The sequence below is a fragment of the Protomyctophum bolini genome (assembly GCF_963924005.1).
Source record: "Protomyctophum bolini genome assembly, chromosome: 24".
NCBI classification, from domain to species: domain Eukaryota; kingdom Metazoa; phylum Chordata; class Actinopteri; order Myctophiformes; family Myctophidae; genus Protomyctophum; species Protomyctophum bolini.
Genome location: NC_137885.1, coordinates 18,392,265 through 18,464,353, shown reverse-complemented (window position 1 = coordinate 18,464,353; position 72,089 = coordinate 18,392,265). Strand labels below are relative to the sequence as shown.

The 72,089-nt window shown below is 43.0% G+C and overlaps 4 protein-coding genes across 5 annotated transcripts; 2 read left to right on the top strand and 2 right to left on the bottom strand.

Annotated features, from left to right (window-relative positions):
• Positions 1–14,160: 14,160 nt before the first annotated feature.
• Positions 14,161–29,993, bottom strand: LOC308311902 (insulin receptor substrate 2-like). 2 transcript variants are annotated; one of them, XM_080758692.1, is made up of 3 exons: positions 27,029–29,993; positions 26,311–26,849; positions 14,161–17,967 (listed from the first exon to the last, which is right to left on the bottom strand). In XM_080758692.1, the coding sequence occupies exons 1-3, from the start codon at positions 29,773–29,775 to the stop codon at positions 17,963–17,965; spliced, it is 3,291 nt and encodes a 1,096-aa protein (XP_080614818.1). In that variant the 5' UTR covers positions 29,776–29,993; the 3' UTR covers positions 14,161–17,962. The 2 variants fall into 2 exon arrangements, with proteins under 2 accessions (XP_080614818.1, XP_080614819.1); XM_080758693.1 differs by having other exon boundaries at positions 26,311–26,846.
• A 10,157-nt stretch (positions 29,994–40,150) lies between these two features.
• LOC308311909 (putative N-acetyltransferase 16) lies at positions 40,151–42,499 on the bottom strand. Its single transcript, XM_080758702.1, has 4 exons — positions 42,386–42,499; positions 41,850–41,959; positions 41,272–41,374; positions 40,151–41,074 (listed from the first exon to the last, which is right to left on the bottom strand). Exons 1-4 carry the CDS (start codon positions 42,494–42,496, stop codon positions 40,493–40,495), a joined length of 906 nt encoding a protein of 301 aa, XP_080614828.1. The 5' UTR covers positions 42,497–42,499; the 3' UTR covers positions 40,151–40,492.
• A 2,117-nt stretch (positions 42,500–44,616) lies between these two features.
• LOC308311911 (tubulin-specific chaperone A-like) lies at positions 44,617–45,541 on the top strand. Its single transcript, XM_080758705.1, has one exon. The coding sequence runs from the start codon at positions 44,775–44,777 to the stop codon at positions 45,108–45,110; it is 336 nt and encodes a 111-aa protein (XP_080614831.1). The 5' UTR covers positions 44,617–44,774; the 3' UTR covers positions 45,111–45,541.
• A 1,387-nt stretch (positions 45,542–46,928) lies between these two features.
• On the top strand, positions 46,929–67,068 carry acp2 (acid phosphatase 2, lysosomal). The gene is made up of 13 exons (XM_080758696.1): positions 46,929–47,367; positions 51,318–51,413; positions 51,529–51,615; positions 52,288–52,348; positions 52,487–52,578; positions 54,102–54,200; positions 54,812–54,901; positions 60,054–60,137; positions 60,542–60,590; positions 63,225–63,313; positions 63,657–63,763; positions 64,412–64,593; positions 65,304–67,068. The coding sequence occupies exons 1-13, from the start codon at positions 47,242–47,244 to the stop codon at positions 65,444–65,446; spliced, it is 1,305 nt and encodes a 434-aa protein (XP_080614822.1). The 5' UTR covers positions 46,929–47,241; the 3' UTR covers positions 65,447–67,068.
• The last annotated feature ends 5,021 nt before the right edge of the window (positions 67,069–72,089 follow it).

Genomic DNA, 72,089 nt, shown 5'->3' with positions numbered 1-72,089 from the left:
CTTTGGATGCCCCCAGCGCCATCTGGACACTCGATCATGGGTGCAGAGAAGCTGCTTTCCATATCACCCAAAGGTGGCACGGTAGGCTGATATGCGAGGCCAGATCTGGTCATACCAAAAGGACTAAGCCCCCCAGGGGAATAAAATGGTCTTGAAAAACTCGGAGCACCCATACGTGGAGTGCTAATCGGGGATGAATATTTATCCTCCTGGTCCCGAACAAGCTGGGACATTATCTCACCATATTGAGGTGGGGATCCTTTCTGACCCCCCCCTGAAGCCTGAAGTGGAGACATACTCCCAGCTGGGGAGTCCACCAGTGACCTTACAGGAATGTTAACTGCCAGCCCTGGGCCTGGGAGCACAGCAGGGAGTGCCACAGGTAGTGGATTTGGTGGCTGTGGAGCTAACAGACCAAGCTGTGGCCTTGGGGGACAATCTAGCAGGTCATCCACCGTGTGGACGGAAACCATAGTTACTTTTGGACGGGATTTAATAATCCCAGTCGTATGATTAACTTTCCGACCAATGACGTCCCAAACTCCGACGCACTCTTGCATATATGAGTAGTCCCAATTAGATGGACCTGATGATTGGGGTGGATTAATCAATTCTCTTAACAACACAATATGAGCTTTGTCAAACGACCCATTTTGCGGAAATGTTGGATCGAAATCCGTCACATAATCACAAAATGGAGTTGTATAGTGATCAGTTCCCGTTATTTCGTCGACAAGGGCTTTCGGCCACACATTTTGAATGCTGATGAGTGCCTCATCAGCGCTCAAAGATACAAAAGCTTTCACATTCGTAGTCATTATTTCAACACGTTTCCTTGAAATAGCCTCATTTTCCCACTGCTTAAGAATGGTCAGTTGCTTGGACCACCTGGCATTCAGGTCAGCAGAAGCAGACATTTTCCCTTTTTCAATTTTCACTTCATACTTTTGTGCCATGTTCTTTCTCAGGGAACGAAGTAATGCATGACTGAAACTCCCATTTTGAGGAAATCCTAAATCCTTGTGCCACTTTGGCAGATATTCTATCGATCTAACCCCAAACTTCTCACACATAATTTTAGCAGGACCTGTCTGAGCCTTTTTCTGCAAGTTTGCAGAACCCATCCCAGAACCCATTCTCACACGAGAAACAAACAAAAGACAGATAAAAGTAAAATAAACCTAGTCCAGACACTCAACTGATCATATGAAGTTATTCGTAGTTGCTATTTCATCAAGATTACTTCAGCCCCACATATATAAAAAATATATAATGTAGTTAATAGACTGAACTATACGTAGCTGCTATTTTATCAAGATTACTTCAACTCCACATATGACACAGAACAATATCTATAATAGAATATCTTATAATTTCAACACACCAAAACCAAGTTGAAAAATGAACTCATACCACTCTTCACACTCACTTTCTCTTTTCTCTCTGTTCTATTTTTTTTTCATTCACTCTGTCTGCCCTTCATACATGCACACACACAGGCAGACCACACAATATCAGCACTCAGAAATCAATCAGTTGTACAAACCATTCATTCACGTACGTTTCTCAAAATAAAATAGCGCTTCACAATTGTTTTTTGCTTCTTCGCAAAGGACCCATAGGCGAGGCTTAACCCCCCTTTTTCTGTTAGTAGCTACGAAGGCAAGACTCTCATCTCCCTTTAGACCATCCACTCAAGGTCTAGAAAAACCATTAAAACAGTTTCCCCAACCTATTTTTGACCAGCAGCAGGTAAAAACCCCTCTGTCACTATAAGAAGCAATACACAGTATTCTCCCCTTCTTTTTGTGGATGTCTTTAACAACACAATACAACACAACACAAATTATAATTATCACCAAACCTCCAAAACACTAATGAACCCAACAATTGCCTCACAAAATTCCCATTCCAGACTGCACTTCTACAAGACAATATACCGCAGAAGTTTTGGCTAAACAGAGAAGGCTGTCAGGTACCCCACAAGGAGCTGCTCAATGCTCACCTCAATTTCCTAAAAACTGCCTGGCCAAGGAACACCCTTCTCAGCGTAGCCAAACACCTTCCTCAGCAGCAAAGTCAGCCAGTCATCAATCCGGAATCATCTCGTTGGAACCTTCCAAATTGTCCATGCAATTCTGTATATGGGAACTCACAAGACAAGACAAACAACAATCAATTGAGGCACACGAAGCGTTTAGAGGATTGAGTGATTATTATTATTGAGGTACCACAATGGTGAACACAACTTACATTCAATGTATGCACATATGACATGTAATGGAAAACCCACAGTAGTGTGTCACACCCCACATGTGAAGACGCACTCCTCATATAGCGAAACAAGCCCCACCCCTAGATCCCCTCGTGGGAGCGTCTTGAGGCAACAGAGATTTACAACAGGTAATCAAGCTATTAACAGAGAGAGACAACAGTAAAACCACAGCTGTCTTCTTACAACTGCCTAAGGTCTTTTTAAAGATTTCACCTAGGAAATTCCTTGACAGAAGCGACCTCGCCCTGAAACAACAGGTCTGGGAATGCCCATACATGGACCCTTTTTAAAATGTACGTTTTCAGGCCGGGTAGGGCGTAAAATGTGTGCTAATTATTAATGGCCTCGATCGGGCCATTAGGGCCCAGTTAGGGCCCATGTAGGGCCGGGCCTTAATTTTCGGGCCTGTTGAGAACTCTAGTTTTCTTTGTAGATTTGTGTTATTATTACAAAACTTACATTAAATACTCTAGATACATTTCGGCCATTTGAAAATAGCCGATCTACAAGCTCAATATTTTGTATACATTTTTAAAACTTGAAATGGGACATTCTGCAGAATTAGTTACTTTTGGTAGCCTATTTTAAGTAGCCTACATTTTTATGCCAATACTTTTGTACTTTTACTCAAGTACATTTAGAATGATTTGACTTGTAATAGAGTACTGCATGCAGTATTGATACAGATATTGAGTACTGTTTCCACCACTGCGTGGCCTTGGAGTCACAGTGCGGCTACAGCTATGACATCATTCGTACTGTAACAACACTCGTGTTTACACACACACTGAGGCCAAGTTGCAAGCATACATGTGGCTCAACATGTGTGCCGTATGTCGCCACTATAACATGGTATTGGTACGGTATGTTGTTATGCAAGGAACATACACAGCCTCTATACAATGACTGTATGTTTTGTCTTCACAGTTTGACATTTCACAGAAGTGGTATTTCTCTCGAATAGACCTGAGCCAGTTGTCCTTCTTGAACATTAGTGTAGCAGGACAAGGAAGGTGTAGAGAGATATGTTCCGTCCGTGCTGACACCACGGACGGAATACCTGCCTTGCAGCATTGAGATCAACCAGGGGTGTAGTGTGTGTGTGTGTGTGGGGGGGTACTATTAATGTTTAATAGTAACAACACTGCCCACTACCCGCCAGGATTAATTAATGAATTCACCTCATACTGCCAGGATTTCCCCCGCTCAACCCTTATTTTGAAGAGACGAAAATCCGTGACCGGATGTTATATTGTTTGCGACTGAAGGTCGCAGTTAACAATGGAATCGCGCATTTCCCGTCAGTGTGTGTGTGTTGGTTGGTTGGTTGTTTGGTCGCTCTGGGTGAGAGATTACGTGACATCACATAACATCATCAGGGATGGAGCACGTGACATCATCAGGGATGGAGCATGTGACATCAGGGATGGAGCACGTGACATCATGTGACAACATCATGTCACATGATGGATGGAGATCCTTGATGTCATCAATATTAAGCCCATATATGGAGATCCCTGATGTCATCAATATTGGCCAGCAACTCTACATCTGACCTCAAACCCTTAGATCTCCATATCTGGAGCTGACCTGTTCTGAAATTCCATATGTTGATCCTTCCCCATCCATCCTTCCCCTTCGATGTCTCCCTTTTGACTGATACCTGTCCATTCAAACTCTATACGGGCCTGCCCCAAAGTTATTAGTGCAGCCACACCCTGCAGCCGGCAAAAACTAGAGTTCTTTTTTTTTTATATATATTTTTATCCCACGATTTTGTAACCCATTTTTCACCCCTGTGCCAATCATCTACTGTGATCCTGGGCTCTACACACCCTCCGCCAACCTGGGGAGAGCAACGGACTTAACTCATGCTCCCTTCATGCATGCCTGAGTGTCCAAGTTGCTCCTTTACACCTGACAGGGGGGGGGTTTCCCTGGTTGGACGTAGCGCGTGGAAGGAACACGTTATTCCAACCAGTTCCTTTCCCCTCCATCAGGCGCCCCGGCTGGCCAGGGGGAGGCAGTTTAGAGACCAGGAAAAACTAGAGTTCTAAAACTAAGCGCCAGTGCTCACTGCTCACCCAGCAGTCTGCTCTCACCCAGGTGGATGCGTGCATGCGACCTCAGGTGTCTTACTGGTCTAATACAGTGTGTGTTGTCGCATATCACTTCCGGTGGTGCGATGAGGGCACTGACAGCATCATCGCGACCATCACAGTGTCTGCTATGGGCTGTGTAAATGCCATCTGAGAGAAGGAATTGGAGATAAATGTGATAGGAAGAAACGGATAGAGTGGGCGCGGGTGCGCGCAGCGAGTGCCGACCATCCATATTTTGATTTATTGAAGATATCCCGCCTTTAACCATGTACAAAAAGCATGCAGCGGAAAGCGTGTGAACCTTTTGAATGGCATGCAGGCCTGCGGCTCCGCATGCGGCACGCAGGTGATGGGGCCGATGAATGATAATGGCATCACAGTCACACGACCAGGATTTGCATATAAGCTTGTTTTCTCTCAGAGCCCCAGTTACCTGTTCAAGCAGTGAGAAATAGCCTACACATGTCCTCACCCTAGGGCACACACACACACACACACACACACACACACACACACACACACACCTGACAAGGCAAAAATACACACATTGTTTTGGGAGATTTGTCACTGTCACTGCAGTGACAAATTGCATAGCCTGTGTCTATATTGATAATGGTGCAAATGTTACGTGGCATGGGAAAGGAGCTATAGGTAGACAAACATCCATTCAAGTATAGTCTCTTAATAGTCCGGCTGCCGACAGGCTTCCTTTGTTTAAAGTGGGAAATTTGGTATATAGTTTTTTTTATTGGCCTAAAATATTGTCTATATACATACATTCTGAATCCACTTGCTGACCAGCTGTCGCTGTTGGGCAATTTTTTATAGGGGTTTCTTGTGACCCTCCCATTAACATCTTATGGCAGGCAAAAATCCTTATTCTTTAAGTAGCATGTGACAAATTAGGGGGGTTTCATGATTCTGAATTAGTTTTGCACAAAATACACCCATTGGGCTAAAAACAGCCAAACCCCCTAGTTTGACATGTCACGTGACATGCTACTTAAAACCTCTTAAACCCCAGGGGGGTCCAAGAGGGAAAATCTAAAATATCGTTGGAACCTGAGTCCTTGACCAGCCCCATTTACCCGCTGTTCATGAGGTGGACAGCCGCCTGCCCCCGCCGGCTTAAGAGTTAAAGCAAAAGGAAAGTTTGTCATTTTTGACATTTTTGGAAGGAGGGCAGAATCCAGAATCCAAAAGCCTATTTAAATGCAACTGAACTTGAATTTAGTTCTATGGTTGTTGTTGTTGTTGTTGTTTTTAGCTAAAATGTGTGAATCCTAATTAAAAAGAGCCTAAACGTAGCGTGACAGGAATTAGAACCAATTGACCAATGACTATCATGCAGTGTTGTTGTGCTCCTGTCCCTTTGAAAAGCATGTGTTGAGCTCGTGGCAGCAGCAGCAGCCAGCCAGTTTTGTGTGTGTGTGTGTGTGTGTAAGCAGGCATGTGTGGATTCTGCGGAAGTGATGTGGCATGCGGGAAACTGGCCATGTGTGTGTGTGTGTGTGTGTGTGTGTGTGTGTGTGTGTGTGTGTGTGTGGTAGGCTGGTAGCAAAAACAGTAGGGAGGGTGACATATTGTGCAAGAGGGGGCGGGTCCTTCGTTCTGCATGCTCTGCAAGCACGTGGAGTTGTTTACAGTCAAGGCACACGAGAGAGAATGAGACACGTGGAGAGAGGGAGGGGGAGGGGGACGGGGGGATTGCCAAGGTAACCCTGAAAGAAAACAGAAGAAAACAGGGGCTTGAGTTAGAGACTTGAACAACAACCAGACAGACAGACAGACAGACAGACAGACAGACAGACTTGTAAGAGTTCAGAGAGTTGTCTTTGGGTTTTTTTGTTCAAATGTGTTATGAAGCTCTATAGTCTATAAGGTACCAACTGTAAAGACTAGATTGAGTCTCCCTGTCTCTGTCTCCTGCATGTCTTTTTTATATAAAACAAATACAATTCTGGTCAGGATAGCGGATACCGAAAACTCATACTGGATATACTGTATGTATAGGATAAATAAGTAAAATTGGAAGTGATCAAATTAACAAAAAGACCACATCGAATTGAAGCTGATAAATGGGGTTCTCTCGCTCCTGATTGGATGAAATTGGTGACCCGCCTGAAAAAGTATTTTCTGTTTATTACTGTTGCTCTAGGCAGGGCTATAGCAAAGTAGAGCAGCAATGATTGATTATCGGCTTCTTTGTTAGAGTGGGTGACAATATTATCACACGTAAAGATGAAATCCATCCTGGGGGCAAATCTTTCACCTGATAAAATGGGCACCAACGTAATCAAAAAAGTCAATCAAAGAACAAGATTCCTATACAGGATCTCCTTACTGGTCAACATAAACACCCTGAAGACCTTAACAGGAGCCCTCGTACAAGGTTTCTCCTCACTGGTCAACATAAACACCCTGAAGACCATAAAAGGAGCCCTCGTACAAGGTTTCTCCTTACTGGTCAACATAAACACCCTGAAGACCTTAACAGGAGCCCTCGTACAATGTTTCTCCTCACTGGTCAACATAAACACCCTGAAGACCATAAAAGGAGCCCTCGTACAAGGTTTCTCCTCACTGGTCAACATAAACACCCTGAAGACCTTAACAGGAGCCCTCGTACAAGGTTTCTCCTCACTGGTCAACATAAACACCCTGAAGACCATAACAGGAGCCCTCGTACAAGGTTTCTTCAACTATGCATGCACCTCTTGGTACCACAGTACCTAAAAGGCCCTTAGCTTAAAACAAGACTCCAGACCTCCCAAAACAAACTGGTCAGGCTACTACTTGGCCTCACTCCCCGAACCCACCTCACCCCTGCCCACTTTGATAGGCTGGAATGGCTTAGGGTTGACGACAGAGTAGGCTACAGCATCTTGCAATGGGTCTGGTCCACAAGATTCAATACACCACCAAGATGAAGATACCCATGTACCTGTCTAAATACTTCCTTAATGTCAACGAAGTCCACACCCATAACAGCAGAGGGAGTTCAACAAACCATGTGCAACCCAGATTCGGCACAAACTACTTGGGGACTAAATTAATTTCGCTCCTATGCCACCAAAATGTGGAACGCATCAATTGTGTCAAATACCTAAACTGTAACTGTAAAGTGTACAATTATGTGTTGTAAGAATACATATATTATTTTAAATTATTATTATTCTTTTAGGCCTCACCAGTGAGAACACGAGGCTGTGAGTAATAGTGATTCCAATCAGTTCAAACTGGCGCTTTGATCCAGCTGGGTGTACTAGCCAGTGGGAGTATCTATAGAAACCACATTTTAGTTGAACAAAATAATCTTCTACAGTACAGTAAATATGTACATATACAGTATGATATAATACACAGTATAATTCTACGTGTATATTTGCATATATTTGTATCCGTTTACCGACCGCAATATCCTGTTTTATTTTTATCATGATACTTGTATTTCAAATCTATGAGCACTGCTCCATCCATGCCTCCTAGCGTTATTGTAGAAATCAGGCGTAAGCTGGCTGGTTGTTAAGTGGGTCAGTCCAGCCTTCACTTCGTGCGTGCTGGAGCTCATTGAGTAGCTGGCTGCGTAGTAGTAGACCCGTGCAGCTCCAACCCTCACAATCAGTGGCGTAATCATGCAACTATAAGTACATTTACTCAAGTATAAGTAGGCTACTGTACTTTTTTTTTTTTTTAACTTTCTTCGGTATTTCACTTTTTTATACTTTTACTTCCGCTCCACTACATCTCAAATATTGTACTTTTTACTCCACGAGTGAAATTACTTGACGGGTTTAGTTTTGCAGATTTAGATTATCACAAGACAAAACACTTTGGGCCCTATATATATTTCAGCCGCTCTACAAGCTGTCAATGCGTCGCATTGCGACATTGTGAGCTTGTAGATCTGCTATTTTCAAAAGATTCTTTATACATTTTGAACTTGTGAAATGGGCAATTCTGCACAATGAGTACAACATTTGGTACTTTCAGTATATTTTGATGGCAATTGCTTTTGTACTTTTCCATTTCTTTGAATGCTGTCTGTAATTTTACATTGTAACAAGAGTATAATTTCCGTAGTATTGCTACTTTTACTTAAGTACTAAAAACATCAGGCCAATCCCGTCTGAGCCATGCAGTCAGTCGTAGCAGAGCAGAAGCACAGTTGACCTGAACGTGGTTTTATTTCTAATCTAAAATGCGTTGTAAACACGCGCATTATTGGGCCAAACATACACCGGTGGTCGCACTGGGACTCCGCCCGGGGGCTTGCAATATTAATGGAAAATGCCTTTTAAACGGACTCCTCGTGGCCATTTGCACATCTGTTAGTGGATGATTTTTTTTTTCTTTTTCCACGCGGCTTAGCAGTATCACGCCACGCTGTACACAGCTGAGTTGTAGCCTACTTTGTGTGGTGCGTGTGACTACTTTGAATGAATCGATGTGCATGTCTCAATTTGGTAGAAGGCTTATTTTTAACAGCTGGCAGAACCTGTAAACCTGTCTTTTGTGTCATCATAAATTCACACAAAGGTCACAGGTCTCATCTGTAGCAATTATTTTGGACCCACGTACGGGGTGGTAGAGTCACGCCACTATAGTCTTGGAGGTGCATGCAAGCAACGCGGGTATCAGCATTGAGTTAGTTTGTGAGACGGAGCGTATATAAAGTGAGATATTTTTTTTGTCCTAGCGCAGAACTATGGCAACGTATTGTAGCGCAGGCTTGAAAAAGGAAGGAAGGAAGCCACGAAGCTAAATCCACACAAGAAGTACCTTTGTTTCCTTCCCCTTTGCATATACTATGGTGAGAATGAATCAGTGGTTCACAAAGTGGGGTTGAGGGACCTTCAGTGTTCCTCAGTGGGGTTCAAATTCCAAATCCCTTACATGTCTTACTGTACACTCTTACACTCTTGAGGGTTAATGAAAAGGTTTGAGAACCACTCGAATAGATCATTGAACGTCTACTGATAGGGCCTAGAACTGACATGGCATGTCCTTGACCCCTGAAATAGATTAATCACACATTCCTAAGCTTAACGGCAGTGGCATGTACAGTATTTCGGTTCCACTCTCTTCTCATGACTGTCTTATGACAATAATGTATTATGTAATGGAAAAAATAAATCAGAGTTATGTCAGCAAAAATGAAATGCAACGTGTGTGTGTGTGTGTGTGTGTGTGTGTGTGTGTGTGTGTGTGTGTGTGTGTGTGTGTGTGTGTGTGTGTGTGTGTGTGTGTGTGTGTGTGTGTGTGTGTGTGTGTGTGTGTGTGTGTGTGTGTGTGTGTGTGTGTGTGTGTGTGTGCACGTTGGGGAGTTTACTGCTATCTTTGTGGAAAAACTTAAATGTCCTCACAATTGGATGGAAAGATGAGGAAAGTGATGGTCTTAACTTTTCAAGAGGCTGTTTTTAGCGTTAACCCGTACGTGTCCATTTGGTTTCATTTTACAGAGTTACATTATTGTTAAACCTCTGCATTACTTCATTTAGGTAGAAGATAGAAGAATTGTTGTTTTGATCAACGTTTGCCAACAGCCTGTCAACGATAGCAAAAATATTCTTTAGTCTTGGGGCAGAGAGGCTAAATGTCATCAAATGGTGGTCTGTGGCTTAAATGCAGAATTAATAATGGGCCTTGATATGAAAACCACTGCAATAGACAATTACCCACTCCATGAAGCCTTGAATTCATGGCTTCATTCACGGGGTGTGTAATCTATAGAAAACAAGTAATCTTTTGGGTGAACTATACTGCTGTAAGGTCATAGCTTTAATAATCAATGGAAATCGGCCTCCCAAGTAAATGCCGTTGATCTGCTGTGACACCGGAGGGCTTGTCTGGTTGACACCAAAGCATAGACATAAAGTTGAATGTTGGAGAGGAAAAAAATGAAAGAAAAATCGTAGTGGTCTGGAATTACCCGTTGGATTCCTGAGGCTTTTGTCTTTGTAATAAAACATAACAGAAAGTTCCCCCTCAAAGCCTCCTGTTTCTGTGCGGACGGAGTGAGGGGGAAGGAACACAGTGTCCCTTATGCAAGGATTCATACTTCCTCCTCGCGCGGCTGTGTTGCGGCTTCATGTGTCGGCAGGGGGGCTTGCTTGCAGTGTTGGAAAGTAACTAAGTGCATTTACTTATGTACTGTACGCTATGTTGAGGTATTTGCACTTTACTCGAGTTCGAGTATTTCCAATATCCAATTACTTTTACTTTACTACTCCATATACATCTCAGATCCAAGGTACTAGTTACATGGATTATTATTACAACGCATATATTAACCACTTCAGCCCCATGTACATTTTGACCATTTGAAAATTAACAAGCTCACAATGCGCCGCATCGTGACGCATTGTGAGCTTGTAGATCTGCTATTTTCTAAAGGTTTTTATACATTTGAAAACTTGAAATGAGACATTCTGCATAAAGAGTACTTTCTACTTTTGGTACTTTAAGTACATTTTTATACCAATACTTTTGTACTTTTACCGAAGTTCATTTTGAATTCCAGACTTACTTGTAACAAAGATTTTCTATATTACAGTATTGATACTTTCACACACTTTTACTCAAGTACAAAATGGGAATACTTTTTCCACCACTGGTGGCTTCATGGCTCTTATGTAAGTCGAGGTTTCTGCCTGGCAGCAGAGATGAGGTGTGTGTGTGTGTGTGTGTGTGTGTGTGTGTGTGTGTGCCCCCACGATGCCAACTGTGCACATAGCTAAAATGAATAAATATGAGCGCCATACAGACTGAGTACATACATCGTCCCATGACTGCTGGTGGACCAGAGTGAGCGTGTGAGGGGTATGTTTGTGTGTGTGTGTGGAACTCCCTCAGGGACTGCCGATACACCTTTTGGTTGAGCATGATAGAAGAGTCGTGTGTGTGTGTGTGTGTGTGAGTTTGCATGCATTTCAGCGTTGCCCTGTGAAAGTCATGCTACTTCTTCTACGCTTGATTGAGTGGTCCTGCGTGATGGGTTAAGTATAGGCCTGCCACAGGCCTTTCTGTAAGCCATTGTGGTGTGCATGGACACTTGTCCTAAAATCATATACAACATCCACAACAGTAGAATACAGCCAGCCAGGCCCGGCACCACGCGGGGGGGCCAAAGGTGTCATTGACTTCCTAAACTGACCACATTGACCCCCTAGTCAAGACTTGTTTTCAAAGGGCGCACGCCACTTACACAATAGCACAGAATGCACAGCAGCGCACAGAGCTGACGGATGGCGAGCATACCCATAGGTATGCAAATGTACTTTGTACTTTATTATTTGACAACTTTATACAAGTTACTTTGTAGATTTAGGTTATTACAAAACAATATTAATACAACTATTTTATACATCATCTAGTCAAAAATTGTCGCTATGCTATGCTTGTGAGCTTGTAGACAAATTGGAGTACTTTCACTTTCTATGCCAATACATCTGTAAAGTTTACTCGAGTAAAGTTTTGAATTCAGAACTTTTACTTAACAGAGTAGTTTTACATTGTGATATTTGTACTTTTACCCACTTCAGGGCTATATACATTTCGGCCTTTTGAAAATAGCAGATCTACATGCGCATCCATCTGCTATTTCACAAGATTTTTTAATACATTATACATTTATACAGTGAGACATTCTGTATAATGAGTTTTGTACTTTTACTCAAGTATAGGCCTACATTTAGAATTCCCGACTTTGTAAGTTTGTAAGTTATAATGGAGTATTTTCTATTTATTGCAGCATTGATACTTTTACTTAAAGTAAATCATTTGAGTCGTTTTTCCACCACTGGTAGCCTACTTGTTGAACCTCGCTGAACCTCCTGACCGGCTGACCGCCTGTGGCAGCCGAAACCACACTGACTGACTGACTGGCAGACTGACTGACTGACTGACTGACTGACTGACTGACTGACTGACTCACTGACTCACTGACTGACTGACTGACTGACTGACTGACTGTCTGGCCACCGCGTGGCTTGGCAGGAAAATCATTGGCTCGCTGTGAGCTTCCTGTCGCAGAGAGGGGAGGGGAGGGTAGGGGGAGGTAGCAAAGAGTACTCACATTTTTTACTTAAGTAAAAGTATCAAATGCTGCAATGTAGAATTACTCCATTACAAGTAAAAGTTCAGAATTCTAAATTTACTTGACTAAAAGTACAAATGTATTGGTATCAAATTGTACTAAAAGTACCAAAAGTAAGTACTCATTGTGCAGATGTCCCATTTCAAGTTTTCGAATGTTTAAACATCTTTTGAAAACAGCCGATCTACAATGGCATTGCATTGTGAGCTTGTAGATCGGCAATATTTTCAAATGGCCGTAATGTATATAGTGCTGAAGTGGGTAATCTATGTTTTGTAATAATAATCCAAATCTACAAAGTAACTAGAGACAAGAGTTTTCAAATAATTGTAATGGAGTTAAAGTACAATATTTGCCTCTGTAGTGGAGTAGAAGAAGTATTGGAAATTGGAAATACTAAAGGTACTTAGTTACTTTAGACACCACTGGTATAAAGAGAAAGCGTGGCATATCCTGTCCTCCCCCTCGTAGCGTGCCCTCAGGGGAATGAACGGTGTACAGGACATCCTTCTCTTTCATCTAGGAAGTAATCAGGAAGTTATTTGTCACAGTGCCAACGTGGGCTATAATCCCTCACGGGAGGGGAGGATGAGTGATGGGATAATATGGATGACGGGAAGAGCATGATGGGATATGGAGTTCTTCTGATGTGGCCATGAAATGTGGAAGTTATTAAAGGGACATTTCACTGCTGGAAGAAACTCCAGTCACTCAATGTTAATTGTATTTGTAGTAGATAACAGTAGCACAATTTGAAATTTGCACCCCATGGCCAGAAAAAATAATGTAGTCTGTGTGTTTTACTAGGGTTTGACTTGATTGCTTTATTACTACAATGACCATAATGCTTTGGTGCACTCACCCCACCTTGTGGAGAGGGGGAGGGCTGTCTTAAGGTGCTGCCACACTATCAAAAGAGCATGTTCTCGGCTGCGCACAGCTTCAAAACCGGGTTTTTAGACAGCTGGTGGATGGAAAAGAAGCTCCACTTCCGCGGACGACTTACGCGACGGCCAGATTCCCGGAAGCGCTCTCCTCCGCGTCAATCGTCCGCGGAGGTGGAGCTTAATTCCCATCCACCAGCTGTCTAAAAACCAGCTGCGCACACGCCATACAGCTTCTTCTGTCCGTGGCGCAAAACCATTTTGCGCTTAGGTGTGGAAAGGGCTTTACTGAGACAACATGTAGTCCAAGAAGGAAGTGAGACCAGTGTCCGGACTCCGTGTCATCACAGACACTTTGAAATACTAAAATATCTAAAAACACGCATTGCCCACATTTAAAAAAAAAAGAACAGGAAAGTGTTTCTTCTCTCCCAAACATGATTAAAATAAGAGCTGGTTGCAAAAGGGGTGAAGTGGCCTTTTAACCATACTTGATTGATCGGAGTGCCTCAGGGCTCTATACTAGTAGTTTTCTGTTTTGGGTCTTCATTAAATCATTACTGAAAATAGACAACCTACAAACTTAGCCTACAACGAGTTGATCGGCTATTTTCAAAAGACATTTCCTCCAGACTATTCTGGGGTTTAAATTGTTAACATATTGCTTGCTATTAATGTTACTTACACATTTTTAAACTCCCCTTCTATGAGTATGATGTTTATATAAGTCTGCCCAATTATGATTTATGGTCATTGGCAAATACTATTTATACATGACAAAAACTGTTCAGACAAAATTACTCTTCTTTAAATAAATTCTTTTATTTTGCAGGTTGCTATCCATAATCAATACAGACAATAGCAATACTTTACTATCATACATTTTTAAATCATCATCATCTCTGGTGAGCATCACAATAGAACAGTATATTGAACTATGTACAATGGAAGACGAAGACACATTCAAACCCAGTTCCCAGACCACATCGTCTGGTAAATAAACCTGTATACAGAACAACGTGGGGCCTCCAGTGTGTCGAGACCCCCCAGTTTCCAGCAACAAAGCAGAAGTTGGCAGAAAGTACAAATGTACAAAGAGCAAAGAAGTATACGAACGACGACGACAACCAAAAAAACAAACAAAGAAAATATACAAAGAAAGTCATCAATGCAATGTTACATTTGGTTCCACAGTTGTAAACTAGCTTCATGTTACTATTGCATATGCCATCATCAGGTGACGCGTCAGCAAGGCAAAGAGATTTCTATAATAAAATAGACTGAAAGTATGTTTTCTGTACAGTCACGTCAACTGTGAAGGACAATAAGCATACAATATACTATTAACCCCACCCCACCGCAAAACCCACCCGTTTAAAAAAATCTGTAGCCAAAGTCTATAGACAGGAATAACATCGCGACATAGGTCAAATCTAGATACTTTTCTATGCATCTTCAATAAACGCATTCGTTTTTTGTTTGATTTTCAGTTAAACTCTTTGTATGTACACATATACATTCAGGAATTTGAGGACAAATAGATAGCCTTAATGTGTGGTACAGTGAGGTTTATTATTACTGTCCAAAGACCACTTCCCACACACGTGAAGCTGCAGTTGTAAGTTAGCGTATGCACTCAGTACAGTACATTCACACAGTGTTTTACAATCTGTGTTAAGCAGGTTGTGTTGAGCCACTCGCCTGAGCTGTGAGTTAGGGTGGGTTGGGGACAGTAACGGCAGGGGGGGATATCAGAGGACCTCTGGATTTTCGAAACATTTTCACTGGCCATTCAACTGCTTTTACCGCATTGGTTCTCAACAGTTTTCTTTATTTATTTAAAACAGAATCCCATAACTCAAAGAGTGTGTGAAATGGATCCCCAAATCCATACGGATCCGTTCGGTTCCATTCCGTGAACACTCTCAAGAGCTACAGACCTGTAAAGGGTCCATTTGGGTACTCACCCCCTCGAGGGTCCCGCCTGGACGGGAGGGTCTGAGTTACATTTAAATCTACATTTTGTCATATGACCATGCTGCTTTTCGGTGAGCGACAAGGTCATTTTGCTAAAGCAGTGGTTTTCAACCCTTAATATCAATTCATTGCGTCAGCATTTATTCGGCTTTTGAGCCACGGACGACCATTTGATGAGATTTAGCCTCTTGGACCCAAAACTGAGAATATTTTGTCGTTGGGATTAGATTTTGTCCACAATTCCATGCTGTAATGATGTTGGCACCATAGGAGAGACAACAGGGAAACGTTGATCAAAATAACAATTCGTCTACATTCTCTAATTGTGTAGACTTAAATTAACTAATGCAACTCTTGGGAGCATCAAATGTCATTTTACACTCTCAAGAGTTAAACATCTATAAAGGTCCATTTGGTTACCAACTTTCCATTATTTAGCTGGGGACCACCTGGAACCCCCTCAGGGACCACTGGTTGAAAACCACTGGACTAAAGTTTGGTTTAAGCTCTGTGCCGTTTCACAGCATCTCTGTGGTCCAATCAGCCCCGCCCCCCCACCTACCCCTTTCTTTTTTTTGTCTACCATCACTACCAACACCGACGGCCCCCGTTCCATTTCAGCAGAACCGAGTGAGTTGTGTAGACTCCACTGGAGTGGAACGAGGCCCGTCGTCAGTGAACCTCCTCGCCCTCAACACCAACGGCGCTAACCCTTTTATCGGCCTATTCAAGAAAACCGCCGTACCGACCGATAAAGCCCCGGTTCATACTTCAGTCACATATGTTGCATCTGTCCGCGTTGCAGAATGAAAATAACTTATTTTAGCTGAAAACCTGTGTCAGTGATGTACGAGTTAAGGCTTTTACGATTTACACAGCTGCTGGGTTGCAGGTAGGAGTGTCTGAGGTTTTTCTAGGCTTGACTGAGGAATTGTGGGAGATGCAGACAGTGCGTTCAGATGCCTTGGTGTTGTGGGTGGGTAGGTGGGGGATTCTGGGCTAAAGGTAATAAACGCATGCGTTACTCTTTAAACCACGTATGCCCTAATATTCAACAACTTTGAAACTTTGTGAACATCTGTGAAGATTTTCGGTTATAAATGACAAGCCCAAAAATAGGGACGTCAGGGTGTAAAGTGGTTAAAGACATTTAGGAAATATTTCTTTCCAGTCCAGCATGACTTGTACCGAACTAACTAAACCACCCGAAACAAAACCTTGATTAGAATAAATAAGAAATTTATATTTAAGAAAATACTTTTTAATGTCAATATAATATAAATCAGCTCTCAGGCAACCCCCACTGTACAGTCCCCAAAACAATATCAATATATCTTTTCACTAGCTTCTGTTTTTCCTTTTTAAATAGATTTCCCATGAAAGAATAACAATATACTGATTATGATAGATGTGGTAAAGGTCCAAAAAACAGACGTAATACAATAATCTTTTTCTCATATTTGATAGAAAACATAAGGACATTATTAGACATTAAGGCATCGGGTTGGTCTATATAATATAATATCCAAACATTCATGTTCCAAAAATAAATAAAATATCTATTCTACCTGTCGTCGGTGTGTGATCAGTGTACCTCTCGGCAGTGGTGGAAAGTAACTAAGTACTTTCACTTAAGTACAATTGAGGTATTTGTACTTTACTTGAGTATTTACAATTCAATACTTTTACTCCACTACATCTGAGATCCAAATATTGTACTCCACTACATTTATTTGACAGATTTAGTTACTAGTTACTTTGTAATTGGATTATTACTTTTACTTGTAACGGAGTATTCCTACATTGCAGTATTGATACTTTTACTTAAGCAAAAGATTTTAGTAATTTTTCCACCACTGGGCTTGACTGAGAACGAGGTCGGACGTACAGTAACGTTACGTCGCCTCACGGTGTCAGAACGCCCGCGTGTTGCGAGCACACACTCTCACGCATGCGTGCGTAGTACCCCTCCGTTCTTGAGTGAATAAATAGTTTGTGCGGGTACCGTTTTTTGAGTTAGATTGCTTTGTACCGAGCGAGCGTCGCTGTGTTCTCGAAAATGTGGGTCACAGGTTATATGACCACTTAATGCACAGGGAACTGCCAGATGTACACACATATGCATACACACACGTACAGTATGACTTGCACAGAATGGTAGACCTGCTTGTTTATATTTACCAAGACTGTGCCCCTTTTTCCACCAAAAGAACTTTGGTTCTAAAACTGGTTCCGTTCTAGATTCTTGGAACCTTGGTCCTTTCACGGAACCGGTGTCCATTGTTTTGGTTCCAGTTCCAAACCACCAACTTGTAGGAAACACTCTGAACTGGTTCAATGTTAGGCGAGAAAAAAAGATCTGAACCGGTTCAACCCTGGTGGAAAAGGGGCCTAAGTGTGTGTGGGTGTGTGTGGGGTTGCGCGTGTGTGTGTGTGTTTATTCTGTTATGGGTTTCAGACAGTCCACAGGGCTGAGATGTCCTCTCCACTGAGCTGGAGTTTGGAGAGGCGGAGATGGGTGGTGGGGTGGGGGATGTCGAGCAGCAGTCTTCTCTGCCTTGCACCATGTCACACACACGACACGGAGGGCCGGAGAGAGCCTGGAACCTCCCCCTCGGTCGGACCATCAGTCTGGAAGAGACAAGAGACCACAGAGAGGATAAGCAGGCGCATTCATTGAGATTGTTAATGTGATTGTGAGGAATCGGCATCACACATCAGTATCGTTGCTGTTTCTATGTCAGTGGTTCTCAAATTTCTTCATGTCAAGGAGCCATACAATTATATATATTTGGCCACCGACAACCAGCTCAAAATATTTTGTTCCAGGGAGTGCAGGGACCCCCCCAATAAGCAAAGATTCGAGTTAAAAATGTTTGCTGGGAAAGAATATATAATCAAAGATTTGCACGATTTTTCAAAAATCTACAAGCTAATTTATGCAGTAAAAAAAACCAACCAGCACATCAGGAGCAATTAGGGGTTCAGTGTCTTGCTCAAGGAACGCCCTACTTGGTCATACTACAGTCACACAAAAGTAACAGTGAAAATGGTTTGTCTGTGGGCTTAAAAAAATAATAATAATAATGAAAAAAAGTGTGACTAAATTATAAAAAAAAAATATTTTTGGTTTGACAGTTCCTTAAAAAAGGTAATTTATTTGGACATACAAGGTTTCCAACAGACAGTGACGACACGTCCGTGTATATGGAATTACTAGCACCATTTGGTATGAGATGATGGTGGCTGTACTTTTAAACTGGGGCATGACAGTGAGTCTAGTCCTCAAGGCTTGGATGTTGGTGGAATCCAAAATGATGAATGATGACAGATTTATTAAGCAGGTTTTGTACTGTAAAAGTCCCCAATGTCTTTTCACAAACTGTTTGTTTGTTCGTTCGTTAAGTAAATAGTACATAGGAATGAACCTCGCTGACAGTTCAGACATCAGACGTATTAACCCATTGAGACCTGAGACCAGATTCTACAAATGTCTTCAAATTCAAAAACACGAAGTTTTCTGAAAAACGTATGTTTCTATATCTCATGTCAAGGACCCCAAAAATAATATGTATTTGGCCACCGACCCCCTTCTGAAAATATGTTGTTTCAGATAAAAAACATTCGCTTTGAAAGAATATATATTCAAAGATTTGCACACGTTTTAACGATTTAGTGAAGCTATGAGCTTGTAGGTCTAAAAAGTATAAAATAATAGTTAATGTGGTTAAACGCTAAAGTGACACAGTTGCCTTCCAAGCCTCAAGTGCTTTGAATGACTAAAAGCCTTATTGTGCAGGCCACATTCGTTCCATGCCTCCCGAATGAGATTAGTCCGTTTATTAGTGGCACAATAACAACTCCTCCACACTGGAGCAAAGACAAACAACCACTTTCAACCTGCTGGGATCTGTCCTTTTGATGCGTGTTGTAATCGGCAGAACATTTCAAGTCTTCCAAAAGATCCATAGATTTGTAGATGGGATATATATATATATATATATATATATATATATTAACTCTTTGCCTAAGATTACATGCCCAAATTAGGGATTGAATATTAATCCACCATCATATTAAAAGGTAGGGTAAGTGATTTTGTTTTGTTAAAATAAGTGCTCCATGTCTCCATGTCTTTCCAGATTTTTATTAAACAGAAAATGCATTTTTATCCAATCAGGATAGAGAACTCGGTCAGGATACTTAACCCATTCTGACCCGAGATCAGATTCTAAAAAAATCTTCTACATCCTGACAGTTTTCTGAAAAAGCTATGTTTCTGTCAGTTGTTCTTCGATTTTTCAATTGTAGATCTGCTATTTTTCAATAGCTAAAGCATAACATAATGCTAACACCGAAAGGGGTTCCTGCCCAAAATGGTTTAACAAATGGGATTGTAAGTGATGACACAAAGAAATGAGCAGACAAAATTGGAACTGGAACACTATAAAAAATAAGACGATGAATGTCTACTTTCTCCTGATTAGCTGAAAATCTTGTCACCTACTGTACCTGAAAGTGTATTTTCTGTTTATTAAAGAGCTGGAGAGATTCCTGTTACTGAACAACAAACGTTTTGTTTTAACCAAAAACATATCACTTACCCTACCTTTAAATTATCGATGACTTTTTATATTGGATGAGTTTGATTAACTGTTGCAGCCCTACTCTCCCATCTATCTGTCTCTCACATGCATGTCCGCTGTCTCTCCTCCCAAACACTCCCAGAAGGAGCTGCTGCATCCTCTGAGAACGCCCACACACACATATGCATGCACGCAAACACACACACATGCACGTTGTGTACATGTTGACCACCGCTGCCCTTCCAGCGGTGCGACTGGCGGCCTCTCTCTCTCTCAGTCACTATAATCCCCCGAGACTAATCCCATTGCCGTAACATTCTGCCAGTGTGTGTGTGTGTGTGTGTGTGATAGACACAGGAGGATTCACATTCAGACATATGCACTCCCAGCCTAAAGTGAGCACCAGGGGTGATTCCATACCCCCCCAGCAGCAGAAATGTCCTAATCTGGATGGGCGGTAGTGGGGGAGGTGCGTGCGTGCGTGTGTGTGTGAGAGAGAGAGAGAGAGAGAGAGAGAGGGTCTTCCAAGGATGCATTGCAGGGACAGTGGAGGCTGGGTTGGGGGTGTGTGTGTAATGCAGAGTTGCAAGTGTCGCCATGACCGCGTGCCGCGCTAAGCACTGCGGCAGAGATGGCAAGCACACACCATGAGCAGTTGTACTGTAATCACACACACACAGTGTGAGAGAGAGAGATGAAAAGAGGGGTGGTGTGAGATAGCAATATGCTGGAAAAGGCAACATGGAACCCCCAGTCCTCGAATCGACACACGTGACACGTTTTCCCGACACGTGGAAGGCATTACGTTGTTTCCGCAGTCGGACGTGCATGCGACACTGCTCTGAGGAGTGATTTCCTCGGAACTATAGGCAAAGGAAGAGGGGGTGGGTGTGAGGGAGAGGGGTACAGAGGGGGGGGGGGGGGGGTGTGAGGGCATACAGGGGTCTTCAGAGGGGACCCCCAGTCCTTCCAGGAATTGGTAGTGAGTGAGGCGACCAGCAGTGAAGGACTTAATGCAGAGGCCAGGCGGCAGGGTGTCCTTACTCTATTATCCACGGAGCAAGACATGATGACTTGACTTGATGATCATAGTTTACTATTTTTATTGCAGCTTTTATTGCGCCAAACACAAACAGTACGTAATAACTTTTAGATGCATAAACAAATGCATTTCCGGTGCCTGTGTCATTTCATCGGTGTCAGACGCACCAACAAAATGTCAGGAGCAGACACTGTTGAGCGAAGTTGCCAAAAGAAAAACCACATTTATGTGTAATGGTTATTGTGGAAAAATGTACCAGTGAAAGTTATCAAAAATAACTTTTGTTTAATCGAAAAAACCTTCACAGTTCACAGTATAACTGAATATGCTGTAACGTCATACTGCAGCATACAGTAGCTTAGCCAGCAACAGTGTGTTAGAGTTTACACATTCTGAGGAGAGAAGAGCGGCTGTTATTGTCTTATTATAAGACTCATTTATACTCATGCATGCCAGTGTCGCCCGCTGAAAGTAGCAGATCTACAACTTCACGGAGTGAGCGAGTAGACCGGCACACAACTAAGTATAACTCGGGCTATGCTCTTCTCCAGTGGTGTAAAGTAACTAAGTCCATTTACTTAAGTACTGTACTTAAGTACAATTGAGTTATTTGTACTTTACTTAGTATTTCCAATTGTGGATTAGAGTACCTCACTACATCTTAGCTCCAAATGTTGTACTTTTACTCCACTACATTTATTTGAAAACTTTAGAGAACTAGTAACTTGAGTTATTAGTTCCTTTGTAGATTTGTATTATTATTATAAAGCAACCACTTCAGCATAGACATTTCAGCCATCTGAAAATAGCAGATCTACAAGCTCACAATGCGTTGCGAGCTTGTAGATCTGCTATTTTCAAAAGATTTGTATATGTTTTAAAACTAGTGAAACGGGACATTCTGCGTTATGAGTATATACTTCTACTTTTGGTACTTCACGTACATTTTGATTGATCCAAATACTTTTGTACTTTTACTCAAGTACATTTTGAATTCCTTTTACTTGTAACTGAGTATTTCTACATTGCAGTATGGATACTTCCACTTAAGTAAAAATAGGTTGTGAGTACTTTTCCCACTCTCAGAACGGAACAGAACATTGGGTCAGCCGGTGCAGAGACAGATATTTCCGGATCTTTTTTATGTGTCTGAGAGAGAGCGAGAGAGAGTGAGATTTAAAACCTCACACACACACACACACACACACACACACACACACACACACTTTGAGGCTGGGGGGGCGGTGTCTGTGCACTACGAGTAGTGGCAGGAGAGTGGCCGTTGGTCCTGTCAGTCAAGTGGCTCTCAGTAAAGCGAGTGGGCCAATAGACAGCCAGGCAACCAGCCCAGCCCAGTGCTGTTAACCCCCCCCCCCCCACACACACACACACACACACACACACACACACACACACACACACACACACTGGGCTGTAATCTCATCTGGAGCCGTGTGGTTGGTGGACTAAATGTGGGGAATGCTTGTCCACGCAGTTATCTAGCTATCACTCCTGTCTGGAACATCCCGGCCCACTTTAGCCTGCGTGTCAACACACACACACTCGTTTCAGATTTCCTTGGCAAAGGTGTGTGTGTGTGTGTGTGTCATGGTATATTTCTTGTCTGTTTGTATTGTGCTGTATGTATATGTATTAATGTGTGCAAAATATGTCCGCTTTGCTAAGGTTTCTCTGTCCCTGTCCTGATTGATGAGCACGTGAGCCTATATACAATATACTCTATGTACCCTGTGTGTGTGTGTGTGTGTGTGTGTGTGTGTGTGTGTGTGTGTGTGTGTGTGTGTGTGTGTGTGTGTGTGTGTGTGTGTGTGGAAAAACACACAAGCAGGAAGAGTGGGGCGGGGGGTGAGAGAGGAGAGGATGAGTGGAAGGAGAGTGCAGGGAGGTCGAGAGCGAGCGAGGGCTCTCTGAGAGCCAGACACGTCTCTGATTCCCTCTCATCTGTGTCAACAAACGCCGCGCTGCGACAGGTGCGCGCACTGAGCATGCTCACACGCTCGACAAACTAGTTAGAGATGCATGGCCTTGCAACTGGATCCCCCTAACCCCTCTCTTTCTCCTTCTCTCTCCCTGACCGATATATTGTTTTTGCCTTTATTTGACTTTTCCTCAGTATATCCGGCAATAATAATCCACATACAAGCATCTAGAATCTAGATGCAATATGACGCGTTGCAACTCAGCTATTTTCACTAGTGTTTGGTTAAATGTTCTCCAAAGTTTACCAAATCAATTTCAACACGATTTTGCCCCCTTTTCTTTTGCAAATCATCAGTGATAATTGGTGGTCTACGCACACACACGTGCGTGCCCTGTGGGTGCAGCAGATGGTAGCTTGTCATTAGCAGCGAGAGAGAGGAGGTGAGAGGAGGTACAGTGCTGCGTCCGCCGGGACTGCCGCTTGACCACTCGAGGAGTGGTTGTTGCGCACGCGCACGCACACACACACACACGCACAAACACTTCCCCATCTGTCACCAGCCCTCAGGAGGAACCTCTGGGTGTCGGAGAGCCTCTCCTATAGGCCTCCTTGAGGACCCCCCCCCCCCTCCTCCCCCCACCCCCCCCAACCAAACAAGCTGTCACACTGTCTCTCCTTTTCTTACGTTTCCATTTCAAACACGTCACATGGCCTAGCTGGTGGATGGAACAACAGGTAAACAAACACCTGAAGCCGATAACTTCTGTTAATACAACAGCTTTCTTTCTTTAAATCCTAGGATTCTATGTCGGTGGTGCTCAAACCTTTTCATGTCATGGACCCCTGAAAAATTAGAGGCATTGATTGATTTCGCAGAGAGAGAGAGATGCTAAATTCCTCGCAGGTCGGTCGGTCGACGGGTTTGCTGGTATACTTTGATCCCAGCGTCCGTCCATGCATCTTCCCTCCGAGTGTGCCCTCGGAGTCCTCCTGATAAACATTGTATCAGGGGCCAGGAGGGCCTCAACCAACCCCGCTCTCTATTGGGACAGAAAGTTCAGTAAACAAGCAGCCTCGCTCGCTATAGCCCGGCCCGGGCAACCCACCACCAGCTCCCAGAATTCACCTTGGCTAAAGAGGGGGCCTCATGCCCCAACGGCTTGTTTGTTGCTTTAAAAAGCACCAAGGGCTCTAGTACAGACAGAGCCTGCCCTGCTCTAAGCCCCGCCCCTTCGCTCTCTTCTGCTTTCTCCTGTGAGCTTATGAGACTACGAGCCATCTCTCTGTTCCTCTCTGCTTGTCTTACTTCTGCTAAGTGAACAGCCTAATGAGGCAGAAAGGCAGTGAGGCACATGAGGTTTTAGCTATTAAGTGCAAATTTGCTTGCTCTCCGACAAACAGCCACTGTTGGAAAAACAAAATAGGATTCTGCTTCTTTCTCTCCCGGTGACTGCTACGTGTTTGTGGCTGTGTGTGTGTGTGTGTGTGTGTGTGTATGTGTATGTGTACATGCCAGAGTCCACATGTGCTTGAATTTTTTTTTTAATTTCCTTTCTTTCTCTCTACATCTCTATTAAAGAAGCTTTGTTGCCGCAATTACATCATTCTTACATGTCCATGTGCAAAATGTATAACCAACTAGTACTTGTTTGCAATTTACATATGGATGTCCGTAATGTCCCCCCCCACCCCCGCTCACACACACACTATTCGTTCTGTCCTAAAGCCGAGACAAAAGCAGCGTTACAGGCACCTTTTTCTTTTCTTTTTTTAGAAACAACGCACTGTCAGGAATGTGCACTGTGACATTGAGTTACCTGCTGGCGGCGAAACAACAGACAACCCCCCCCTCCCCAACCCATGGGGTTGCTGCCAGCCGTGCTCACAAGGACAAACGCACATGGGTCAGGAGGGCCTCACATGTCACCGCGGCGCGGGCCCCCCCACTCGGCTCACAAAGACACGTGGGGGTAATCGTGACCGATAAACAGCGTGGGGACAGAGAGGGTCACGCCCTAACTTTAAGTGTCAACAAACGCTCCCCTCTCAGTGGCCCTGCGTTCACGCCACGTTCAACCCCCCCCCCCCAAAACCCAACAACAGCCCCCCTGGTGTGGGGTATTCTGGGACAAAATATTGATCAGGCGAGTGAGTGGGAGAGCAAAAGGGTTTGAGGGGGGTGGGCAGGGTCACAGTGACGCACGGCACATCCTGATGCCTAGTACCCAACCATGCGATAAGGGCCGGAAATGCCTGGGGTGCACTGTGACATTACTGTTGTTGACAAGGCACGGGAACCCACATGACTTTCATGACAACCATCATTCCATTGCCATTCGCTATGGTCTTATCATGTGTGTGCATCATCGCGGTGGCCGCTGCAGCTTCGGAAAAATACATACCTAAAAAGCTAGACTAATTCTGAAACATAAAATGCCCCTAATCCTGGCGGAATGCATGGTAATAGGCAAGGGCTTTCGTTTTAAAGCGCTTCGTTCTAGTCAAAACAAGACCTCCCGCTCGCTTAATAAAAGCAATTCTCTCGGGTAATTTAATAATGGAAAAAAGAAATCCCTCATTTATTCTGGTCATGTTCATGAACCATCTATAATAAGCATTTCTGTCAATTACACTGCTTACTTTACCATAACTTATACTCTATTTCTTTATTTAAAGAAATAATCTACATAATAAATTAGAGTAGACCATGCATAGATAGGTTCCCACACAAAACATACAACAAAACAACAACTACACAACATTATCCTGCGTCGTCACAGTGGCTGCTGCCTACGCACAAGGCTTGTTTACTTCAGTGCTTCTCTCTGGCCCAACATGCGTCAGCCTGGTCACGTTTCACTGGAGCTCAGCCACCGTCCCGCTCTCTTCCAAATAAACAACTTCAAAATTCAAAAAAGTGTCACTTGATTCGGGCTCAGAGCTCGCATTCACTTCAAATCGAGGGGCGGCAAACAATTTATTTATTCATTTATTCACACTGCGGCTCCCCTCAAGCACACAGGCACTCCATTTAGACTGCGTGCACGCCACAGCCACACTTCTTTATCCTGTTCATACAGTAAAACCAGCCTTTTTCTGTTTCCCTCGGAACGTTTTTCACGGCACGTTATAGCAGCAAATTAGGTCACATAGCAACACTTTAGATATGCTGCCAGAAGACATATACTAGTCCATTCATCACAGTTATCATCACATTATACTGTATTAAGTTTTCCAAATTGAGAGGAAAATATATTTTCATACCACACGTTGCACAGAAACGGGCGTGCACATGTCATTGATGATGCACACACTTCTCACTGGCTTTGGTGTGTGTGCATGCATCCATCCATCCATCCAAGCCATGGTCACAGACATCCATGCGACATGAGCGTGGCACTCACCTTTGGCAGTAGTCGCAGCCTCCTTGAATCCCAAACAGACATAGGGCGCCGCGTGTAATCCGTGGATTCCTCGTTTGCAGCTGCTGGCAGGCTTAAAGCCATGGACCAGGCGGTCGTCACACTTGTCCATGACGTCCCTGTCGACGTCCAGCAGGTTGAGAGCGATGTAGTTCAGCCCGTGCTGGTAGCCGGCCGATGTACGCCGACTCATGGGGCTGCCACACTCCTCATCCGAGCCCTCGCTGCTCCGTGACGAGATGTTCTCCACCGAGCTGTGCCGCTTGGCCGTGGCGTCACCACCGCGGGCAAACGAGGGGAAGACGGGTGTGACGGTGGCCGTGGACGAGAAGGTCTCGGAGCTGTGGCGCCGCCGCCCCTGCGGGTGGGCCCGGATCACCTTGGTGACCGAGCGGTCAGGGTCCACCACCGCGGAGGACGAGGAGGAGGAGGCCCCGAGCAGGAACACCCCGATAGTACCTCCACTCACGACACCCTGGTCCTCCAAAGACAGCCTCTTCTCCCTCATGGCCTCATGGCTGCTGCATTGGAGGAGAAAGTCACATGTTTTTACAAGACATCATAGTGATCTTACTATATCACAATGAACAAATTAATGAAAACACCGGCTGCGATTTTCATTTTGTGTTTGCTATGTGCATTTTTAGGCATGATGCTGCTACTTTCATTGCGTAATACTCATACTACAAAAAACACCTACCATGCTGTGATCTGAGGCGAGCTGGCCATTCCAAAGGTCATTTCGGTGTAGTCGCTTTTCACCAAGTCCTCGGGGCAGCCCTGGGAGCTACCGTTGTTGTCCAGGTGGTACTCCTCCGAACACGGGCACATGGAGAGGTCCGGCAACGTGTCGTCCGAGCATTCGGCAGGGGTGTCAGCCTCCTTGGGCGAGCGCGAGCCCAGCTCCAGGTTCATGTAGTCTGACAGGAGGGACCTCCTCCCGCCTCCGCCGCTGGAGCCCATCGACGAAGGCTGGCTCTCGCCGGAAACTGTGGAGGTGGGCGGCGAACATTTGCCGCCGCTGCTGAAGTCTATGTTGATATATTCACCAGGGCTCCTGGGCTCACCGGGCAGGGGATGTTCAGTCATGCTGGGAAGCATGCGGAGGGTGTCCAAGGACAGCCTATTGGGTCTGTTCAGCCTCCCTTTGTAGGCGAGGCCACCCTGGCTGTGTCTAACTGGGGAGGGTGCCGAGCTTTGGGCCGCACCGCTGGGCTGCATCACCGAGTAGTAGTCGGACTCTCCCCCTCTGGGCCTCTGGCTCTGAGGGCTCATGAGAACATACTGGTTGTCGCCCTCTTCGTTCTTCGGGGCCTGCTGCAGCTTGGCTGGCCGTGGCAGGGTGCCGCCCGCCTGTGCTGGCCTGAAGGATGTAGGCTCACTGGCCAGCGGGCCGAGATAGTAGTCCGGTGGGGTCTGGAGGGGAGCCGGGTTGCCCGGCGACATGGTCATGTACTCCCCATTACCCAGGCGGCTGTCCGGGCTCTCCATGGATGACTTGGAGCCACACCACATCCTCATGTAGCCGTTGTCCTCCAGAGAGCCACCACCGCTGCCTGGAGAGCTGGTCTTGCAGCCCCCGCTGACTCCCCCCGGCGACTGGGCGTGGCCCCGGGGGTTCACGATCTGCTTGGGGGCTGAGACGCACATGGGGCTCATGGGGACGTAGTTGTCGACCTTGGCGGACTGCGCCACGCCCGGCGTCATCGGCATGTAGCCGCCGTCTCCTCCCAGGTTACTGCCGGAGCTCCTGGCCGAGGAGCCGATCTCGATGTCCCCGTAGTCCTCCGGGTAGCACACCTTAGGGGAGGCGGAGTTGAGGCGGCTGTTTGCCGCCCTCATTAGCGTGTACTCGTCCAGGGAGGCAGAGGAGAGCGGCGCAGCCACGCGCTGTTGCCGCGGTGTGGTGAGCGAGTAGGTGCGCTTCCTGTAGGCTTTGTCCGCGCCACTGCCACCATGCCTGGCGCCGTCCATCATCATGTAGCCACATGGGTCGCTGCAGGTGTCGCCGCGAGACGGAGGCGTGCTGGAGAGGGAGTCGGGGGTGTCGCTCCGGGTCAGAGGGAGGAATCTGGCATCGCCGCCGGGGCTCGAACCGTACTCGTCGGACAGCATGAAGCCCGTGTCGCTGAGGGAGCCGGAGATGGAGGCGCTGCAGCTGAAGGGCCGCCCCGCTCCCCGGGCCTTGTCCGGGGTGTAGATGTTGGTGGCGCCCCCTTTGGGAGACAGACTGATGGGGCTGAAGGCGGTCGGAGGGGAGTTATTATTCGACATGGTCATGGACCTGCTGTGCTGCAGGTTGGAGGAGGTCTCCAGCATTCGGCAGGTACGGCCGCTGCTGAGTGTCTGGGACCGGATGAGGTGGGTTCCAGAGCCCGGGCTGCTGCTCACAGATATGGACATGGATACCGGCCGTGCCGCGGTGGGGCACCCATCTCCCTCGCTGGCCGTTCGGACCCGACAGGACGTGAACTTCCGCCCAGGGGACGTGGCCGCCATGCTGTCCGTCCTGGACCTTCTGACCAGCCCTGTTTGACTCGGGGGAAGGTTGTTCAGATTGCGTCTCGTGGGCACCGAAATGGGGTTGGTGCTCGCTGACTGGCTTTTGCTCCGCGGCCGGAATTCCGAGAGCTCTTTCATGGCCTTCATGGCCTCCAGGATGGTCTCGTGGATGTTCTGCGCCACCACGGAGTCCTCCGCCTGCATCCAGAACTCGCCGGGGCCCGTCACCGCCGAGCGGCCCACCTCTATGAAGAAGAAGCTGTCGGAGTGGCCACATCTCCGAATGTTCATGAGCTGTAGGCTGACCGCGGCCACCTCGGAGTTGAGCTTCACGAAGCTGATAGTCCGGCTGGACAGACACAGCCTGTACACGCCAGTAAGGTTCTTGACCTGACCCAGTCCTTTGGATTTCAAGTTGACCTGCCACACCTCCTTATATGCGGCCGCCGCGGGCGTCATCATAACGCCGTAGCTTGAACTCGAGCTCGACGACGACTCCTCGAAGCCCACCAGCGAGGAGGTGGACGCCGGCGGGGTCTCGTACGCCTTCCCCTCCGCGATCAGGTCGCCGAGCACGGCGAACCAGCTCTCCTGCTCCTGCTCGCTGTCGGCGGCCACGGCGAAGTACTCGTCCTTGGTGTAGAGGGCGATCAGGTGCTTGTGCTTGGCGTCGGCGCGCTTGTTGACGCACAGGCACTGGTCCAGGGCGATGACCCGCTTCGCCGCCGACTTGTTCCTCCATTTCTTCTCGCTCTCGTAGTACTCGAGGCGCGCCGCGGAGCAACCGCCGCTGTGCGCCTCGCGGAGCACGAAGAAGCGCCGGTGGCCGTGCTTCTGCTTCCTGAGGTATCCGCACTTCTTCACGTCGTTGTTGTTGTTGTTTAAACTACTACTACTGGATAATAACAGGTGTCCTCCTCCTCCCGTTGCCGGAGGACTCGCCATTATCCTCGCGATTTATTATAAACTTCTACAAGTAAAAGTAAGTTCTATTTCAATCCGCTTCTTGGAACGCGCGATTTTGTTTTTTCTTTATTTTTTCTAAGGGAAAAAAAACAAACAAACTTTAAATTAAATTAAAAACAGACCCGTTTCATTGGAATCCATTGCAGGAGGAGCGCCGAGCATCGTAATAACATGTCCGCTGTCCGCAGTGGTTAAAGCAGCAATAATACTGACTGACTGAGTGAGTGAGTGGGGGGGCTGGAATGGAAGAGAGAAAAACAACATGTGACGTACCTCTCGTTGGCAGAAGGCGTGCAGTGTTGCCATATTGTGTGAGAGAAACAAGCAACCAGGTCCATGAAAACAAGCCCAAAAGAAGCCTGACTAGTAACTACTATATATAGGCTGAAAATAGCAGGTCTGAGGTCATGATCTACAAGGTCACAATTGCATTGCAGATCTGCTATTTTCAAAACAATCATGGGGAGGGGGGGATGTGACAAAATGTGGAATATTCTTTGAAACATTTTAACAACACAAATCTTGTATGGGGGTTCACTTCCTAGAAGAACTATATATATATATATATATATATATATATATATATATATATATATATATATATATATATATATAATTATAATTATAATTATAATTATAATTATTTTTTTTTATATGTAGGGTCCTTAGTTCGACAATTAAATACATAATTTTGGAGGTCCTTGTCCTTGAGCATTAGGAAACAAGCCCAAATAAGCTTAAGTCGCTTATAATAAGCGGACATGGCAACATCAGAAGGCGGCGCAGGCCTGCCTGGAACTGGGCCGTGCCTGTCAATCACGCGCCTTTCGCGTCGCTCATTGGCCGAGAGAGGGAGCAAGATAAACGGGTAGGTAGGTTAGGGACCTGCGGTGCCGCCCCCTACCCCCCCCCCCCCCCCCCCCCCCCCATTCTGAAATGGCACATTGTGAAACCAAACCACTTGTATAATGAGGAGTGTATGTTTTCAATGGGGCAAAAAATAACCCCAGGCGTTCTTCTTTGAATAGATCAGTGAAATGACCCGTGGAAAAATATTTATCTAGGCGTTTTGTGAGCTGCATTCAGGCCAGGAACATAATCAATATCCACGAGAAAAACAACAACAACAACAACAATTTTAAGTGCAAATTGTTCAATAGTCTCAGTCTCTCTTTCCAAAACAGAGCGTTATGTACAAGGCCAGTTATGATTAGGCTACAATGCACCTATTTTGTTTGATACAGCAGTTTTCAGCAACCAATTAAGGAGGGACATTTAATGTAATCTGTCACTTACATAATCTGTTGTTTTGATTGTAGTATTCCTGTCCAACTGTACGCTACTTATACTGTAGGCCTATATGAATACTTGATCATTTTGTAGGTCGTGGTATAGGCTGCATATAGCTAGATAACACTATTATGTCAACATATAGCTGACATTGATTAGGCTATAATGTTTGTTTTTACTTATCTATTAAAAATGCACTACAAATGCTAAATACAAAGTCCTAAAAGTGCATGTGTTTGGGGACAGGCGCCTATTAATATATACACCCGCATACTTTGCTAGGTTGTGCGTATCATTTTACATAATATCCTGAATGGAGAATAAAAACAACAACCATCTAATAATAAATGATGAGGGCAGATGCGTCAGACTCTGTTCCCAAACAATAGAAATACTGCCATCGTCTGGCCGTGCTGCCTCAAGGCAACATATTTTACTTATAGTTTGTGTGTCTTTTTGTTATTTATTCTTCACAGAGACACAAACATGGGAAGTAACTAACAAATTGAAAGTACAAGGCAGCAACTATTAACTATAGGCAATGAAAACAGAAATTGAAAGTACAAATATTTGGAGCAACGTTATCATTGGGCTATAGCCTGAGAAGGCGGTCTGTTGGATGATGAGGGACAATGGGACATATGTTCAACAGATCATCTTGGTAATTAGGCTATGTCCCGTGGTGGTAAAGCTCCCCCTGATCTCGCTTATGATAAGTCACTGTCACCCCTAAACCAGCCCCCCCCCCCCCCCCCCCCCCCCACTTGGATTGGTTTTCATAATCTCTCAAAAAGAAAGAAGATTAGGCCTACACACACATCAAGGTGACAATAGGAAACAGCCTGTGTGTGTGTGTGTGTGTGTGTGTGTGTGTGTGTGTGTGTGTGTGTGTGTGTTCGCGCACGCCTTCCTAGGTTATATATTGTTCATTGTTTTTTTGTTTTTGTCTTTTTTAATCACATGCACACACAGACACTGCAGATTAAGAGAATAATCCATTCTGATATCTAACAAGTACATTGTTCTCTGTGTTGTTGGTGACAGCTAGTGTGAATTATTGGGGTTAATCTTAGCCCATAGCATGTGTTCTCAGCATTAACATCAACAGCCTCTAATCTGACTCCATTCATAAAAACAAACGCCTCTGCCTGGATTTACACGAAGGCCTGCATTTTAACCATTATTATTATTATTATAAACCGTCTGAGACAAACACCACTGAAATACATAGATTTGTAGATAGACAAGCAAAACGAGTGTTATTGTTGCTTTGATTCAGTGTGAATTAATAGATAATGGCTTTATTAAATGTAGTGTTCTATCATTATTCCCATAGCCCATTTGCAGATTTGAGTTCTATAGTTTATTTTTATTTGTATTATTTTATTTAACCTTTATTTAACCAGTAAAAGCACATTGAGAGACAGTTTCTTTTGAACTGGGCCAATTAGAGGCAGAATAAAATTACACATCTTTACAAACATACACCTCGAAAAAAAGCAATAGGACATCCATGATGGTGATACACAGAAAATACCTAAATATCTCCAAAGGGATACAATTTAAGCAAGTTCTCCCCCAGACAGACAACATGTAAACAAGTTCTCCCCAGACAGACAACATGTAAACAAGTCAGAAGATGAATGCTGCTGAACTACTATCTGATGGTGATGCACCCAAAAGAGAGATTAGATGTTTGCCCAGGAATCAGGATCCAAACTAAGATGTAGTGAAAATTGATCTACAAGCTCACGGTTGTAGATCTGCTATTTTCATTACACCTTAAACATTAGTTTTCTAATTTATGGAATTTCTTAGATTCTTATTTTATTTCTTCCTGAAATTACTGGAAAAAAAATCATTGAGTTTTGTGCTTTTTGTGTGTAGGTAACAAACAAATCAAAGGGACCCATACAAATGTGCCCACGACCTACAAATGTGTTTGGGAAACCGTGGTCGAAGTCATACCAGTAAGCAGCAACAACAACAGCAGCAGCAGCACAGGTGAATAACACCATCGTGTTTTCACTATAGAAGACCTTTGACTCTCACAAACCCTGTTATCTAAGGCAAACAGCACAGTCAGCTTGATCACGATAATCCCCTGGATGCTTCACACAATACATTTTGCCCCAAATGTAAAGGCGTAAAAAAGTGCATCATTAAAGCCACTCTTAAAGGGTTAGTTCAGATTTTTGGACATAAAGCTGTATATGAAATACCATTAATATAGGGTTGGAAAGGTATTAATTGATTGCCTCACAGTCACAACACATTGCATTCGCGGCACGTTGTGTGCTTGTAGATCTGCCATTTCCAACATGTGAAACCGTTATACGATTGTAAGACTATAAATCAGGTATTATGTAGGTCTGTGAAATGTTTGATTGGTGTGAATGGAGTGCTGCCACTCCTTTGCTTCCCAAGTTTTCCAAGTCAGTTTGCATTTCTTGGCAGAGCACCCAGCCAGAAGGCTGTACAATATGCACACCTGTGCAGGATGAAGGAATATTGTCTAATATTCCCACATTCCTGCTTAGAGAGAGAGGAGAGAGAGAGAGAGAGAGAGAGAGAGAGAGAGAGAGAGAGAGAGAGAGAGAGAGAGAGAGAGAGAGAGAGAGAGAGAGAGAGAGAGAGAGAGAGAGAGAGAGAGAGAGAGAGAGAGAGAGAGAGAGAGGGGGGGGGGAGAGGGGGAGAGAGAGTGAGTGTGTGTGTGTGTGTGTGTGTGTGTGTGTAAACTAAAGTACGAAAGGAGGGAGGTACAATGCTTGTCTGTAAATTGTAACATTCCTGGTTCAATCTCCATGCACCCTGGCATTAAGTGTCCTTGAACCCCTAATTTACCACCTGCATGGCTACCTCCACCGCCGGGGTATTACCATGTTGTAATGCGCTTTGGAAAAAGATGCTACAGTATATAAATGCACACCATTTACTTTTGTCACCTGTGCTTGGCCAGTGAATTGGGGCAAATGATCTAGATTCTAGAAAGTCACTTCCTTCTGAGGTTTGCTAGTACATTTGTAGTAGGGATCAGAGGTTGTTGATGAGTGAAGTCCTGAAAGCTTGAGTACCGCAGGGTTGCCAGATCCTTGTGCCACAAAGCTGCTTTCTGATGTTGTAAACAAAAACAGATCAGCAGCACAAGGTCACATGATGGTCGAGCTGGCGACCAGGAGTTTCCACTTTAGGTGTAATAATTACACACTGGAAGCCCATTCGGACAAACAACGTGCAGCTGGGTGAGACCACTCGAGGACAAGATACCGTGCTGTAAACGGCAGGGTTTTTATTTGTTGTTATACAGCTGTACTCGAGTAAAAATATTGGCTTCAAAATGCACATTCTTTTGAAAATAGCCGATCTACAAGCTCACATTGTGCAACGTTGTGAGCTTATAAATCGGCTATTTTCAAATGAAATGTATCTGATTGGCTGAAGTGGTTAATGTATGTTTTGTAATATAATCCAAATCTACAAATTAACTATGTAGATGTAGTGGAGTAGAAGTAAAAAAAGAAAAAGGATTGGAAGAAGCGTGCAGTCAGGTCTCCCTGTGGAGGCAGCTCAGGCAGGTAAAAAAGAACAACAATATCAACATCCTGGCGCATGGATGTTCTTTGTATTGTTTGGAAGGATACATAGTACATACGTACAATAAGGGAAAACAACATTTATGACTATGATAATATGGTCTTTATATAGCTAAATTATGGGTGTGGAGGTGATAGAATAGGCATAAAAGGCAGCTGATCATCAAAGTACGTAATTCAAGTCAAATGATGCACTGTAATTGTAATTGTATCTCCTGATGAAGGAAGGAAGAAAGATAGAAATAATTAAAGAAAGGTAACTGAACTGAAACGATAGTAACACATGCATTATTCAACTTTGACTTTACACCTCTGTGAGTGGTCCATGGCCACATTAACCTGCTTAAACAAGTATAATAACGACCCTGCGCCGCCCTCACATTCTAAAGTAAGCCAGATCTGGATCAAAAGTTGAAAGGTTAACCCCTCCATCTAGGAACACACACACGCACGCACGCACACGCATACACACACACACACACACGCACACACACACACACACACACACACACACACACACACACACACACACACACACACACAGATTGCAGAGGGCCTGCTCAACTCTTGAGACCATTATCTCTGGGATATCCTTGGATTAATCAAATCATCGTCAAGCTACTGCAGGATTACAATAGACATATGCTGTTTGTCAAGTCCAGTGAAATGCGCAGTGGTGTTACACCCGATAAACACAGAAACCAGATGGCAGCACTGGGACTGGGTACTTAATCTAACATATACATATTTGATACCTACAGTATCAAATACTACAGATCCTTTTCTCTTTTTTTGTTGCTTTTATCATTTTATGCTTTTATTGTGATCAAATCAGTGATCAAACAGGACACGCAGCAAAGGTTGTTGGGATTTGGTTTCGAACCCGCAGCGAGAGCCTATATGTGGTATTCAGGCCATAGACCCCTAACTGAGAGATTAATTAAGCAGACCCCCCCCCACTACGTATTGTATAAAATTGTGTTGCAGATACAACTTTTCCATAGAATTTCGTAAGATAGCTTCATAGACTTGTTTGACAGGCTTTGTGTTGGATTCATGTTAATGTGTTAACAACTTAAACCGTCAACTTGTACTCTGTCTGCTCTTTCGTCCCCTTGCCTACACCAAGCCAGACTTTGCCGAAAATAGCAGATCCACACGCTCTCAACGCCTTGCGGCACGAGGCGTTGTGTTACATTTTGTTTTTTATTATTATTATTTAAAAACATAAATTAGAAAACAGATGCTTAAGAAGTAGAGAAAATAGCCGATCTACAAGCTCACAGCGTGGTGCAGCGTAGTTTGGGTCCCAGGCAAATGATTGATTTCTGTTTTGGGACTTGAGCTAAAACGTTTGGGAACCACTGTTCTAGCGTATGTCCTGTTTACAGTTAGGGTTAGCTGGTAACCTGAAAAAAGACCCCGTTTTAGACAAGTGCAATAATTCCTTTATTTATTCAAGTGTTCAGTGGTATATACGGCATTATGCTACTACCACGTGAGCTGTGAATACCTTTACCATGTGCAATAATCAATATATTGCTATAGTGTACACTGTATATTGTACACTTTATAAGGCTACGGTAACCTAAAATTATATACATTTGTTCAGTCATATTGATTACAAATGTTATGCACTTAACACATCTTAAACGTAGCTCATATCTACTATACAAGTGAAAAGGTGTACCCATACTCATTCTTTCTGCTCTATCTCCGACCGAACCACACTTTCACCACACATCTCTATATGCAAAATAAATTCGGAACGCTCCCCGAACTGACATAGGCTATTTTTTAGCCGTTCAAGTGTCTTATTTACTCTATTAAATATTACTTTTATGAAACATTCCTACACGGAACACGGAATCACTGCTGCCCCAACACGGTCAGAAACAAGCCCAACCAGCCCACAAACAAGCCCTTTAAACCACGCTACTTACATACACTACAACTCGCTTACAATTCGCAAACCTGGCAACACCCTGCCTCTTACGTCACCAGCTCTGTTGCCAACTACGTTCACTTAATGGGGCCAGTCTTTCACAGTGACACACATGTTACATGAACCACGCGCCCGGGATGGTTTCTACCCCTCAATGTCGTATTTGCTGCGCCCTTCTAATGCTGCGCCACGCCTACTCTACACTCACTGCTTGCAGCAGCAGCACTCGCTGGGAGCTGGGTCTGCAGGCGACCCTCGCGCAGGACATTGATGAGAGACAGAAGGAACAGGAGAGATTATACGATCGCTATTTCGCTTATTCCATCTAAATCTCTTTATTTACAAAAAAAATGACTCGACGATTCCCTTAGTTACATCAACATTGTTCTTTGACATTAATCGGATTGTGCCAACATATCACCCTTACACCGATCACTTTGCCTATTTTCGCCACACAGCCAATTTACTTCCGCGAGCGGCCGGGCCATTCCGCCCATGCGAATGCATGGAGAAAAAAAAGAGACGAAAATCCAGCTGTATCGGAGCAGTGCCACACACACACACAGTCAGTCACACACACACACACACACACACACACACACAGAGAGGAGTTGACAAGTGAGAGAACGAGACGGCTGTTGCGTTTCACCATGGCCAGTGCTGTTGTAGACAGCGACGACGATGATACACGGAAATAAGTGTGGAAAAGAAAACGAGCAGACATCACAAAGAAATCGATCTGTCCAACGACGATGGTACAAAGACAACAACACAGCCAACTATATTCTTATAGAGAAAAGCTCTCAGCTAATTCGCCCCGTGCAAAACAATTAACGCACGGAGTTGCGGTCTGCATAGCTGCAGACATGCGACCACTATCAGTGGTGGAAAACGCTGGCTTTCAATATTTAATGAGAGTTGCAGAACAGCAGAACCACGTTACAAAATGCCATGCAGGTCACACATGTTTTCACTCCTAAAATGTATCAAACTAATAATACATGTGAAACGTTGCCCGTTAAAATCGTTTTGTCTAAAAGATCGTCAAATATATGGCCGTTAGTACTGTTAATTCAACATCCGGTGAGGGGAGGATACGGATTGTGTATGGAAATCAGCGCATACAGTGGGTGGGCTTTAGACCGGATGTAAGCCACATCCACTAAATGTACACTAAATAGAAATAGTATAAAATTCTGCATAAAATGGTGTAGCCTACTGCAGCTATTTATAACCAGGTAGTGTATAAGTGAAATTGAACACTTAAATTAGTATTTAATACTTGAACTAACAACAGATGGGTCTATATACTATTTGACTTTTTTTTTTCTTCTTTCTTTTACTTACTTAGAGCTTAACAAGAATGTTACAAGTCATCTCATCTTAAAGAAACATTTAAAAAATGTTAGGGCATAAAACCCAAAGTTGTTAAACCTTTTATTATTCTCATTCTGATTTGTTATTTATAGAAAATAAATGTGACTTATTGGGAAACAAGTGTTTTTCTTTACAAACCAAGATATTGGCCTAAATTATAATGAATATAGCCCTCAATGCTGAAAAAGAAGGTTTTAAAAAAATAGATTGAAAAAATTTAATCGAACATCGAAGCAAATCGTGAGCTTCAAATCGAAAATTGAATTGAATCGTGGACTAGGCGAATCGTGATAGCGAATCGAACATCGAATCGAATCGTGAGCTGCAAATCGAAAATTGAATTGAATCGTGGACTAGGCGAATCATGACAGCCCTAATGTATACATACGCCTGCACGCGCACACACACGCACATGCACGCCTGTAAGGCCCCCCCCACACACACACACACACACACCAACATGCGATTCATTAAATAACTATTTCTCCGCACGCGCGCACACAACATTATTCACGTGAAGCCTACAGGGAATTACCGACGGAATGTATATACACACACACACACACACACACACACACACACACACTCCCGGCTTACACGCTTAGAATTTATAGATGCGCGATTACATAACAGCTGGGCGTCATTATAGCGAGCCTTAACATGTTGACTACACTACACTACACATAATAACTAATAACCCGTTTTCAGCTTAAAGCAATTATATTTCATTGAAGCAACTCCTTAGCATTGTTTTCATACCATGGATGTGATAAGAAAATGTATCAAACATAAGGGAAATATTAAATAGTATCGGGTGTACCAGTTTGGGCTTTTCTTTTTTTTCAATGGGGCAATACATTGATTAAACAAACGTTTGATTGATTGAGTTGTACAATGTTATACAACCCTAAACTACTTTTAGAATACACTACACAATACAATACAATTTTAGAACATATAATATTGGCCAATATGTCAAATATGTAAATATTACATATAATGGCATTGAATGGAAGCGGACCATTTGTAACACATGTTACAAATGACCCGCTTTTGCAAGTTTTCTTTGCAGTTGCTTACAGACCAGAATGAATGTGAATTCCGTCTAAACACGATGCAAACTAATGAAGAACATAAGCATGAACACATCCATGTGGATTTTTATTCACCAACACCAAAGACAAAAATTGTAGCACACATATACTCCAGGTGTAAAATTATACGCATTTTGAAGGTAAACACTTCAAACTTCCTTGCTGTACACATACTGACGCGATGGCGTCATGGTGGCGTTGACCAATCAAGAGATAACGTCCATGTTACAACCGTGAAGCGTTACAACCTTGGCGGCTCTCCCCTACATTTGTTACTAACATTAGGTTGTGGCGAAGTAGAAACGTGGCGAGCAGATAGTGTGTTTTGGACAAACAGGCTAGGTATTGGTGTTGATTTGGGTCAACTGGACAAACAGCGTGGTGTTGTTTTGTGTCTGTGTTTGTGTTGGAGCACCTCAGTGTGGCCGTACAGGTCATGTGCAACCTCTTCCACAGAGAGATGGAGACACTAAATCTCAGCTGGACAAACATGTTGGCACGCATGCATCGCTGCCTTGCATGCTGTGTGCTACTGTTGAGTCTGTCACTTACTTTGACTGATTTATGGCATTGTCTTTCTGTTAAAATCCAACTATGTTAATTTAAGAAATCTGGCCATATAGGTCATTGTTTATTCTCTGTGCACACGTGTAGCCTATTGTATGTCAGACTGTATGTCTGTCCCAGTCACAATCCTTTAGTAATTAGGCTGTGGAAATATTCAGGACAAAACAATGGTACATTTCCAATAACCCATCCGTTACTACATGTGGAGTCAACTCCCGCCATTTATTTCTTCCCATAGTGCGTGGCGAAGTAGCTCTGGGATGAGTGCGCGCGAAGCGCGCACGAAATTCTAGTTGATTACAAATGCTATGCACTTAACACATCTTAAACGTAGCTCATATTGATTACAAATGTTATGCACTTAACACATCTTAAACGTAGCACAAACATAGAAGAGATGCAATACACTAGCTCTTTAGTACCCGTCTCCACAAACAGTTAATGCAGGGGAAGTGCACTAGATAGTAAACACATTGATCCTTGTTGCTGTGTTCCAGTCATTTCCTTCAACATTATATTAAATCAGGATGGAATTACTCACATGAACCCTGGCGTCCCTATTCTGGGCATGTCATAATAGGCAAACATTCTGCAAAAAATAGCTCACAACGCATGATACGCATCACAACGTGATGGGTTGTGAACTTGTAGAGAGGGCCTATTATCGAAGTGATTTGGTGTAGAGGAGGAATAAAAAGAGGCAACCAAGTATAGAGCTCTGTACTAACTGAAGTACATAGGGTTTCACGTGGTTAAAGATTATGAAATAATCTGCATTGCCAATAATGGTCACTTTTGAAGGCACATTCAACACCTCCCTCCATTCACCCCTAAAATTCTTTCTCCATGAACAACTGTTCCCAATGGTCACTGTGCCTTGTCACCCCCGTGTGGCCCTCGCAGAAACCCTGCAGCGTCTCCCACAGTGACATGGCCATGTAAACATGAACCAGCACTGTCCCCTTCAGCTCCCCCTTCCCAGACACCCTCTCGAGGAGGCCCACCAGTGCGCGCTGAGCCAGGACGTGGTCTGTCCCAAACATGTCAATGTTCAGCCGCATCGACCCTCCGTTATACGGGATAGGGTACGGAGGCGTGTAGAAACTGAGAAAAACAGGAGCATCCTTGCTGTCAGCCAACCATGTGAGTTTTCGCCTGGCCAGGATCTCCAGGTTGCCTTCGACCGGTCGCAGCGGCTGCCAGTCTTGAATGATGGCCCCGCCGGGTAGCTGGACCCTGGAGTGGAGTTCGGGGTCGAGGAGAACATCTCTCAACTGCTCTTTTTCCAGGGGAACCATTTCGGGGACGGACACAGTTAAGGCACTTGCTGCCCCTGCAGAACATAACTTGTTCTTCAAGTGGGAGAGGAAGCTGTTGTAATATTCTGCTTCGCCAACTAAAGAAAGGACAGCCTGTATAAGACAGAACGAGAGATGAGAATGAGCGGAAAAGATGGGGGGAAAAGCAAAGTATTTATCATAACTAAACATGGTACACAGACTATATACAGTATATATGCTATATGTATGTATGTATTTATGTTTGTTTGTATCTATGTGCATGCACTTTATGTGTATGCACGCAAGCATGCATGCACAGATGCACTGACCCGTCGTGCCAGCAAGCTGTACTTGGCCAGTTCGTCATCTGCCCTGGTCAATCTCTTCATCTTTATGGTCGGATAGAGCTGTCGGACATAACTGTCAGCAAACCTACAGGTTAAGTACAAGGTTCAAGGTGTTCATTCTTGTACTTCAAGCTTCAGTGTGGATAACAATTAAATGATAAAATAGACAATTATTACACGTCACACTGTGTGAGTCACACAGATGTGTGACTCACACGTGGCATGAGACCTTCAATAACATAACGTTGGTTATAGTACTATCCATGTACTAGTAACTAGATTCTAGTTCCTATTTAGCAAAAAACTAAAAGAAAACCATGTCCTTTAAATGTAGTCACTGACTAAAAGGTTAGTGTAGCCTATACAGGTAGTGCAAATAGCCAATCTACAGGCTCACAACATAGCTTGTAGATCTGCTATTTTCACTGTTTCTGAACATTTTGGACAACAATGACATGCCCAAAATAGGGACGCCAAGTTAAAAGTGGCTTTGAACAGACACTGTCTTAGATGTTGCAGGCTGCTATTGGTTTTCCTAATGAAAGACCATGTGTACTGACCTCTGTATGATGCCAGCCACCCCGCGACCCCTGGCGGAGACGCACACTCTCAGGCCCTCCACCACCACTGAGGTCCCCTCATCAACCACCAGGCTTGACTCTAGTGCCACCTAGTGGAGGAAGGGGAAACATGATGTGTGACAGACAGAAAATAAAGTTGATCCAAACATGAAGGCTTCAAGCCTGGCTTGACAGTTTACCCGTAGAGAGTCCAGTTCAGATCAGAATTGACAGCTACTTTTCTAGTCTATCTACAAGTGTGAAGTGTGAACTATTGTTTTCCCCGGCTTTTCATGTGGTAACAGGTAACAGGTAATGGGTACATCTCGCCCCCGCGAAAAGTGAAGAAAGTGAAGATTAGGAGACACACACTCTCTCTCCGCTCTAATTCCGCTGAGTACGTTGGACTCTGTCAAGCACTTTAACCGTTCCACAGTTGCTGAGGAGGGCAACTAAAGTGCATGTCCCAGTGACCAGTAATACATGGGAACACTTTTTCCCAACCCCTAGTCAGAAATCTCAGAATGTGTCCTCACCAGTTTCCCCTGGCTGCTGCGTGCCAGTAGAACTGTCCTCCCTGGCTCTCCCAGCCACTCATGGTAGCGGTGTGGCAGGTAATCGTTGCCTCCATAGATGCCTTCAGACATGGACATGAGCTCCGGGTAGTCCTCAGCCTGGGCCAACCAGAACGTTAGACCCTCACAGTCGCCGACGGACTTCCTCTCCATGCCGAGCCTGGATGTGGATATAGGCAAATGGACTGAAACCCAGTGGTGTAAAGTAACTATAAGTACTGTACTTAAGTACAATTGAGGTATTTGTACTTTACTTGAGTATTTCCAATTTCCAATACTTTGACTTCTACTCCACTATAAATATAGTACTTTTACTCCACTACATTTATTTGACAGCTTTAATTACTACAGTAGTTACTTGAAAATAGCCGATCTACAAGTTCACAATGTAAATTTGTGGTATCTGGAAACACAATTCACATTAATAATAGCGTAAATAACTGTTTTAAGCTGTCTCTATAGGGAGAGAAAGCAGTCTTCTCTCTTTATAGTTCATATACTTCAGTATCACATTGTGAGCTTGTAGATCTGCTATTTTAAAATATTTGTATACATTTGAAAACTTGAAATGAGACATTCTACACAATGAGAACTTTTGGTATACTTTAAGTATAGCCTACATTTTGATTCCAGTACTTTTGTACATCTTGAATTGACTTTTACTTGTAAATGTAGTATTTTCTACATTGCAGTATTGATACTTTTAATTAAGTAAAACATTTGAGTAGGCCTACTTTTTCCAACACTGCTGAAAACATACCTCATACTGTGCTGAATCTGCTGATTATAACTGATAAGTTGCCTCAATTTTATACCATTGAATTATTGTGGTGTCATGTTTTCACTGCACTACAATTCCAAGTGAAAAAGGATGTAAACATTACAATTTACAAGGAAGAAATACAAAACCATATAAAGACCCCCTCTCTCTCATTGGTCCACTCACTCTCAATCTCAAACGAAGTCTACTGTGCGGAAATCCAAAGTCTATACTGTGCGGCAGTTCAAAGCAGAAGAAATGTGCCACTAATTAACGAGTTGCCCTGTCATTATTCAAAAACAGACAGTTTAAAAAACGAGTGGTTGTCTCACGTATCCTTTCAATCACCGCACTGCATGACACATAATAAAAAAGACAAACATAATAACACAGACAATTAAGTTGAGACAACATAACAATGTGTGTTGTAGCCCCATGGTCACCACTTGCTGAATATAAATAGACAGCAGTCCATAGCCTAGGCTACTACATTACACTGGCAGACCCTTAAAAGAAAAGAAAAAGGTCAAATCAAAAGCAATATTAGGCTACATATTGACACAGCTGCCAGGTCTACAGTGCCAGCAAAGTGTAGCAGAGGAAAGCAGGCTATACTTACAAGCTTGTTGGATTAGTGATTGTTGATTTAGTGCCACTGTCGATCACCACTGCACTGCTACTTCCAGTGTAAAAGCTAGGCTATAGTTATAGCCTACTATAACAATAAACATTAACTTTTCCGTGATTTTGCAGCATTGCAGTCATGTGAAGACATGCGTCATCGCAGTTGACTCAGTCAGTTCCGAGTCGGAACTTGGATCATTGACTCAGACTGTACTGTATAGTAAATTAGTCATCATGAATCCTCAGTGAATGAACAAGTAGGTCAACACACCTGCAGGGGGTCCTGCAGGGGGTCCTCAGTCAGTGTTGGCAGACATGGCCCTTTCGGCTCCAAGTGATGAATGGTGGTGCTGGTGCAGCTATGCGTGCGCGCGTCATGTCTGTCTATTTTCAGAATATTTTGAAGGGATTTGGGCAAAATATCATGAAGGCATGGCTAATACATTATGAATGAAGTTGAGACCGAGAGACTTTAATTTGTAGGTAGATAGACTAGATGCTGTACACATGATAACCACCACTAGATGGAGCCATTGGTCTACTGCTCACAGAAGGGAATGGCCACATGAAAACGATTTGTTCACAACAAAGCTTTAGTTTAAAACAAAGCAAATTTTATTGAGGTTAATTGAACATGAATACAAATGAAAATAAAACGTTTCTACTATCTGTCTGCGGCGAGATCAAAGCGTGTCACCACTCTCTTACATTACTCTGTGTAACACACATGCCAGTGCACTTGGTGGCGGTAAGGCACTCTAACCTGGTTTACATTCCAAACAAAGTGTAAAGAACGACGATACCGGATACCACCACCATATCCGTTCCTACTTCCTTCTAGTGTGTTCTAGGTTTTTTTGGAAGTCGCATCTGTTTGGTTTTACAAACCACATTGTTGTTATCGTATCGTGTGCGTGTCCAGATCGTGACATTAGCAGCCAGACACTGCAGACAGCATCCATCACCATGGCAGATCCCAGGATACGGCAGATCAAGATAAAAACGGGCGTCGTCAAGCGGCTGGCCAAGGAGGAGCTGAGCTACATCAAGGAGGCCAAGCAGCAGGAGGACAAGATCGAGCGTATGGTAGCAGAAGGAGGAGACGAGGAGCAGATGTACGTGATCAAGAAGCAGAAGGAGGTGCTGCAGGAGTGTCGCATGATGGTGCCGGACTGTCGCCGGCGCTTGGCCGCGGCCCACGCGGACCTACTGCAGCTGCTGGAGACCGAGCAGGACCTGGCAGAGTGCGGGGAGTTCGTAGAGGCTAGGAGCATGCTGGACTCTGTGAAGATGGATGAATGAATGGATGGATCGATGTTCATGGCATGCGCTACTTAATTGATGTCCCATTCCGTTAGTTCACGGCACGCCCTGATTGGACAACATGGAGATGAAAATCAACGTGAATCTTCATGTATTTGTTTCTACTTAGGCTGGACACACATGGGCCTAAATATAAACAAACTATTCAAAGTGAATATATCATATATGCATTTCCAATTTGAGGCCTTCTACACGTGGATATGGCCAAAAGAATAGGCCATAAATGTTCAAAGTAAATCTGAATATATGCATTTATTTCCAGATTTGGGCCTTGCACAATGGATGGACACATGGATATTATTCCTTATTTGTCATTCAATTAATGTGCACCTGGCTTTAACATTCTTCTGATCTTCTCCTATGAGTCCTGTATGTTTACAATAGTCACAATAAACTATCCTCAAACTTTGTTTCAGTTCAATATTAAACAGCTTAAGTGCAATGTACTGCGTAGCAACCAAACCACTCATAGACTGGGCGGACACGGATGTTGTGATTGATTGGATCGTTTGTTAGCAAACAAACGAAACGTTTGTTACTCAAACTGCAGCAGCTGGTTTAAAATTAAATGTTTGCACGCAAAACGTGTATACTGTCTGTAAACTAAAGATGGGTTTGAATGAACCATATAATATAGCTATTAGCCTCGATACCCAGACTTTCATTTCGTCTGCGCGAAAGCCTCGATACCCTATTACCCAGGCTTTCATTTCGTCTGCGCGAAAGCCTCGATACCCAGGTTTTAATGTCGTCTGAGCGCAGTGCGCGGAAAATGAAATGGGCTGCACTCACTGGCCTAAACTAAAAGTGGGAGTCAACCCTTCCGCGTAGGCGTCGCTCCAAATTATGTGACGTCAGTGCTTTGAGCGGTGTGCACCCCTCAAAATAACACCGTAAGGAAATCATTACCAGTGGAACTTCAAACGAGGCTATGCGAGGCAAATGAGAATGGCTGAAGAACCCACCACAGTCTAAAAAAAAAACCAACGTGTGCCGACCATAGAGTAAGGTGCCGACCTATGGTGCCGACTGTGGAAATCACTCCACTCCGTGATATAAAGCGTTAGAATGGTATACTCCAGCCAGAGTAATCTAATATTACTCTGACTCCAGCAACCAGTGGTTTCCGCTACTGGGGGGGGGCGGGAGGGAGGCACCGGGGCTGACGGACAGATCGGTGAACCAATCAGGGTGTGCGTTAGATGAGCGGAAATAAGCTACATCGTTTCCCGGAAACGCCATTCTGCGTTCAAAATAAAAGGCATGTTAAAAACGATGCTATAATTATGTCGGCTGTTGGATGGTTGCAACTTGCAAGTCTAAAACACAAAAAGTATGTAAGAGTAACCTTGGATTTAAGACTCGTATGTATATTATCGGTTTGTTTGTCAAAATCGATAAAATACATCTGAGTGACTGAGTCTTTACTACAGAAAGACCTGTGTTGGGTTTAGATATTATAGTGTGAGTGTGTATTCGACCTTCACATTCCTTTTCGCAAGATCTACAATATTTACATTACAATATTTGTTATTCGTAAATCAAAAATAGATACCGTAATAGCATATAAATACAGATCTAATTTTGAAGTACGGCTACCAGGAAGTACGGGTTTTCTTGACACGACGCGACACGACACGACTACAAATTAAGCATTTAAATGCTTAATTTGTAGTTTTAATGTGCAAATGAAACTTTTTTTTCATACTCTAGAGGATACTCTTATTTTGAAGAGATCGTCCACCGGAAGTCTTAAATCTGTTCATTAGATCTGTTCACTAGACGCTGCCACACGACGCGGCTGTGCTGTCCCTTAGGTCTGTCCCCCGTCCGGCCGTCTCTCTGTCTGTCCACACACACACACACACTACACACACACACACACACACACACAATGACAACAGTCCACTGAGATGAGGAAGCTGGCGCGTGAACTGCTCAAACAACCGTTTACTGTAGAGTAGAGATCGTCTGTGCTTCACTGCTTTTACCATATCCGTCTTGTGGATTTTACTGTAGCTGCCTGCGGTTGTTCGCTGTATAGCTGTGCGTCCGTGTGTGTGCGTCCGTGTGTGTGTGTGTAACTGTGTATATGTATGTATGGTTTTAAATGTCTTGTCAAGCTAGACAACAAGCCACAATGTTGTCCAACGCGGTGCTGTTGCTGCTGGTGGGCATGGGCTGTGTGTGGGACCCCGCAGTGTCTGCACAGAGAACGTTATCTTACGTGACAGTGGTGAGTAAAAGGCTCGCTCTTTCTTAGAAAGAATGTAGAACTGTGTCTAATTTGTCAAAGCATGTCTGTTATTATTTCGTCTTAAGTAATTTTCCCTAAACATTTTGATCTAAATTCATGTAAAATATAAAGGCTTATTAAAAGTGGTCAGATAGATCCATCCAGGCCTTCACGTGCTAAGCAGTAAACAACAAGTAAATGGAGGATACTTGTAATAATGAGAGGGATGTGGTAAGGCAGCGTGCATAGCTTTCTGGGCATAATCAACAGTCAGGTGACTGACTGTCACTGTCTTATGTGCTGACAGTGTAATAATAAAGCCATATGTTTTCGGACGATCTTTTCTAAGGAATCTTAAAATCAGCGACTGGATATGTGCAAATAGGACACTTGTAGGTGGCTTGAGTTGACGTTATTGGAGTCTGCAGAACTTTTCAACCCATGTATGTGTTTTTATTTATGGCCTGTTTTCACCATCATTGAACAACACAACTGGAAGCGGTTGCTGTTCACACAAGTGTCTGCTCAAAATAGGGATGCTAGGGCTCAAGTGGTTAAAAATCTATATTCTGATAGTAATCATTGGTAACAGCTATAGGGGTCTCCCTGTCTCTCCAGCTTTTTAGTATACAGAAAATACATTTTTAGTTGGGTACCAAACTACCAACCTAATCCAAATAGGAGATGAATGGAACTCAGTTCAACTCACTCATCAAAAAAAAAAAAATACTGTTCAAATTCCAACTGTGTCTGCTCATTTTCTTGTTTCATCACTTCCAATTTCATTAGTTTATCCTGTATCATGTGGATGACACTCATTGGATGACATTGGCATTCCAACCTGAAAATGAATTTTCGGTTTACACAAGAGCCGGAGAGGGGAGAAGACCCCTGTTACTGAAGAAACACTTCAGTCTATATAGCAATACTAACAAAATAATATGACCTATATACATCCTAAGTCTCAAATGCAGACATAAGCTTTGAGCCAGGAGGGTAAGAACAGTCTAAACAAGGAATCAAGGTCACATCAGGCAACACATGTTAAGTGCAGTTGTGTTCAGATACAAGACTGAACATAAAATGAGGACAGCAAATATCAAGTAATAAAGATATTCAGGAATTCTGGCAGTAATGCACACACTGTAGAGGCAAGTGAGGCCACTGTCACCTAAGTGCGGACCTTGCCTCCCTTTAGAAAAACACTATAGGGACTGGCAGCCCCACCACCGCGCCCATTCAGCAGAGAGACCCTCGTCCTGCCATAGGATGCACATTTTGGCCTTTGTCTTTATGGGGTGGGGGTCTGGGCCATCACCTTTAGTCACCTGGCAAGGTTTTCGTGTGGACCCACCTTGCAATCAAAGAATGCAAGGGAGCAAAATTTGAGAGAGATTTAACTAACGGTCTGAACTACGATTCAGTTATAAGTTAACTAGCCTCAGAAACACAGACATTTTTATTTCCAGGGGGAAAAATAATAATATATATATTAAAAATCACACCCGTGTGAACCGAGTGGTGCAACTCTCCTCTCTCCCCCCCCTCTCTCTCATTAGCAGGCAACAGTGCAGCACTGTCTCTCTCTCTCTGTTTCTGGCACAACAGCGCCCCTACTGTTACTCATACTGGTGCATTAACCAACACATAGGCGGACACAGACATTGCTGTTCCTTGGAGTGGTTGCGCCACTCAAAAATAAAATAATAATAATCCCCAGCAAAATGTACTCACTGCATTGTTTGTTTAACTACTTTAACCTTATTTTATACTTTGGCTATTCGGAAATAGAAGTTTGACTGGCAGCTGAAGTTGTGAGCTTGGTGATCTGGCATTTTTGAAATATCAGTGGAAATATAGAATAGAGAAAAGTGGACACAGTTATTTTGTTAAGCCTTTTTGAATGACAGCTGATTATCACCAGGGCACTAATGATGTGATATTGATCACATACCGGTATATGGTGTTCTGAGGTCACCCACTTGAACACTGTTTAGTGTGTTGGTTATAGAATGCACACTATCCAGGAGTGAAAGAGGGAACTATTTGCTGACGTTAGATGAAAACCTTGGATTGTCAGTCACTTTTTTCAGCTGCATTTTTTCATCACATACTTTATATATAAAAAAATGTGTTGACATTTGAGGGGCATTTATTGTACATTATACAACAGAGAAACAGGGAAGGGAGTTAACATGATCCGAGGCAAATTCCGAGTTGTTCTCAAACGGTGTGCCACCCATGAGCCAAGTCCAGGACAGGTGTTCCTTGGGATGATTATATTTTTCCTTTGAGATTATATAATGTGCATCGAAAAACGAGATCAGAAAACAAAGCAAACAGCAACGAACATGTATTTTATTTACCTGGAAAGATGTTTTGTTCATACGTTTGTCCATCCATCTGTGATTAACTTCAATGCATTCCATCGAACGTCTGGCTCCAGTTTGCCCCTCAGATGGCGCAGCCGCATGCCAGGCATACAACGCTTCTGTCCTTTACACGGCCTCGGTTTTACCAACTTCGTGTTTTGTTTATGAGTAGCGTTGATTTGATCTAGTGGCTGGTGGAGAATGCTTTGCAACTAGGTGTGAGATTCATCTCATGGTCTCCTGTGACCCGAGAAGGCATGGGGACATTAGGTGATTAACAACCTTTAGCAAGGTGAATCAGCGATAGCAATGTGGGGGACAGTGTAGAATTGATTGTGTGTGTGTGTGTGTGTATATATATAATATATATATATATATATATATATAGGGTACTACTTTGTATATATATACCCATATATATAGACCCTCACCAATGGTGACTATACTTGGTCCCCTCACCATTTCCTTCTTCTACACCACATTCCTCCATTTATTTGTTGAAAATAGCTGACCTACACAAGCCCACGCGTCATGAGCTTGTAGATTATTGCAGCCATTATTGCTGAACGTTCCCCTATTTTTGCTGAATGTTTTGCCCGTTATGATGTGCACAGAATAGTGATAGTCGTAGGGTTCAAGTGGTTAACTGGCTTTCATATAGATATATGAGATGTAGTGGAGTAGAAGTAAATTTACTGTAAAGTAAAATCTCAAAATTACAGTACTTAAGTAAATGTACTCAGTTACTTTCCACCACTGGACCTACACTGTACTGTGTGTACTAAGATCTCTGTAGGCTATCTGTCCTCGCTGTCTTATCAGGCTCTATAAATGGAACATTGTGCAATGTAAGGCGAGCTGCTTTAAATGGATAATAACATTTGCATGTTATTTCAGATCATTTAACGTCTGCACTCTGCGCAGAACGGAACACAGAATACTCGTCATGTCGTGTCTGATACTCAAACTCAGGCCTGCGGGTCAATTCCGGTCCGCAGTGGCTCAGGCGTAGAGTGGCCGGATGGGAACGTGAGGCTTCCAGTTCGATCCAGGGCTCCCCCAGAGTTAGTGTCAAAGTGTCCTTGAGCAAGACCCTGAACCCTCATTGCTCCCAATGTTGCATGGTTCCCTCCGCCATCAGTGTATGAATGTGTGTGTGAATGGGTGAACACTATGTAAAGCGCTTTGGATAAAAGTGCTATATGCACCATTTGATTTAATACTCAAACTTTTGACTGGCCCATCAATTAATCAATCAAAGCAGGGGTTTTCAACAAGTGGTTGAAACTGGTGGTCCGTGGACCATTGGTGGTCCGTGAAGGTATTGCATGTGGTCCCTGACCATGCATTTAATATCTCTATGGCCTTCGTCAGGTATATTCTATATACCTGACGATGGCCAGGCTTTTAGAGACACATTGCTCTTCCTGGAGTTTCAAGCGATGTGTCTCCATGCGATCAACTGGCCCCTTGCCATTTTTGTAATGTGGCCCTCAGGTTCACCTATGTCAGCCATATTGCTGGCCATTTTGCTTCTTTTCTTGACACTAAAAATATTCTTTGTTGCACCCCCCTCAGTTGTTCCGTCATGGTGACAGGTCACCAGTCAAAGCCTACCCCACTGACGAACACCAGGAGAGTGCCTGGCCACAAGGATTCGGACAACTCTCTCAGGTATACAGAAACAACGTGCGAGCATCTGCATACATTTAATTTCATATTAATTTACACAGGCAACCATTCACAGATCCCGTTTGGCTTGGGTCAATTCCTTTTCTCTTATGCGTAGGAGGGGATGAGGCAGCACTTTGAGCTTGGCCAGTTTCTCCGAAAGCGTTACGGCAGTTTCCTCAGTGCAGCCTACGATCGACATGAGGTATGGCATGCAAGGATGGACGGTGGACCTTTCTCACTATCCTTTCCTATTTCCACTCTCCAGCTTCACACAGCAATGCACCAAAACACAAGGTTACCTAATACTTTTGGCCAATGATTTTTATACCACAGTACCAACAGTTTTGTTTTCTTTTTTTTGTCAGAAGTTTCTTAAACATTGATTTACAGAGACAATGTCGGGCATATGTTGGTCCGACGTACTTACAGTCCTACATGCAACAGTCTGACACATGCGTGGTTGATTAAGACTCACCCGTGGCTCCTGACATGCGTTGCCGGTTAAGACTCACCCGTGGCTTCCCTGTGAGGTTCGGGTGTCGGACTAATGCCAGTCGGATTGTTAGTACTTCGGACCACATGCTTCAGAACACATGCAACCGACAATTTCAATGATGATGACTTTATTTATTCAGGTAACTATCTACAGAAACATTTTAATGACTTAAAATGATCAACAAGATCGAGGAAGTGAGTGCATTAAGATCGGAAAATCATTTTTTTATTTAGTGTCACTGCGCACTGCAAGCTTTTACATCTGCTATTTAAAAAAAATCCTAAGTGAATTTCTTACTTGCTTAACTAATGATTTAGAAGGCATTTGTAGAATCGGTCTTAATGGATTAAAGTTCAAAACTCATCCTTCTGTCCTCAGATTTCGGTTCGCAGTACAGACTACGATCGCACCCTGATGAGTGCAGAATCCAACCTGGCAGGTCTGAACCCTGTTGTTCACGTCTTTCATCATCTTTCTCCTCGTCCGTCCTTCTCTTCTTTTATAACTTTGTTTTGTCTCACTGTTACGTTATCCTCATTTTATATATATTTTGAATATTATCATCATAATCTCTTAGGACTGTATCCGCCCAGCGGCAGGCAGGTCTTCAATCCGGACTTGGAGTGGCAGCCAATACCTGTACACACAGTACCGCAAGACCAAGAGAGGGTAGGGGGGGTGTGTGTGTGTGTGTGCGTGTGCGTGTGTCGCATGTACAATAGTCAATAGTGTTGTGAATGTTCTAACTTTCATTATATTATTGTATAATATTTATACCTTGGTTAGTTTCTACCTTGCATTTGAGTCATTTCTAATGAGTGCCACGGCCAGTTACTCCAGATAACAGCACTCCCAGACACATTTGCCTGCCTTGCTGTTTACCTTAACAGTAACCTAGTAACAGCCGCCAACTGTGGTAACATAGCAGTTGTAGTTCCTATCGCTTTGCAACAAATACTACACTTGAGGAAGGGCAAGACTATTGGATGGACAGAAGGAATAAAGCACTGGAGCATCTTGGGCGGGTAATGAGCTACGTGCCATTTTGTTAAGAACTTGGTTGGGCCCCTTCCCTACTTCTTTCACAGGTGTTACCGATGATACTAATGGCCCCATTTTGAATGTCCGTTTTACACTGGGGTAAGACATAAATTGGCCTCGGTCTGCGCACAATGGTATTATAGAAGCCTTATCGTCCCGTGTTGAACGCACACACGTATGGCATACGGCGTTCCTGAATATTTTAGCATTGTGGGAGTGTCCATATGTTAATTATTTTCGCTTTGCGCAATTTGCTATTAAGCCCCTTGACCTAGAAACACTCAGCGCATAACGATTAGACGTGGGTCTGACCACCTCATAAACGCACTCTGGCCACTCAGAATAGCCAAATGGCATTGATCACGCCTCCAGGTCTTTAGTTTACTCAAGTTAGGGAATAAGACCTGGTTCTTAAGACACGCAAAATACAGCCCTCAGTCTCTGTTCCATTCTGGGCAAGCAGAGTCAGGTTGTTGCTATTGTGCATGTTGGCATACTGGAATCACTCTGCTACACAAGTGGGTCTCAAAGTGTCCTTGAGTGGGTTCCAAATGTGTTATGGGGGGTCCTTGAAATTAAAAAGTTTGAGAACCACTGCACTAAATGGAACAGAGTTAGTATAATCAGTAACACCTGTGAAGGAAGTAGGGAAAGGAAAGGTACTATGTTTACCCAGGGTAACTGGACTAAGCCCAAGAACTTGTTTACAGCCAGGCCCTGCTCATAGAACATTTCATGGTAGGGGTTCAATGCCTTGTCCAAGGGCACTTCAGCGGTGTTAATTTTAACGTGCCGGTCCGGGGATACCTTCCGATATCAAGACCACTCCGCAAACCGTTCGGCCACCACTGCCTCCAAGAAGCGGCCCGGAAGTAGGAAGAGTTATTCTGTGTGCATAGAGCCTATTGTCTTTTTTTTATTTACAAAGGTGCTAACTGTATGTGCAGAAGAGTACATCTTTATCAGAGTCATGGTATGGTAACACATTTGAAGAGTTGAAGAAATGTTCTACAGATGTACGGTGCTATGCAAAAATAAAGTTTTGACTATCACCTCTTTTGGCTACAGGGACTACTCTCTGTATAGCTCTCTCTCTGGTTCTCTCTGGCCATTTGTCATCTGTATGTGTCTCTCGTCATCTCTCTCTCCAGTTGCTGTCCTTCCCGATGGGAAAGTGTCCCCGATACAAGCAGCTAATGAATGAAACGGAGCACTCGGAGGAGTTCCTCAATATGACTAACACCTACAAGGTTCTCCTCTCCTTTTCCCTTGAATTATTTTTTAGATCAGCCGAAGCTGAAGCAAAAATTAAAAGCCTTTTATTTACAGATTTTTCTGTGAATTGGAAATTCTCTTTGGTTTCTATATTTTTGATGCTGTTTTCTTACCCAGTATGGCGTCCTGAGGGATAACAGCACTCACAGAACAGTCATTCACTTCTTCTTCGTGCACTTTTAGAGAGTATACAGTAGTGGCAAGCGCAGCATACATACGTTGTTCTGTATGCTGCCGGTGTCAACAAAATAAAAGTGCTTGATGGACATTTCCGTGAATGCTGGTAATTCCTCAGACTGTTTTCTAGACCGAGCACCCCGTAACGCACGACTAGAAGAAACGTGAGCAGTGCTCACATCCTCTTTTAAAGTAGTGTTGATTTTAACAGCAATTTTTGTTTTAGTCATATAGTCTTTTGAATAGAATAAAATAAAAAATGTAGTCACATTTTAGTCATCTGAAATGTTTTAGTGTTGGTCTAGGTAGTCAACGTTTTATTTAGTATTTATTTAGTTTTCCTCTTGTCATAGTTTTAGTAGACGAAATCAACAATGCAGTTTTAAGTTAACATTGTCCCTTTTCTCAGGACTTCATAGAGATGGTGAAGAATAACACAGGGCTGAAAAATGCGACCGTGGAGTCCGTGTGGAGTGTGTACGACACGCTCTTCTGTGAGGTGAGGAGGACACATTTGCGCACCACGCACACATGACACACTTGGAGAGACGCATAAAACGTACAACAATGTGTTTGTATGTGAAGACATGCACAAGACCATGTATATCTGAAACCGTTACTTTTCAGAAAATCGATAAGAATCGATCCAATGGTATTATTTAGTCATGTTAAATACCTTTCCTTGGTTAAACATTTATAAAACCCACAGAAAGACATTTTCTAAAATGTCCAGAAATGTCGAAAAGGGCAGATCTGCATGCTCTCAATGCAATCACATTGTAACGCATTGTGATCTTTTAGATTGGATATTTACACTACATAAAAAGATGAATATAGAGATTCGAGTAGTACTGCAGTCGTAGACTGCCAGACATCTGTTTGATGACAGCCGGAGAGTAGCGCTTTGAAAACAAGGAAGTGAAAGAAACCAACCTGTTCCTTAAATAAATGTACAGTTGAGTTTATCTTGACAGAGAGGATCACATTTAGCTTCGTACTCACATGCAGTTTTAAATGGAATTGACCAGATCCTGTCCTCTAAGCCAGGTGTTCCCAAACTTTTTTGGACCAGGTACCCCTTTTGGGGTAGATATTTTTCCAGGTACCCCCTCATCCTCGCAACACGGATAACAATATATTTACAACCACAAGCAGTGTTTCCTGCAGGAAAAAGCTTTGGCATGGTGCTGGGCACAGGCCGCAATTTTAAATGTAGACGTCTAAATGTAGACGTCTAAATGTATACAGACGTCTAAATGTAGACGTCTAAATGTGTACGTCTCTTATGGGGGTCCCTGGCATATCTTTTCAAATGGGGGTCCACAGGCTAAGTAGTGTCAATTTGGGGGTCCTTGACATGAAAAAGTTTGGGAACCACTGCTTTAAACACTTTAGCACTTTATGAACATGAACAAAATAGATGGGTCCCCCCTGGAACTCCCTCAGGTACCCCTGGGGGTCCCCGGACCCCACTTTGGGAACCACTGTCTAAGCTGTCTTTTAAGTAATTAATAATTATTCTCCCACGTTTGGTTAAAAGTTGGCGTTCGAACTTTACAAATAAGTTTAGTATTCAACGTGTCGGGGACGCTATCATGAACTCGTATGACTGACTCACATCTTAATGACACTTAATGACACCCTCAGACTGGCAATCACTAATTATGAACCAGATTTCAAAACGCTTGCAGATAAAGTGCAGTCACAAGTCTCATTAAAGGTGGGCTGACCCTGAGAGTATGTCACCATATCTGTGCAAATATATATGGTCATGTTATGCCTATGTCATTTGAACATCTGCCAATGTGAATATTCATTGAAATGAGAAACATAATATTGTGCTGTAAAAGCAATTCATGTCCTTTGCATTTTGTTTTATTTAAAAAAAACTCAACAAAGAAGTTTATTTGTATTTTTGTCCTAATATTTTTTATTTCTAATACATTTGTCTTAATATTATTTGACATTGATAATATAACTTACTATAAGTATTTATTCTAATTTAAGCTTTAGTCTTTGTGTGGATGTGTGCACATGCATTGAGCCTGTCAGAAATAGCAAAAAAACAAGTGTTTTTTTCTAACACGTTTTAGTGGTAGATCTTGGTTTACAATTGGGAATAAAATGGGCTCTTGGGCTTGAAAAGTTTGGTTACCACTGGTTTAAACAATATACTATCAAAAATAATCTGCACATTGAAACTATAATAGCAGCTAAAAGGTGAATCTAGCGTAGATCTAAACAACACGCTAATCTAATCAAACACTGTCTGTCCTTGGTGCACCCAGTGACCCAGGCAAATATTTTATATCTGCTGTATAGCCTTTGGTGTAAATTGGTTTACATGTGGGTGGGTGTAAAATGCAGAGAATGCTGTTCCAGCATACTTCCTTAATGAGTTCATTGGTGGTCAGTGGAACAAGTCAAGTGGAACTCACACTCTGGTGGGAAAAACTTAATGGCTTATATTTGTTATATGCATCTATTCTGGGCATGTCATAATGGGTGAAAATCAGGGGGGCAGTCAGACAGATATTTTGTGAAGCCACTAAGGAAATCGGGATTTCCTGAAAATTCATATAATGGCCTGTTGTGGGCTCAAAAAAACCAATAGCTCCATAGAGATCCATGTATTTGGGCCCAACTTCACCTAGACTGTATTACCTTAATAAACATGGTCATGAATACTTTCTGCTTCCAGTCAATAGTTTAAAGTCTCATTTCTAATGTCATAATATTCTTTTTGGAAAATGATGGTCCCATTTATTAAAACAATTATCATAAAGTCGCGTATGTTCTGAGGGGCGTGCCTACCGTTACAGTCTATGAACGGGATCCCCCACCCACTCGAGTAAAAATAAAAACCAACAAAGAAGAAGGGGGGAATCTGGGCCAGCCAATGGCTCAGCTGGGCCCAAACAGATCTAGAAAGATGGCGACTTACAGTGCAAGGGATTTCAGGCTTCATTTTACGTTTATGTTAGACCCGGGGAACGCTTTGTCCATATTTTTTACAGTCTATGGTGAAAAGACGACCTACAAGCTCAAACCACATAGTAAGGCCGTCGATGTACATACATTTGTGAGCTTGTACATAAATTCATCAATTGCCATTTTCACCATTTATGTACAATGAAGTATTTCAGAGTTTTAACTAAGGTGACCTTCACACCAGCAAGCTTTACTGCGATTAAAACGAATCCTGCTGCACATTGTCGGAAAGTGTGCTTCGTTTGGCAGGTGTGAAGCCTCAGTTGAATCCTAATGTGCATCAAAGAACCGCATTCTACTCAGCCTAAAAACGGGGGTTTCGTTTCGCTTCAAAACGCAGCAGAGTGAGGATCACTGCAGGTGTGAATGCAATCGCATTAAACATATGGGAGTGAATGTACCAATGTGGGATGAATAAGTTGGTATTTGGCACACGAGAAGGAAGGAGAAGGCATTATTACGCAACAACGCATAAAGATGACCCGTAACCACACGTCGTCTAATGAAGAGATGGAAGCCCTTATTGCAATATGGCCAGACCATCATACAGGCTTATATGCTGAAGGTTACACATACGAACAATGCAGTGTACAGGATATACTGTATAGCAAGAGAATGGAGGCGATTAGGTTCCATCGCACATTTGCACAATGTTGCAGGTTGCATAAAGTGTTTGCACTCGTAGTACAGACCTGGACCGGGAATCATGACGGGCGGCTCCGCTGAGTCAGATAAAAGTGGTATGTGTGTTTGTGTAGAGTAGGCTACTCCTAGTAACCTACCAGGTTTATTTAATGTAGGTAGGCTTTAGCAGGCTAGCCGCTACTTTATAAATGTTTAAAACAAGTTGGTAAAGTTGTAGAAGACATCCGTTATTGCGCACGCACGCACACACGTCCAGTCCCTGACGATACACACTGCAACCACGTTACCATCACTTTACGTCCTAAAGTCCTAACTATCACTCAAAGTATATATATTTTTAACCCATATATATTTCACTGTGTAGTTTATGAATTGATAATTCATAAGGTCCCTGCTGCGTTTTCAATTGCTGTGGTTATAGGCTACAGCGCAGTGTGAAGCCAAACCGCAGCAAATTAATTATGCAAGAATCCCAACTTCTCCGCCCATTCGCATCAAGTCCACCGAAGTATTGGGTGGGAATGTTACCTAAGTAGCCAGGATATGTCACCCACAAGGTTGATGTTTTTGGGAGACCAACCTAGATGTCGATGTGTTCAGGTCAAACCAGCCTAACCTGATCTAGTGTGATCTTTTCTGCAGATCAGTACAGTACAGTTATTTGTAAGTAGTAGTAGTGTGTTTTGTACTGACCTATTAATAATTGCTTCTGTTGTTTTTTTCCGTCAATGTATATAGATTAGACATTGACATAGTATTATTTGAATTTTCATTTATTTATTTGTCTCAAGACCAATATAGATGCATTGATGTATAGATTTAAGTTGGAGTTCTGTCTTCATAAAGGAAACTAATTTACAACTTTCGACTTATCTTATTTAAGGAGAATTCCATGCTAGAAGGCTTTCTTGCCTTTATTTGCAGTTGTTACGTCCCCACCAAAGAGGTCCAGGTGTTTTTTTGTGCAATTTTTTTCGCTCAAAATATTCGTATATATCCTCTCCTCTCTCTTCATAATGTAAATAATATCCCAAGCGGCACACATTACTACTTATTTCGATGGAAATAAGCAAATTAGCATATAGCCCCATTCAATTCCCATTCAATGCAATGCAATTCTTTGAGGGCTTATGGTAGGGGAAATAGCCAATAAGGATTTTTTGCACAAAAAAACACCTGGACCTCTTTGGTGGGGACATAACAACTACTAAGAAAGGTAAGAAAGCATTCTAGCATGGAATTCTCCTTTAATTTGTGTTCGATCCATGTGTCTAGGTGAGACATGACCTGCTTTGACACCAAATAAATGTCTCAATAGAAGAGCAAGGAGACAAAATACAAGCACCCCAATTGTATTAGTTATGCAAGCGATAATGTAGGACCCGGCGGTAGTTGTTAATGAAATATAATTCCCTTCAGGATGATTAAAAGTCTCAGTGTTTAAACATTCTGTCGGTCATTATTTTACCCGCTTATTACACGGCCACTTTATTAATACATTAATAAATTGACCCCAGGTAACAACAAAGTTTAGTTGTAAGGTATTATCATTGCTTACGGTAATGATTTTACTTAATGTAACAGAGTAATTCTACATTGCAGTATTGATACTTTTATTTAAAACAATTGAGAACTTTTCCCACCACTGCAGATACTTAGCAGGTGGTATATATGGAGGAAGGCAGACTTTCTGTCTAGGGTCAAGGCAGAGGAATTTAGCAACAACACACGATTGAGCACACCATTTGAGGTCAAAGTAAACCCAGATGAGATCAGTTTAGACCAGCGTTCTGTAAAAGTTCCTCGAGACAGATTTTGAAAAAAGAATCGTAGTCTTCATAAATTGAGTGATCACATCATAACATTAACGTTAAGAAAAAATGTACAAATGTTTACTCAAAAGGGCACGTGGAGAGATGTCTTGTCATTTGTTATTTATTGTCTTCGATTTGGGATCATTTTAACTTTTCCTGTTTGCGTGTTTGTTTTGTATGTGCATGAATGTGTTTCTGTAGTCGCGCCACAACCTGACGGCTCCCGATTGGGTGACTCCTGACGTCATGGAGACGTTGAGGATACTGAAAGACTTTGGCTTTCAGGTAAGGACACGAGAGGTCACAGAGGTCATCACATTAGGCCAGGGGTTCTCAAAGTGTGGTCCGGGGGTCCTTGAGGGGCCCCCCTAGCAAAATAAACAATTTAGACACTTAAGCCCTATTTAATTTTCCCCCCGGCTGTTTCTTTTTTTCCCCTATATGCACAAATATTGGGTGGACCCCACTCAGCATGAAATATTTGCAAAATGGCCAATGCCAAATGCATTTTGTACTCTACTATGATGTGTGATACGTTAGTATATTGTATAAGTAAGTAGGTCGGAGTGGTTTATTGTAGTAGTTTATTGACAAGTACGTCTATATCCCCTTTACAATGTATACTAGACCCGTTGTAGATGGATTGCTGAGATGGTAACGCGAGAAATAATGTTTTCCCATTTCATCAGGTCATGTTTGGAGTCTACAAGGCACAAGAGAAGAGCAGACTGCAGGGAGGTAGGTCACCGTCGGCTTTGTTTAGAACATCATATAGTAAATGCACCTCATTGCCACCTATATTAGTTGACTGGGTCCCCCAGGGGTCTACCACTATTTGACGAGATTATGCCCTATATTTTCATCCACGCTAAACCCCTTATCCCTAAACTTCTTTGCCTTTTTTTTTTTTTTTACCATTTTGAAAAACATTTTTGAATACTGATCTACATCAACATGTTAACTTGTGAGCTTGTATATTGGCTATTTTGACTATTCAAAAATGTGTATCAAAATCGTAAAAGAAAAAAAAGGCAAAGATGTTTAGGGATAAGGGGTTTTAGCATGGACGAAAATAGAGCCCTCTCAGACACAAACCTTGGAATATTTTGTTAGTGTTGCATAAGATTTTCAATCTCAACAACTCCATGCTGTATTGATGTTGGTACCATAAGAGAGATAACAGGCAAACGTTGATCAAAATAACAATTCTTCTACATTCTCTAATTGTGTAGAGACAGGGAAATGTGAGACATGTGGTTAAAGCCCTCCATCAGCCAGTTTTACTTCACGCTTTCTGTGTTTTTCCACCACTCATTCATTCTCTCACCGTAATGAGTTTAAGGTTGTGGTTTGACATTGACCGACACGTCAGGTCACTATGGCAACAAGACACTGACAGACTAGGCTGCTTCTCACAATCGTGTAGTAAATGGAAGTGCACCCTTTTTTGAGTGGTGCAACCACTCCAAGGAACAGCAATGTCCGTGTCCGCCTATGTGTTCACCGATGTATCCGTGTGTTCACCTATGTGTTGGTTAATGAGCACGTATAATGAGTACCAGTAGGGGCGCTGTTGTGCCAGAACAGAGAGAGGGTTAGTGCTGCACTGTTGCCTACTAATGAGAGAGAGAGGGGGGGGGGGGGGGGATTGCACCACTCAGTTCTCCGTTCACCCCTTTTCTCCACAATTTAGTCGTTATGCCAATTGATTCCTACCCACACACATTTATGTGTATTGTCACTTCTGTTGTACGTACCCTACTGACTCAACTGCCAGTAAGGCGCCCCCACCGGGAGGACGTAGAGCCTTCGTCCTACTCCTCCCGCCCAACACTCCCCGCCGAGTACTATGTTTAGTGACAAATGCCCAGCTTCCCTCCCCCGAACACGGGCCAATTGTGTTCATATAGACGCTTGACAAAGCCGTAATGCAGTGCACCGCAGTGGATTTGAAAGGCCCCTTTTTCTTTTGTCAAAAATGCTCCGTAGTGTCTGTGGAATCAATGCGTCGCGTACCACAGGTTAGGACTGGGAACATTAAACGTGTGGAAAAACACTACGCTCCAAATAACAGCAGGCAGTTTTGCACATCAGATATACAGCAGTGGTTACCAAACGTTTCAGCTCAAGACCCAAAAAGGAAATTAGAAGTTTTCCTGGGACCCACACTAGTGAAAACTACAGTGAGTGCTGCGTAGTGAGCTTGTAGATCGGCTATTTTCACTAGTTCTTAAATATTTGTTTCCTAATTTCTTCATGAAATTACTGAAAAAATAAAAGATGATACGTAGCTTGCGGAGTTAGTTCAGTCAGATATACTCGCAAGACCCACATGTCATTCGCTGACGTGGCAATCAGCTGACCAATTGGGTGGGGTATTTAAGATCTATCTCCCTGCTCTTAATGGTTAATGATTGTTGTATAATTGTGCCGAGCAGGGAGAAAAATGTAGCAGAGCCGAACGGCAAGATAAAATGTTATATTCACACTTGTATTCTCATTCTATAATAAATATTTGTTCAATCTATTCGTGAGTTATCTGACTTTTGATTATTATGTTTTATTCACAAAACCCACACATGGGTCCCGACCCACTGTTTGGGATACAGTACTTGGCTTTAGGTAACCCCCCCACACACACCTATACAGAGGACTGAGCAACATGTGATTGTGAAATCAATAATATTTATAGCCAGAAAGACAAAACACTGGTTTGAACTGAACTGGGTCATGTTTACACTGTATCTGTACTCACTCTCCCACACTGCGATCCTCATTCATTCTGCTCATGATGACACCTACTACCGAAAAATCACGACGGTGAGTCATACGATTTGTGCAGCAACTTTGCAGCTGTATGAAAAGCGTGAATTATGCTCTTTTTATCTGCAAAGTGTTTGTTTCATAAAATCCACCGTAGATACTGTATGTCATGAGCTACTTCCTGTCAAGAAAAGTGTTGGAGTTTGGAATTGCTCTTTCTCAATGGCCCTGCCTAACACCTGTTTTGAATTTGCATATAATGCGGGAGGCAGCATGAGGTTGCTTTACTGAAAACAAGCACTTGAAGTTGCTCATAACATATCTACAGTGGATTTCTATGAGACAAACACTTTGCAGATAGAAAGAGGATAATTCACGCTAGATCTGCTATTTTTGGGGCGTGTGCGAGTCAGCAACCAAGTATAAATCGGGCAGATTCAAGCAGGATACAAGTTCCTTGTATCTGTCACCTGTTACCCACACAACTCAGGGTTTGTCTTGCTGTTCATCTCTTATTTTCTGTTCCTCTTTACGCTTTACTCTTCTCTCTCTCTCTCTCTCTCTCTCTCTCTCTCTCTCTCTCTCTCTCTCTCTCTCTCTCTCTCTCAGGTGTCCTGTTAGGAGAGATAGTGAAGAACCTCTCCAAGATGGCCGCCCCCGACCCAAAACAGCGTCTCAGGATGATGATGCTCTCTGCGGTGAGATTATAGTGATGATGATTATAGCACTACTGTCACTATAGCTACGGAAGACAATAATCTGAATAGGAATCTGTAATCCTGTAAATACGATAGGTACTTTAATCTCACTACCTATTATTATTACTACTACTACTCTGTCTCCTACAGATGCAACATTGTAGCTATGGACCTTTTATAGACCAACACTAAAATAAACAATGCAAAACTAACTCAAACTAAGAGTAAAACTAAATAGAATTGCATGTAAAGATAGAATTGCATGTAGTCCGTTGGTGTGTGAGTTGGTAAATGGGCGACTTGTTTAGTATTGGTGTAACTTACTGTACTGTATGTTTCTCAGCACGACACCACGGTAGCAGCCCTCCAGGCCAGTCTGAGTGTGTTCAACGGCAGACAGCCTCCCTACGCCTCCTGTCACATTATTGAGCTCTACAGGGACGACAACGGGTAACATGCACATTACACGCACACATACACACTCACACACAATTTGTGAGCTTGTACATTTGCTATTTCCACAATTTGTTGAACAACAAAGTATATCGTTCATTCAACACATTTTATTGATGTGGAAATACAAGCATATCTACGTCATTTGGATTCCACAGCGACGTGCTGCGACGTGTTGTGAGCATGTTATTAGTAGTTATAAGATTAAAGAGTATTTGAAGTGGTCAAACTAGAAAAGCTGTTCAGAAGGTCCATGACCTGACGAAGATGTAACTGAAACATCAAAACGTTGTCGCTTTATTACGTAGATCTAATTTACGAAGTAGCAAGCGAGTGTGTAACGTACCGTGTGTGTGTGTGTGTGTGTGTGTGTGTGTGTGTGTGTGTGTGTGTGTGTGTGTGTGTGTGTGTGTGTGTGTGTGTGTGTGTGTGTGTGTGTGTGTGTGTGTGTGTGTGTGTGTGTGTGTGTGCGTGCGCACACACACACACACACACACACACACACACACACAGAGAAGAACACGTCTGTCTGCACACAGGGATATCATTCAAGCACACAGGAAACATGCATTTAAACTTTAAAGACATGATTTGATTTCCATTAATTTGATTCATTATACCCACCTGTTTTTTCTGCCACCGCAGCAACGTGTCAGTGTCCATGTTCTATCGCAACGACAGCACAGTGGCCGATGCATACCCGCTGGCTCTCCCGGGCTGCGACCTGGACTGCCCCCTGGAGGACTTTGTCCGAATTACACGTCCCTTCATACCGGATGACTGGGCCAAGGAGTGTCAAGTGCCGTCCAACTTCATTGGAGACAACGGTGAGAAACACACACACACACACACACACACACACACACACTAGGGACGAGAGTGTGTGTACCACTGCCAGTATTGTTGATTTTTGACTGCTTGTGACGTGTCAAACTAGGGGGTTTTCATGATTTTGCAAACCTTGTATGTCCAAAGCCGTTCCTTTTTTATTTATTATTTTAAATATTCACTCCTTTCGTTTGAAAGTCTTGTAGGGCTGTGGTTTTCAACCCTTTTCATACCAGGGTCCAATATTTATTGGGCATTTGAGCCACGGACCACCATTTGATCATCTTTAACCCATTCTGACCTGAGATCAGATTCTATAAATGTCTTCTACATCCTGACAGTTTTCTGAAAAAGCTATGTTTCTATGTCAGTCGCCACTCGGTGGCACGCTATGAGCTTGTAGATCTGCTATTTTTCAATAGCTAAAGCATAACATTATGCTAACACCAAAAGGGGTTCCCGCCCAAAATGGGTTAAAACAGTTGAACTATCCATCATTCTTTAAAGATATTTTTGGGGGCTTTTTGGCTTTATTGATTAACAATAGTTTGACAGGAAAGGGGGAGAGAAAAGGGTGGAAGACACACAGTAAAGGTTGTCTGGATTGGGACTCAAATCCGCTGTCAGGCTGGATTACCAGCCTAGGTGCCTGGACCGCTTGGCTGGCTCAGGCTGCTATCCATCATTCTCATCTTGTGTCTCCCTCTAGAGGTGATCATCGGTCTGGCGGTGTCTGGCTCCATCCTCTTCCTCCTGGTCATCCTCCTCTTCGTGCTGCTCCACCGGCAGGTGGAGCCGCTCAGCAGCCGCGGCTACCGCCACGTCGACAATGGGGAGGAGTTTAGCTCCTGACAGACGTGCAAGCTCCTCCCACATCGAGGCCTATGCCACACCTCCTCTGGGGACGACGACGACAGCAGCAGCAGCGACGAGGCCTTGAACTTTAGAAACTCTGACCTTTTGACCTCTGGGGTGTGAGGCCCGCCCCCGCGCCCCATACCGACCCATCCACCCCACCCCAACCCCTCGGTCACTTCTTGTGCTGATTTCCCCAAAACTTTGGGTCAGGACCCCAAGAGGAGACGCTTGCCATCAGCAGCAGTCAGGTCTCCCGAACCGGTTCAACCTTGGTCGAAATAGGGGACCCAGAGTCTTTAATAGGGGACCCAGAGTCTTTAATAGGGGACCCAGAATCTTTAATAGGGGACCCAGAGTCCCGGCATTGACATGAAAAGCTTCTGCATCGGTTGCGTCCGGGAGGAAAGTTTTTTTTTCTTCTTTTTTTTTTTCTTTTTTTAACTAAAGATTGAAGAAATAAAATTTAAGGAAGGATTTCAGTAATATGCACCTCCTTTTTAAAACGTCAAATAAAAAAAACTTTGAAACTAGAATCAATTCTTAAGATATTGATGTCATCACAGCAGAGGGATGTCATGGGCGGGACCAGCACTCGGAGCAGACCTTGGACGGGCAACACACATGATATATTTCATTCAAACAATTTCAGTTCGAAATTGGACTGAATATTTTCTCCATCGGTTACGTCTGACATCTACTACTCAAAGAAAAGGAGACTGGTTGTCTAAGACCAGCACCAGCCTTAAAAGGATAGTTCACAATTTTTGAACTTAAGTTGTATGACATACTTGCCATTAATATAATGGTTGCAACTGTATTCATTGATTGCCCGAGTCCCGTGGTAGGAGTTCTGCTCTGGTTTTGGTGAATATGAACTAGTTCCGGTCATTTTGTGGGGGGTAACTGGGGCCACGCATTAAAAGTAAATGAATCCACAAAACTAGCATCATTTGTATTGTTGACCTATTTTGAACTATCCCTTTAAACTGAGAGTTTAAAACAAGTTTTTTTGTACAATATCCAAAATCACAGACAATATCCAGTCTAATATCATGAATCATGATATGGATATATTGATACTGATCGTGACTATCATCCGATCATTTAGTCATGTTGGAAGTCAGAAAAGAAGAGCTTAGTATATACATAAACTGAAATTGAAGAATATATATTCAAAGATTTGAGGCACATTTTCATGATTTAAAAAAAAATAGCAGACCTACTGTACAAGTTCATAGCACGGCACTCGGTGCCGCGCTATGAACTTGTAGCTTGAGCTTGTCACAAGTCGTGATGGACTGACGCCCGTATATGGTGACGGAGCCACTTGTTTTGCAGGTTTTCATAGTGATCTACGGTCGCAATTACTATGCAGAATGTCCCATTTCACACAAGTTTTCAAATGTATAAATTGTATACAAATATTTTTGAAAATGGCAGATCTACAAACTCAATGTGTCGCATCGCATGCTTGTAGATCAGCAATTTTCAAATGGCCGAAGTGTATATAGGGCTTAATGTGGTTGATGTGTGTTTTGTAGTAATGATGTACCAAATGGACCTGGTATCATTTTACGCTCTCGAGAGTTAAATTATTAAACATCTGCATTACTTAATTTATCAGAAGTCCACACAATTAGAGAATGTAGAAGAATTATTTTGATCAACGTCTGCCTGTTATCTCTCCTAATGGTACCAACATCAATACAGCAAGATCTTATCCAACGACATGAAAATATTCTTTAGTTTTGGGTCTGAGAGGCTAAATGTCATCAAATGGTGGTTCAGTGGCTCAAATGCCCAATAAATAAATACTGGGCCTTGATATGAAGAGTTGAAAACCACTGCTCTAAATGTACAAACTAACATAAAGTAAGGAAAGTTTTCAAATGAATGTAGTTGAGTAAAAGTACAATATTTGCCCCTGAGAGTGTTGAAAGTGAAGTAAAAGTACTGGAAATTGAAATACTCAAGTAACATTTTTTTTACTGTTGTAGCCTACTTATGTTTTTCCCTATATAACAACGTCCAACAGTTTCCCTATATAACAACGGCCAACAATAGCAGATCTACAAGCTCATAGCGCGCCACTGAGTGGCGCTCTACGAGCTTGTAGGTCTGCTATTTTATATTTGACAAAGAAAGACGGGTTTTTCAGATTTTCTTTTGGGATCTAGAAGCCTTTTTTTAATCGACCTCAGTCCAAAATGGGTTAAAGGAGTAATGTCACGGCGAACCTATGCCCAATTTTGGTCCGAAATCAATTCAAACACAGTTTTCTTGTTCGGTTTATTTTTTTCAGTTCCCATTGACAATGAATGGTGAATTTACGTCATATGTGTCTGAGCAAATCGACATACGTTATGTCATGATGATGTACGATGATAAGACACCCCTCACTTCACACGAGTGTGATTCTTTTTTAATACAGCATTTGTCCCCACACGTCTCAATATTTGCCAATGACAGGAGAAATTAGGTCAAATTTCCTTCAAACATGACATAAATTAAACATCAAAACATAAATTGCCATTGACAATGAAAGAAAAATGTATGTCGTATGTAGACGAGCAAATCCGCTAACCAGTCAGATGTCGGTGGGAACACTCAGGAACACTAAGGGACCACCATTCTTGATGATGATGTACGATGATGATGAGCAACCCTCACTTCACATGGGTGTGATTTTTGAGTGGTGCAACCACTCCTATAGACAGCTATGTGTGTGGCTGTGTCCCTGGATCCGAGCACGAAAATAGTGTTATAGCGTTTGTTCACCACAAAGGCCACACAGGCCAGGGAGGAGGGCTTGTACAGTACAGTACAGTACAGTACAGTACAGTACAGTACAGTACAGTACAGTACAGTACAGCACCACTCACTTCAGACGGGGTCTGATCTTTTTATAATATATATACTTTTTTTGTTTGTTTCTAAAGGAGAATGATGCCTGGTGCTCTTGTCTGGAACCCTTCTCAGAACAGCGGGGGGAGAGTTACAGATTTGGCTCCCTGCCTCTCCCCGGCCTGTGGACACGGCATACCGGTGAGTGTGTTACAATGTTACAATCATGTTATTACAGTGTTACAATGTTATTGCAAGGTTACTACAATGTTACAATGTTAAAAACGGTTTTCGAGGGAATTTGAGTACTTTCGGTCATTCCTTTTTTGCAATTTGAGTTTTTTCCCAATATTCTTTACTTCTACTAACAACTACATCTCCGATCCAAATATTATACTTTTACCTCCACTACATTTATTTGAAAACATTAGTTACTAGTTACTTGCAGATTTCTTTTAAATATTTATTACAAAACATTAACCATTTAGACCTGAGGACTATTCTACAAATGCCTTCTAAATCCTGACAGTTTTCTGAAAAGCCCATGTTTCTATGTCAGTGGTGCTCAAACATTTTCATGTCAAGGACCCCCAAAAATATATGTAATTGGCCATCGACCCCCATCTGAAAATATGTTTTTCCAGTGACCGAAGTAAAGATTATTTTAGTTAAAAAAGTTTGATGTAAAAGAATATCGGTTATAGCCCATGTTTTTTTAATTAAAAAAAAAAGAAAAAGTCCTCGTTTTTCATCATTTTGGACCATGGGCTATAGCCCATATCGTACGGCATACTATAGCACGCCGTTTTTCATCATTTTTGAGGATTTGAAAAAAGATGAAAAAAACGATGGGTTATAGCCCATCGTTTTTTTTAATTTTTGATTTTTTTTTAATCCTCGTTTTTCATCATTTTGGACCATGGGCTATAGCCCATATCGTACGGCATACTATAACACGCCGTTTTTCATCATTTTTGAGGATTTGAAAAAATATGAAAAAAACGTTGGGTTATAGCCCATCGTTTTTTTAATTAAAAATAAATAAATGTATCCACGTTTTTCATCATTTTGGACCATGGGCTATAGCCCATATCGTACGGCATACTATAGCATGCCGTTTTTCATCATTTTTGAGGATTTGAAAAAAATTAAAAAAAACGATGGTTATCGCCCATGTTTTTTGAATTTTTGATTTTTTTTAATCCTCGTTTTTCATCATTTTGGACCATGGGCTATAGCCCATATCGTACGGCATACTATAGCACGCCGTTTTTCATCTTTTTTGAGGATCCGCCTATGCTCATTGTGCAGAATGTCCCATTTCAAGTTTTCAAATGTATAAAAACCTTTTAGAAAATAGCAGCTGTACAAGCTCAAACAATGCGCCGCATTGCGAGCTTGTAGATCGGCTATTTTCAAATATGGTCAAAATGTATGTGGGAATCCAGGTGAATGGGTGCACCTACTGCACCTGACCTAGTCACATGACCAGCAGGAAGCACAAAAGTCTTGTTCCTCCTAGTTGAGAGCCATTTTGCCTCTGCTGCAGGAAATGGGGTACCCTCTCATGCAGGGTGAAGGAGAAAGCACATGGTAGGCCTTGTTTGTTGCAGCCAATGTTGCTAATGCTAATGGCTTTTGTTTGGTTGAGCACATGCAAATGTTCCCTAGTAATTATAAACTTGTCACTTTATTATCTTAGTATCTTGCCTCACTGATTATTGCCCTAATGTTTTATTTATAAAATATATATTTACAATATATTTACTTTACTATGTGAATTTGGTTTGGCATATTGACCTTATTTTGATTTGTTTATTTGCTGTGTGCTGGCTGGGGGCAAACTATCTCAAAATCTAAAGCTTTTAGAAGCCGTTGTCCCATGGCCTAATGTGCAATGATTGGGCTGAGGACATGGGTGCATACTGGGCCATTATTAATATTGATTGATGTGGTTTAGATGTTGCTGCTATGCACTTTATTTGCTTTTGGTATTATTTTGATGTTTAATCTGCTGTGTACGGTTAGTTTAGAGGCCACAGTAGGCGCGTGGGCACAAACCGAGATGGGCAGTATTTGAAATGCATGTATTTGAAATACGTATTTCGCTGGGATGGAAGAAATGAGATGTATTTTGTATCTAAATACTTTCAAATTGAGTATTTTCTGTATTTCAAATACATAAAATACTTTTTTTGTTTTAATGTAATTTTATTCTCAAATGGACACATTTACACTGCCTCAGGTTTAAACTGTAGGGGCAAAACACACACACCCACCCATACACACAACACAACACAATGTGTGATGTCACTTCTATCCCGCCTTCTGATTAATCAATCAGATTGATTGAAATATTTATTAACAGTTTGCAGAATTACAGTACATTTCAAGCACAAACTCAATACAAAGACTGTTAACTACGAGTAGACGACCCAATTAATCATTACACTTGTTTACAACAGGGTCCACAATTCATTCATGTCTCCCCCTCTGCAGTCTGCAGGTCCATGGACTTCTACTATGGACCCCCAGCTGCCTCAAGAGTTGGATTGTAAACCTTGGATGTATCTTTTGAGCCACGATGGGCTGTAAGCTATAATCGGGAATGTAATACTTAACCCACTTTCGAGAATTTTGATGGACAGTGAAAATGTTAGGTTTGAACCCTGTCCCTCTGGTTTCTAAGTTCCAGGTTTATCTTCTGCGCCACACTGACATGTCAGATCTATCGGCGAACGTCTTACTTAACCCACCTTTCAGAAATTAGATCGACTGAAAATGTTCTTCTACAAGAGTACAAAATTGGAAAAAGGTCATCACTGTATTTGAACCAGGAACCTTCTGGTTGCAGGGCCAGTGTCCTAACCAGTTCACCACCATGACTCATGCCGAACTGATGCTATTGCACAGTCTACAGTGAAAGATTGGATAAAGAGGCAAAGAGGAAAATGCCCATGCTGGACTTGAACCCAGAACCTTCTGTTTGCAAGGCCTGAATTGTAACCATTGCACCATCATAGCTCATGTGGAATTGATGCTATTGCATGCTCTGCAGTGATAGATTGGATGAAGATGCAAAGAGAAAAATGCTCATGTTGGGTTTAAACCTCAGTGTCTTGCTCAAGGACACTTCGACACCAACTCTGGGGAAGCCCGGGTTTGAGTTGTCATGTGACACATTTTTTAACCTACAACTTTCGGTTTATAAATCCTTGTCTTTATGTTTATGCCACAAAGGCATGTGAGATGCATGGTGCAGAGTTCTGTCTCCATGCCCCCAATTACCCAGGTCTAAGTAGTCACTGATTAGCCCCTCCCCTATAAAGCCTGGTGGCCATGCTGGGCTTTCCTGTTTGGTCTTTCTTTGTTTGCACTGACTGAGCAAAGTAGGAAACTGCTTGACTGTTTGTAATTGTTTTAGCCTAATGTTTCGCAGGCATCCCTTCTCTACACATCAGTGTTGATGACCAAATGTGCAGAAAGGTTGCCTTTGTGATCTGTACCTTCATATTGTGGTTCTAACAGAGTTCTACTTATAGGCTTGTCTACTCTTGCCATTGTGGAACACATCAACAGTGTGGTTACCTTAGCACGTTTAATGGATTCCCAAGTTGAATTTACTGAGCTGTTCTTACTCTGCCATGGTCACATGTATACAATTTCCATAGTCCTGTTGTTACCCCAAATTGTTGTTGGTTTTTGTATTTAATTGTTTGGTATTTGTTGCAATAAATACATGAAATGGATTGAAGTTGGATTCAATTTAAAAAAGGTATCCTTGAGTCACTAG

Coding starts and splice junctions, on each gene's coding strand:
- LOC308311909 (XM_080758702.1), bottom strand. CDS start 42,496: ATGTCTGAAGGCATCTATGGAGGCAACGATTACCTGCCACACCGCTAC. Junction 41,960..42,385: donor GCAGCAGCCAGGGGAAACTG/GTGAGGACACAT, acceptor TTCCTCCACTAG/GTGGCACTAGAGTCAAGCCT. Junction 41,075..41,271: donor ACAGCTTGCTGGCACGACGG/GTCAGTGCATCT, acceptor TGTCTTATACAG/GCTGTCCTTTCTTTAGTTGG.
- LOC308311902 (XM_080758692.1), bottom strand. CDS start 29,775: ATGGCGAGTCCTCCGGCAACGGGAGGAGGAGGACACCTGTTATTATCC. Junction 26,850..27,028: donor TCGCCTCAGATCACAGCATG/GTAGGTGTTTTT, acceptor CCTCCAATGCAG/CAGCCATGAGGCCATGAGGG.
- acp2 (XM_080758696.1), top strand. CDS start 47,242: ATGTCTTGTCAAGCTAGACAACAAGCCACAATGTTGTCCAACGCGGTG. Junction 60,138..60,541: donor TGAAAGACTTTGGCTTTCAG/GTAAGGACACGA, acceptor CCATTTCATCAG/GTCATGTTTGGAGTCTACAA. Junction 64,594..65,303: donor CAACTTCATTGGAGACAACG/GTGAGAAACACA, acceptor GTCTCCCTCTAG/AGGTGATCATCGGTCTGGCG.
- LOC308311911 (XM_080758705.1), top strand. CDS start 44,775: ATGGCAGATCCCAGGATACGGCAGATCAAGATAAAAACGGGCGTCGTC.